Genomic DNA, 60374 nt, shown 5'->3' on the forward strand with positions numbered 1-60374 from the left:
ACACATTAGTTATTTAACTAGCAGTAGATCCAGATACAAGCGCACGCTCCTTGTGTTTCATTTATTCCGGCCTGAAGAGTCACATTGCACACATCTGACACACCCATCTCATCAGACACCCTGGATCATTACCACAAGTGGCCTCCTAGAGCACGAGGAGGCATCTGCACACGCAGCCGTTCACACTCCAATAAGCCGAGCATTATATTAGAAATCCGGTGTGTGTGTGTGTGTGTGTACGAATAGCGAGCTGGCTGGCGCAGGTTAGCACACGCCGGTGCAGCTGCAGCGTGGATTCCCTGAAGAACCCCATGCGCCAACACCGCATATCATTAGCATGCAGGATGCTTCCACACTCCCTGACAAGCAACGTGTGAACAAAAGAAGGCAACAAACGCCTAATTAATGGACTTTAATCATGCCCTCGGGTCAGCACTCCCTGCTGCAGCGTGTGGGTCAAACGATGCTCACTGACAACAATGTGAATATGTCTGACCTAAAGGGCGTCGTTTATTCAGGCTGTCATAGAGAAAAAAAAAATGTAATTTTTCAAAGTCATATTTCCACCAGTTTATTCATACATGAATCACTATTAGAGTCCCAAACTAAATATTTAATTCACAATCTAAATATTTAGCATCTAGCTCTCATGTTAAATATTTAGTTCGAAAGTTAAATGCTTAGGTGGAAAAATATTTTTGAAACTAAATATTTAGTTAGAAAGCTAAACATTTAGTTGGGCAATTAAATGTTTAGCTGGAAAAATAATTATCTTTAACTAAAATCTTAGTTGGGAAAATGCACATTTCATTTGGGACTAAATATGAAGCTTGTAAGATTTAAGCATTGAGCTTGGAACTAAATATTTTGTTTGTGAATTAAGTATTTAGTCTGGGCCTCTGGCATTTATAAATGTATGAGTAGGATGGAGAAAACATGACTGATTTTTTTTTTCTTTTCTCTGTAGCAGGCTAAATAAATGTCTTACTGTGTAACTTTACAAACGCCACCCTACAGAAAACCATTCCGAAGCTGTTATTTTCTGCAAGAGAAAGATTTTATTATTATTGTTTCTTAAAGATGGTGTTAACCAGCTTTGGGAGCTGACCTCATCAGATCAGCTGTAAGTGCTGCTGCATCAGCTCCGGTACCTTTCCTCTGCTGAATGATGCATGAACAGGCTGCGCTTGTTGGACAGCGATTCAACTCCAGCGCATTATGGAGCCACTGCCTGGATGTCTGTTCCATCTGAACAATACCTGGGTGCATTATTTCTCTTCTTTTCCTGCTGAAGCAGCTGACCTGAACTTCCACTTACACAGTAGATTTGAAGGTCAAGCACTTTTCTGCTACATTATTTATTTATATTTTTAATGTGACTAATTTTTTACCAGGCCTCCTTTGGAAAGTGCCTTTGGGTTTTTTTTCTTTATTGCCTCTCATTTTGATTTCCTGGGTTTGGTTTGCTTGTGGTAGGAGAAAGAGCACGCTTCCGCCCTCTAGTGGCGGTTAACTGCACTAACAAAGTACGAGGAACATAAGACAAAGGTAAGAACTGGACTACATGGTCTCTATTAAGTCCAGTTCTACATAAAGACAGTCTGAAGGCTCCATCGCCTCATTAATGAACCGGTCACCATATCACACAGAGCAATGAAATTGCTGTTATATTAGCATTTCTACAGACCTAGCAGAACCCTATAGCGTTTTTGACCTACTGCGAACGTCAACGAACATCCGGGCATCCAGAGGTGGTTCATTTTGAAATTCGAAGAACGTCGTCAGTGGACGTCAGTCAGAGGCTTCTTCAGATTGCTGCAATACAGACTGCTACAAAAGATCAGTCCTGCCAACAGCAATCAGCTGTCCACAATAACTCTGAAGAATCTGAATTGATGAGCTACAACATTTAATTTTCCTTTTGGATCAATAAAGTATTTCTGAATTGAATTTTGAATTTTTTTTTCTTCTGATCCAGGCTTGGCGGCAGAGAAAAGTTTTCCCATTTGGAGGATCAAAACTGACAATTTTCGGCCATTTTGTTTTGGGCTTGAGTGGCCTTTATTTGAGAGTTAATTGACAAGAATGTAGGTAATGAGAAAGACAGAAATGTGACAGAGGTTTGTGCATGTTTTAATGCCGTGATCTGTAATGCATCTGCATACACCTCAGAAAGTACAAAGTTGCACCCCTGATGCTAATAGTTGTTAGCATAAACATCAGTTAATTTGTGTCGCATTTAGCCTTTTGAGTAGCTGATGCCTAAACTTAACAATATGAGAACAACCTCTCCCACCTTTTAAGCTCTGAAACTCACCTAACATTGAGGTCAAAGCTCTAAAAGATCAACTCTTTCGAAAATATGTGGAATTGTCGATGAAACGGTAAACAAAAAGCAAACTACAGCAATGCTCATCCTTTTTTCGGTTTATTTAACTGAAGTGTGCACGTCATTAAGACAGCATCAGTACAGAAAACTGAGTCGGACCGTGTATAACGCTCCATGCTAACTGCTTCCCCCTTTTTTGCTATTGTCTCTTCTGAAACTGAGGTAAAAATGAAAAAGGCAGAAGTACATGCTAACAAACACAGTGAGAAATGGAAATGGCCTTCCTATAACTAAACACAGACCGGCTCATACATTACACTTACAATGCTTCGCTCTGTTAATGACTATGATGCGTCACCGTCAAATTAAGTAAAGCTTTACAATTTCTGTGCACATGAATCAACTACAATCATTACTTTTGCGATTGTAAAAAGAGTTTATGTGTTTAAATTAAAGTGCAAAAAAAGCAATAAAACCCACAAACGACAGAAAACAAGTAAAAAGTCCTGGAATGATTAGTGCACTTTCAAAAGTTTTCATAAACAATATTTTTAAAGGCATACAAAGGAGAGCATTTCATACCCAGATGAAATAACCAGCTATCACACTTTCTCAAGTTAACAATAAAACAACAAACAGAATAATCAAAACTGCCTACGTTCAATGTCAACATGGAAAAAACATAGATTTGAACACAAACTAAGAACAAAATGAGCGAAAAGAGAATAAGACCAAGAATGCTGAAATTTCAAAGACTAAACACATTTTCAAATGCTAGCTAATGTCAGCAAGGGTCAACGCTATGAGATTGCAAACTAGCTTATATTAACTATTTTTTTCATATATTACAGAATAATAAAGATCAATTTTAAAAGTGCTGCAATACAATTTCTCTTTTGTAGGTTTAATCTACAACGTAAAATAAAATAATCTATAAAACTTCCACAAATGTTCACCCTAAAAAAGATCTGTCCTAAACGGAGTTCAGACAGTAACATGTTCTCTGTCCCTTTAAAGTAACAATGCATCATAAAAAGTACAAGAAAAAGAGAATAAAACAATCATTCCAAAGTTGCTAGCATGCTAAGTGATAGCTAATGTTTGCTAAGGTTGATGCTGAGAGCAAATTAGCTTCAAATAAAAGCTTCCATGTTATTGAATGCTAGAATCGCTCGCTTTTGATATTCAGTGTCTCAATGATTGAGGTTGTTCACAGTGGAAATATTGTAAAATGTTATATTTTTTAATTAAAAAACAAATAAAACACAACCATTTGCCTGATTCAAAATATAGCTTGGTTAGCTAACTAATAAGCAACCAGGAGCAACAGTGAAGAATGCCTCTGGGCGTGTCACTGTTTCTCCTCTTGCTCTTTTCTCACCAGTAAGCAAACCGGCTTTTGTTAAGGAACCAAGCAAAAAGGTTCCCTGATTCCACTTGATGAAAACCCATTTCCAAGTCTTGAGCAATGAATTTCTGTTCCCTGGCGCCGCGGGTCTGGCAACCTAAGGCCTGAAAGACTGAGCGAAAGGCAGCAGATTATTCATACAGTACAAAAACGGAGGCAGGTTAATTGGACCTGCGACTGTGCCGAACAAATTTAAATCCAAAACTGAAACGCTGGCACCGAAGGACAAAAGTGGCCCAAGGTCAGCCGGTTCGCTCCGCCAGCCCTCCTGCTGAGCGTCTGGAGAAAGGAGTGCTACTGTCAGCGGAGAGGCAATGTGGGTCTATGAAGATTAAAATAAATAAATAAATAAAAACTTTAACAGCCTTTTGCATTTTGACGCAGATGTCACTCACTTCTCTTTTTTTTATGTGTGTGTGTGTGTGTGTGTGGGGGTGTGTGTGTGTGTGTGTGTGTGTATCCATTTCGTCGTCTTCCTCACCACTGGCAGCAGCAGCAGAGGAAGGAGCACGACGACCCGTCCGGGCCGCGGAACTTGCCGGAGCTGGGCGTGTCTGCGCACTGCGCGATGAACGCGTGCAGGTCCGTCTCCGGCGCCTGCTCCCTCGTTTGGGCCTGCCGGGGAAAGAAAAGGAGGTTGAAGGCGGGAAGAAAACCCAGACATTTCTATTCTCAGGCGTGGGCGTGTCTCAAACCACACACAGCCGTAGGTACCGTGATGGTGTCGTAGGCTCCGGTGATGAGCGCGATGAAGAGGGACAGCACCATGTAGATGAACAGGGAGATGAAGGTGTAGAGGTAGACCTGGCTGAAGACCCACACCAGGGTGCCGCTCTGCTCCATCTCAGCAAACGTCACGAACATGTCGTCCCCGTTGATGAGGGAGAACAGGCACTCAGACACCGTGGACAGGGAGCGAAACTGCACACACGTAATCCAGTGTAAAACGGCGACTTTCAGCAGATTTTACAAACTGAAAACCCGGAAGCACGAAACAGAAACTCTAAAGCGGAAGGGCCCGACTATGGGAGGGCGATGCGGACCTAGTTGTATCACAATATTTTGTAGTCCTATTGTGATAACAATAAAAATTGTGAATTGAAATCCCCCCACTGTGTGTATTATTTATTTTTTAGGTAACCGCATGGTGCAGAATTCGTAGCGCCGCAAACATAAAAACATTCTTATTTGAAACAAGCTGATGCCACATACTGAGAAAAAGTCTGACTTATGTCACTCATCTCGACATAGCGACCACATTTAATTGTATTTGAAAATTCGTTGATGTTTATTGATGCTCTCATGCAAAAAAATAAAAAATGGAGAAAAAAGCAAAAATGACATTTTGTCAGGTTTTTTAACATTAAGTGAATTTGTTTGGCGACACCAATAAAATAAAAACTCTCATCATGACCAGAATTTATTTATTGTTTTTTTTTTTTTTCGACAAACGATTAACAATACAATAAACAACGTACATTAACGATGAAATGTTAAGAACGCCCGCCGGCCCGCTTCACAAGAGAAAAAAACCCCAAACGCATCAAACGACACTCAGAGCGAATCGCCGCGCGTTGACGTTCATCATCAAAACATTGTCAGAATAAACCCGCGACTGCAGAGCGTGAGCTGCGTACCTTGGTGTGGTAGGGCCCCAGGACGATCCATCCGCAGAAGCAGTATCCCAAATAAATCACAGCCACGCAGCAGCAGAAGCGGATGACGTTCGGAAAAGCAGCTCTGAGAGTCACTATCAGGATCTGTGCGAACAGAGACGACAACATGACGAGCGTCCGACACGCAGAAAAAGATGCGACATGCTGTCTGTCCTGGTGGAAGAAAACGTCCGGCGGTTACGTTGTATTTCTGGAAGAAGCTGAAGTAGCGGATGACTCCCACCCACACCAGCAGAGTGGACGTTCCCAGCAGGATCCCACACACGTCGTACGACGATAGAGTCTGCAACGCGACACATCGCGGTTAGTCAGGAGGTAAGTACGGCTGGCGTTCGGTGTGGAAGGATTTCTGCTGTAGCAAAATGGGAATATTATTCCGGGTGGAAAGTGATCTGTTCAGGATTCCTTCACAGTATCCAGACTCAAAATTCGGGATTTCTCAGCATTTTGTAGCCATTTCATGAGGGAAAAGAGAGCTTTGTAAATATATTTCAAAAAAGAAGGATTCAGAAAGATCTAATAAAAGAATATTTAGAAAAATTCAGAAAGAAAGACTTAAAAAATAAAGGTTTAGAAACAAAGATTTAAAAAAAGATTTAGAAGGAAAAATTTAGAAAGAGAGAATGAGAGAGATAAAAAAAAGACATAAAAAAGAAGAAGAAGAAGTAGTAAAAAACAATGAAGGCAGGACAGGAAGAAAGATCATATTTTTCCATGCGTTCCCAGAACGTTCCTCACGGCGCGCTGAACCCACCTTGGACTCGATCCCGATCTTGATGAAGCTGCCGATGATGGTGAACAAGTCGCTGACGACGAGTAGGATGTACCAGCCGTTGATGAACTCCATCCTGTCCCCCCAGCTGACCGTGCGCTCCAGCTTGTGCTTGAAAAAGCGAACGTATTCCTGTTTCGGGAGAGGGAACACGGTCAGGACTCCAAACATCCCAGTGACGCATGAAGGCAGACGTTGGTGACACGGTTTGAGCAGCAGCGCTCGTCTTCAAGCGACAGCAACAACAGCAGCTTTCCATTTACACGTTTTTCAAACGGCCTAAAGCTTCATCTATCTGCAGCACATAGTGGCATTTTATGGCACCATCAAGTCTCTATGTTGCTGTCAGTTATTAGGAAAATGCTACATATATGAGGTATGACTTCAAAGAAATTTCACTGTAATATAATGCCTTGAAATTGGGTCTCTGTCTCTTTAAGAAGCTCCTGCTCACGCCTTCAGGTAGTCGTGATAACATGGCTTTACAACGTCTTTACCGGTGTTTCACTGAGCATCAGCTCTTATAATAAGCTCGGCAGATGCACAGTTCCACCAGGTGTTTGCTAATTGCTGCTGGCTAGTCTGAAGGAGCTGAGTGGGGGGGATGAAGGAAAGTAGAGAAGAGTTGTTCCTGTTTCCTACCCGTTGAAGGAGGATTCCTCTGAGGATGGAGCGGCCGCAGAGCAGCAGCGACAGCAGGCAGACGATCGCCACCACCACGTCGAAGAACTCTCTGGCGTAGCTCTCCGCTGATCGGGGGAGGAGAGAACTGAGTCCAATCAAAGCCCTTTTCTGGAATTCTGGGAAAAGTCTCAACTGTGACTCACCGTGTCCGGACACGTTTGTGTCTTTACACTCCTTTATGGAGGCCTGGTTCTGGAGGAGGATCTTGATTTCGCCGCTGTGAGCTTTGTTGTCGAAGACGATCTGAGAGCACAGCGAGAGCCGGGTGAGACGAACAGGAAACGCTTCGCTCATTAGCAGGTCGCAGCTCATCCAGGCCGGACCAAACGTTCCCGTCGCATTTCTCTTTGTTCAACCGGGACCTTTGGGAACTTCCGACTTAAAACATCTTCATCGGGGGAACATTGGTAAACATACGTCGCGAGAACACAAAATGTTACCATTTCTGTTCTAGTTTCTGGTCTAAATATCTTAGCACACTTGAAATAAGACAAAATTAACTTACAAGTAACTTTTTTCACATGTAACGTTGGAAAAAATGTTTCATTATAAGTGAAATAATCTACAAGTGGAGCTAGAATTTTTAAATCAATATTAAGGAACTATTGCCTTAAATAATTAGCCAATATCTTACTGAAAAGTTACTTGTAAGTTAGTTTTGTTTTATTTCAAGGGATGGGGTTTGGGTAACCCTGGATTAAAGTCAGAAATCTGATATTAAAGTCTTATTTTGGACTTTCTTTTTCTCAGAATTTTGAGAAGAAACTAAGCTTAGTGGCACTAATCCTCTTCCGTAGATGTCAAGCCTCGGTGGCGGTGAGGTTTAGTTCATCAGCCAGGAGGCAGCTGCTAAGAGGCTTTACAAACTATAACCTTTTTCTCTCCCCAGCTGCTTTTCTGAAGATTTTTCTGCAAGATTTTCTTCTGCATAAGATTGAAATAAATTAATTCCTTACTAAAGCAGGACAAGACAAGAAAACGTCTAATAATTGATCATTTCGGGGTTAAAGCAGCTGAAAAACGACTGAAAACGAAGCTCACCGTGATGGCGAAGGTGTAGCAGTCGGGGATTTCATTATTGATTATTGTCTGAATGTTGATGGCCTTCAGCTGGAAGTCAACCGTAACGTTGATCAGCCTGAAGGGGAAACGAGCACAGAGCTGAGGAGAAGCACGTCTCTCCCGTCTTAATCGCATTCATCAGCAGACGAAATCGACTTCGGTAAATGAAAAAGGCAGTTTCCCAATGGTTCTGCTGCGTATCGAGAGAAAACTGAGATCTGAACCAACACGGCCTCTAACGTCAAAGGTTATCAGAAAAGAAAATGGAGGTTCTGGTGTGACTTTGTCAAAAATCTGGATCAGTATGTTTTTTTGTTTCTCCTAAATAAATAAAAACAACCATTAGGAAACAGCCTTTTGTGTTTACTCAGGTTACATTTGATGTAAAACATCTGTTTGATGATCTGAAACATGAAAATGTAGCAACAAAACAAAACAAAATGTAAACTCCATAAATCTGTTAGAACGGAAATGCTGATATTTGCTAATAGGTGCACAACTGGAGCTCCGGAGAACTTATAATGTTAAGCGTAACAAAAAAAAAAAAAAAAAAACATCATCTAACTTGTAAAACTGGAGGGTGAAGTTCTTGTAGTCGGCGTTTCTCGTCACAGGGCTGTCGGCGGTCGGATCGAGACCGATGCAATCTGGAAAACGACATCAGAAAATAGCCGTGACAGAACCGAAAAAAGCCGAATGAGGAAGTCCCGTTTCAAAGCCATACAAGCGTCAGGTTTCTTTCCACATCACATGAAAGCCAACATGAAATTTCTGCACTTCCCTAAAGCTTTCGAGCGCACAGTCGACCACATGCAGCCGGGCTTTTATTTCCGCTCGCCTTGCTATTTTAATCACCAAAGCTGGGTCTGGCAATCGCTGCAGCATCAGCAGATGTGTGCAAATAGCGGCGTTCCCAAGAAAACACCTGGTTTGTTGCAAATATGTGGAAAACACGTGTTTGCGCCAAGAGCACAAGAGTCGTGTAAAAGCAGGGCAGAGCGTCTAAAGATTTCCTCAAACATCGATCTGGTGTTAACTACAGAAATGGAGAATGAGGTTTTGTTGCATCCACACAGCTTGTCTATGTGCTGTGATTTCTGAAAATGAATGAGAAATGTTGCACTTTGCATGAACTCTAATGTGACCCTTTGAGGAGAAATTCTTTAAAACAGTCTAGCACTATAAGGCAGCTAATTTGAGATCAGCAATCTGGTTTTGGGACCAGAGGTTACCGGGCAATCGGCTGGGGACCTAAATGACGTGGTCTTGAACCGGTCTTTGACAAAAAAAAATATTTGAGCTTGGACTAGGCCTTTTTCTTTCATTATTTTCAATACCGCCGTCTACCAAAAAGAGAAAAACTGCTCCCACCTGTGACGACATGGGGGTCGATGTCAAACGTGTCGTTGACGGGATCGATGGCGCCCTTCTTGAAGTACCTCTGGCAGAGGGAGAGAGCGCTCCCGTCCACGCCCACGCCCTTCACGTATGCATACCGGCCCAGTGCGATCTGAGGCAGAGCCATGTACTATCAACACAGAAGAAAAAACGCAGCAGAATGAAAAACACCAGGGATCCGACACCGAACCTGTGTTCGGTTTTTAAAAGTATTCACGCCCCAAGGCCCTCAGACATTTGTCAGGTTGGACATTCTGGTGCACTGACCTCTAGATCTAAACACTGTAGATCACAACTGCCAAATGTCATATTTAGGTTAGTGGCAGAAAAGAAACCCTAAAAGCACCAGGCTGAAAACGTCTCTAGATTTGCAGATCTCAGTAGAGAAAAACATTGTCCTAGAGAGACTCAACAAAAATGAATTCCACATTTTTATTCCTGAAACATTTTTAAAACAAGACATCGTTTTCTACACACAGCTTTGTCTTGGTTTATCTGATAAAAACCTCAGTAAAAATCATTGACGTTTGAGGTGTCAATACTTTTGAAAGGCAATGCAAGTTTCCGTCTGGGGAACGTCCGGCCCACCTGCTCTACGACGAAGCCGATGCGGCTGTACAGCTCCGACTGATTGTGGACAGCCTGTGGACGGTTGTCCTGGTAACCCTTCAGGAACAGGTGCTTGAACGTCGCCGTGTTTTCCTCCTTGAAAGTCACGACCATCTGGTTGCTCAGACCGAACAGCACCAACTGGGAGGCGAAGGGAAGACACCGTTAGCTACGACAGACTGGAGGGAAACGACGCGGCAACGCCACTGAAATGGCCGTCTGAGGACAGGGGCTGCACCGACTGCATGTCTCTTGGACTTTGGCCAAAAGACAATTGGTTTTTTTTATTGAAAAATCACTAAATATAGCAACAAACTGCTAAAGGTGGGGGTGACTATTGGTTTGTGGAGGTAGATGGGATCGGTTTCACATGGCCGATCTCCCAAAATTAGGCAAGTCTGGGCCGATTCATCGGCCCAACCCTTCTGCTCACCACACGGCGCTTCCGTGGGTCACCACTGCGTCTACCTGCACAGTCACGATGACGATCTTCAGCAGCTGCAGCCCCAGTTTGAAAGGTTTGCGCCCCTTGGCGTGGTACTTGTCACAAGGACTCATGAAGAAGTACTTGAGTTTCCTCCTCAGAGCCTCTTCCTCCTCGTCTTCATCCCGTGGCTGCCCGCGGAACTGGGCGCCCGCAAGACCAGAGCATCCGAACGCGTCCTGGGATCCGTAGCCGGACTTGGAGGACAGCAGTCTCTGCTTTTCTAAGGAAAACGAAAGAAGAATACAGGAATTTTAAGCTGTTACGTTGAGTCAGCAAAACAGACCCTTAGGATGCTGCTGCCACCACCGTGCCTCAAAGTTCCTACAGTGTGCATTGGCTTTGAACTCCTCTAAACATCTGGCAAAATGACTCAGTCTTTGTCTTATTAGACCCTCATGTGTTTCTTAGTAAGACGTGCTTCCAGAGGAATGGCAGAAAATACTCTGACAAAAAGGTGGGGAGTCTGTAGAGACAAACCCAGGCAGACAGGAGGCTGCGACATGGGCGGTGCTAGAAAAGGGCCAACAGGGACCAGGGCCCCTGTAGAACTGGAACCTGTGTCTCTAGAGCTCCAAGATGCTTTTTGGCTCTTTTAAAATGTTACGTTTTTTTTTCAATTATTATTATTTATTATTTATTTATGTATTTTTTTTAGTTTCCATTAAAAAAAGAAAAAAACCTGGCCCACATGTTATTGTATCTGTATGAAAATATGTTGCCACTCAGAATATGAACTATTTTGTCGTTATCCTCAGAATACATACAAACGCCACACACATAATTAGAATATTAGAATAAAACAAAAAGCCCTGTATAGTCAAGGAAAGGACACCTGATCACAACGACAGGCTATGACGCAGATCCACACGTCTCTACAGCCTTAAATCTACAGAATGTCCCTTTAAGCTTTCATCCACCTGTAAAGGCTCTTCTCAAGCGAAGATCGAGCTTAGACACAAACAAAGGATTCTACAAAAGGTGGAATGAAAACCCCTATGATTTTTTTTTTTTTTTTGCATTTGTTTTGGCTGCTGCCAATCAGCAGAGAAACTGATGAATAAAGGCTGCGGGGGAAGCGGGACCGACCTGCGGGGCTGTCCGGGCCGCAGGTGAAGCCCGAAGACGCCATGGCGACAGGACGGCTCAGTACCGGCGGAGAGGCGGCGAACAGGACGGAGTCATCTCCTCCGATCGGGTTCGAGGTCACGGCAAAACCGAGGATGCTCGGCGGCGCAGCGCTGAGGTAAACACCGCCGCAGCTTCCTGGTTGTCACGTGACCACAGCTACGTCACAGAGGAAAACAAGAGCAGGGCGAAGGATCAGAGAGAGACAGGTAGGATACATATTGAGGTCATGGCTCTTTATTGTTTACGTTTTGATAAATGTGTTTATTCAGCTTAACAATATATTATTATTATTATTATTATTATTATTATTATTATTATTATTATTATTATTATTATTATTATTCTCTAAGCAAATATAATGAACACTTTGTTGTTTTATCTGCAACGTAAGTGAAACAGCATATTTCAGAAATTTTCTGAAAAAAAAAAAGGATATTTCTGAGCTTCAAAAGTCAAAAATTTCAAGAAAAAAAAATTCTGAAATTTTGAGAGCGAGCTCAGAAATTACTAGAAAAAAATAGAGCCGATTTTGAAAGCGTCCCAAGTTTTGTGAGTTGAAAAGTTTTGAGTTTTGGAAATTTTGTTGAAAATATTTCTGGACTCTGGTCGATTTACAAAAGTGAACAGGGAGAAACTAAAACAAGCATACAGTATTTCCACTCATTTCCATGGCAAATTATAACAACCAGAAATGCAGCTAGATTCTAATTGTTTTGTTGTTGTTTTTTTTACTTCAAAAGACTGCAGCTCATAAAAAGTTACATTTGTTGCAGCTCCTCTGAAGCCCTTCCTTGAGCTTAAGAGACGATCTTTTAACCCCGTCCAGCGGGGTTGCACTGACTGTGCGCTTTTCGGTCGTTTTTTATGTGGGTGGTTCTGGGAACTGACAGTCTGACGGAAAAAAGGATTATCTCCATTTTTGCACCAGTATTTATCTCTTCACTCACATGTAATACTTTTACTTCATTCACTTTTTGAGTATTTACTTTTTTCATGATGCAGTTTTAAATGAAAAATATTGGGAGTTCTTACATTTTTTTTTATGCAGAGAAATTTTAAAAAAGCTATTCACTGACGCTGGTTGATCAGTTGACAACTGATTACATATGAAGTATTAAGATATCTGCAATTTATGATGTGTGGAGCATAATAAAAGTATGTAAAATTTTAAAAATTTTAAAAATTTTGTCTGGCTTTAAAAAAAAATCAAGCAACAAAATATTCATTGCAGTTTTTATTTCATGTTTAATAAGACTCAGAATGCAAACAAACAACCACACATGCCAATAAGTACAACACACTAAAGATGATCCACAAAACCGACAAAACGCTACTTTTCGTCTCTTCACATCACGTCAATTAATCAGCTTTGGACCTCTGTACACCAGGATCAGAGTATCACCAGGATCAGAGTATCTCCTGGATCAGAACCGTTGCAGCTCCGGTTGGTAAGTCTTCATCTGCCGTCCAGAGCCTTGTCCCTGGCTATGACTGACTCATTAAACTTTATCATCAGCGTGGTGCCCTTGTGCCAGTGAGCGGTGACCTTGGCGGGGAAGCCGCTGTGCGTGAGGATGGCCTCCACCACGCCGGCCGTGAAGGCTGCACAGTTCAAGCTGCTGTTCTCTTTGGGCACGGAGATGTACGCGTTGATGAGCGGGTCTTTCTCGATGATGTAATAGGTCTTGTCGTCGTCGTTGGCCTGCTCCAGCTTGTCGGCCTCCTTACCAAATAAGGACTTCCACACGTTAACCTGAAGGGGACGGAGAAATTTGATTTATTCTTATTTTATTCTTATAGAGACCGACAAACAAGGACGGGGTGATGTGGCTTGAAAAATAATAATAATAATAATAAAAAAGAACTGAGTCGCACACCAGACCCATTTTTAATGGGTTTTTAATTTGGCAGAAATTGTTTTCAAAAAGTACTTTTTTTCCCCCAAGAATCTTTTAGTTTAATTTGGACAATGTAGTCATAAAATTAGCAAAAAGAGACATTTACAAGAAAAAAACATTTAAAAAAATTACAAGAAAAAGGTTATGATGAAAAAAAGCTTAGTTATCAGGATTTTTTCTCCGTAGTTCTTCCTTCAAAATGGACTCAGTTGTTTGTTTGATTGTTTGGCCCTTCAACTGATAATTTGATGCTGATGTGTTAAAAGATTAAGTATTATCTATATAACTTATACCAAGATATAACTTCACATTCAGCATTTGTCACTTACATTTTTGGTTAATTTTCTCAGAAATGTTTTTATATTACTACTATACAACTGTATTACAATTACGATTGTATTCTTTTAATATTATGACTTCTTTCTCTGAATAAAAAAAAAGAAGAAGAAGAATATGAATGAATAAATTCAAAGTCCAAATAAACAGAAGTTTTAAAACATGGTTGTCAAACAAGATGGCATCACTGAGAACTATGGAAACACAAGCAGTGCATTGTTGGGAAAAAAAATAAAAATTTAAATGCCGCTGACCTTGATGAAGAGCAGCATGTTCAGCACTTTGGTCTCCCTCTTCCCGTTCTTCTCCCTCAGCACCAGCACGTCCAGCATGCTGGCCCCCACGCGCTGACCCATCTCAGCGAGGCGCGTCTGCAGCTCCGTCACCGAGTACACGCGGCTCTGACAGTACTGGACCATCTCCGAGAACAGCAGGGCGAAGGCGCTCAGGCTCACTTCTGTCTTGGGCCGGCTCAGCGGTCGCTCCAGGATGGTGGACTTTCCCCGAGTGAACCGCGTGTCCATTTTCCTGCTGGAGAATGGCGGCGTCCAAACATTTAGATCTCTTTTAGAGGCAGCGACCAACTGAGGCGCGTCGCAAGTCAAAACTAAACAGAACTGCTGACATGTTTTCCTGGGCCGCTGAACATTATAGTCAAACGTTTCTATTTTGCTCTTCCAGTGTCATCTACAGAAATTCTCACTGATTCTGGTGTCTTCAATCAGAGGCTTTTTTCAGATTCACTGTAATACAGACTGCTACAGGAGATCATTTCTGCCCGCTACCATGGGAACCAACAGCAACTCTGAAGAATCTTAATGTTAAAAAGAACATTCAGTTTCCCTTTCAGATCAATAAGTACTTCTGAATTGCATAAATGATTGAGGCTCTTAACTTCGCGAGCTAAGTTGTCTGCTGTTGAACGCAGCAGACAACTTTTAAATTTGAACTTTATTTCACACCAACAATAATGACAGAGTAGAACTGAAAGCTGGAAAAAGCAGGTCTGACTTTATTTTGTCCCGCTACGGAAACCCGAAGAGTTCAAACAGGATGCTAGTTAATTTGCATCCCAGTTGTAGGAGTAAGGAACTGCATTTTCACAGTGGGGAAACAGCAAAAAACACCACAAATATGGCAACTTTGGGGTTCCAGCTGCAAGTCGGACGCAAAATAATCTTTAAAATGTTGAAAGACTCAATTTAAAGCTATGGTTCAACCTAAATAACCGCTGGTCAGTGCTAGGGATTAGCAGCTCAGCTACTAGCTGTAACCCAATAATGCCTCCAACTACAAATATATCCAAAATCTAAAACCATACACTGCTTGAAAAACGTATAGTACACAATTAACTTCCAAAACTTACGCGTCAATAACGTTTTGAAGAGATAAACGCACCTTATTGAAGCTAAAACAGCGACGTTGAAGCGCTTCTTCCCGTTTTCTTCTTCTTCTTGTTGTCCTCGTGACCTACTAGAGTTTCACTGTGTTCCGCCACCTAGTGTGCGGGAGCCGAACGGTTTATTTTTATTGATCTGAGGTGAACACATTAGCCAAAATCTGTCCTCCAGTGGACTCAGTGCTTCACACAAGTGACAGCAAAAACTTGTCATCCAACAAAATACTGAAGTAAGAGTATACATGTATTTGGTACAAAGATAAAGAGAGATTAACATTAATTTAAAATGACGTAAATCAGACATGCAATAATTTAAAGTTACATGCATATTCTGCTGTTTAAAGGCTATGCTAAAATGATATAAAATATGCAAATAATATAATGACACACACACACACACACACACGACACACACACACACACACACACACACATATATATATATATATAAAGTTTTTTTTGTTTTGTTTTTATGTATTACTCAAGTAAAAGTAAAACAGTGTGTGTGGTTTTTTAAAAAAAACAAACCCCCAAAATATGAAAGGTGTGGCAGGTATTTCCAATCAGCCCCATTTTTCCATTTGTGGTCTCTCTGCCAGCTTTGCACATTTGATCTGGACTTTGACTGAGCCCTTTTGTCATCTCTGTTGCTGTAGCTGCCTTTAGCTAGCATCATTTTCAGGGTCGTTGTTCTGCTGGAAGGTGAACTCTTTACCAAGCATGACGGTGCCACCACCATGCTTTACAAGTAGGCCAATTTTTTTTTTTTTTGTCTCAGCTAATCAGAGCAGCTTCTTTTAAAATGTACAGTTTTCCTTAGCAAACTAACTTGTTATAGCTTAGCAAGGGGGTTTCTTTCTCCAGATGCAGTTCCCAATCATTTGTGTTGGTTTATCACACCAATAGAACTTCCCCACATGTTCATGTTTTCAGTTTATTCTCATAAACGTCACGTTGTCACAGGTTACGGTAAACGGACTTTACATGTCTCCAGGGAAACGGCGCACTTCTCGTTCTCCTCATATCGAGTCGGGGTTCCCACGTTCACCGACGTTACAGTTGATTTATGATTTTGGAACTTCCTCAGTTTTGCAGGCGACCTTTGCCTTCCAGATTGCTATTAACAAGAGCAAACACTGTTACCTCAGAGAGGAGCGGCCTTAATGTATGCGGTTGGTGGACCTGGCACGTTAGTGATATAGACTGAGATTTTTGTTCGCGCCCGTTGTGACAGAAGCTGAGCGTCGCGAGGACGAAACTGCGTGTTTTCCTCTCCGCTCGGTTGACAACGAAGCCCACAGGTGACCGTTTCCCATATTAGCGGGACGCGGGTTGATTGAAGAGCAAGCGCGGGCCATCCAGAGTGCGCGCGAGGCTGTTGCATAACCACACCGCGCGCGCGGCTTGTCTATAAATTAGGGGGAAACAACAAAGGTGAGCACATTCAGAGTGGGTGCAGCTCAGGATGGATCAGCAGGGCTGGTGGAAACTGACCCTGGCTCTTCTGGTTCTGCTGGTCAGGACGTATGCAGAAGGTAATTCTCATCTGCTTCTCACTTTTATTTTATTTTATTTTATTTCATTTTATTTTATTTTATTTTGTCTTTTCTTGTCTTGTTTTGTTTTGTTTTAATTTTATTTTGTTTTGTTTTGTCTTTTCTTGTCTTCTCTTGTTTTGTTTTATTTTGTTTTGTCTTGTCTTGTCTTCTCTTCTCTTGTTTTGTTTTATTTTGTTTTGTCTTGTTTTGTTTTTGTTTGATTTTGTTTTGTTTTGTTTGATTTTATTTTTACACGCACTGTGCTTTGTGATGAAAACATTCTCTGGCTCATTCGTTATTATTTCTTGCTCCATAATGAAAGAAACACTTTTAAGTGGATTATTGTGTTGGTAATGGAAATGATTATTTTATTGTTTTTTTTTTTTTTTTTTTTTGTGCAAAACTCAAGGTCAGCTTTGCTTTAAAATAACATGGTTGGGAACATTATAATCCTCTAAAATTGCCAAGATGTTACTCACCCAGATTTTGATTTGGAAGCTAAATGTTGACTACTATTTATTCCCTAATGCTGGGAATAATATTGTTTTTCAGCCTTTACCTGAACAAAGTCAGATATTTGTATATTGCACCCGCTTTTGTAGTTTTTATTTTTTTAGCTTTATTTTTTATAAGTAGTACTATAAAATGTTCAACAACATTCTGTTGAAGGCTTTGGATTCTCATCTGACCAGATTTCACCTCTCTTTTTTTCCTGTGAGGTTTTAGACAATGTTTTATATTCATATTTTTGTTAATGGTCTTATTTCCCTCAGGGGAAGCAAATTTTGCTGACCGCAGAAAAATTATTTCTGTCAGATTTTGTGTCATTAAGGGGAGCCCGAATGTGGAACTTTAAAGCTTACGGTAAATGAGTTTATTAGTTTCACTGACCAGAAATGGTTTTATGCAGGAAGATTCAATGTTAAGATTTAATTTTATTTATTTTTTTAAGAGTAACATCCACTATTTCAATTGAAAGCTATTAAAACATTTATTGATTTATTTATGTCAAAAAGAAAAAAACACCTTTAGTTTTTTTTTATTTTTAGTTTTACCAGTATCCAGTGTTAAAACTTAAAAGACATGTTAAAAAATGTGTTTTTCAGTCAAAATAATTTGTCCCAATAATATTCGCCTTCCCCTAGAAAAGACTATTGGAAAGGCTGACCAATTGCATTGCATATGCTATAGTAGTAATATACTTAGAAAACTGTTTCTGCAACAAGAGACAACAGGGATCAACAACAAGCTGACATTAGCTAAGTAGCCATTTTACAGACCAGTGTTAAGCTACTCCGGGACATTGCTAGCTAAATGCATCCGTCTTTAGAGAACTTCAATTTCAGCTTTACCATTACCTCAATATTGGTTATCAAAAGGTGCTTCTTTTAATATGCAAAAGAAATGTTTTTGTCTCCAGCCTCCTTTTCATACCACATGGAAGACTTCATCAGGGCTGTGAAGCAGATAGAAGATGAGGACCCTGGTGCCGATCCAGCTACTGTGTTGAAAAGGCTGCGCAGAGCAGCTGACCTAAATGACGCCTTCATCCGACACTTCCTTCCAGACGCTCAAGCTGCTTCTGAAATGCCTGCACACCTCTCCGAATACTTTCGCAAGGCTGTGCGTCACAGGGTGCTGGAAGATTTCAAAGAAGAAGGCGTGGTTCTGACCCCAGACGGTACCACAGTAACGGTCGCACCGCTCCTCTTGGGCATTGAAGCGGGCATCCTCAAGACCAAAAGTCAAGCTCACTTCCAGCTCATTCTTGCCAAAGATCTTGGTGTTTCTTTCAAACGTCTTTCTTCAGGCACACGTTTCCTCGGTCCTGATGGGTGCTGGAACAACGTAACGTCTCCTCAAGTCTTCACGCTCTCTGGCAAACCAAATCTGTTCACTATAGCTCAGATCAATGGAAGAATGGACGGCATTATATTGGGAATGGAGATTTCAGCCAATTCCAGTCGTCTCCTCAAGCTCAGCAGTCTGTTGAAGGAGTACTATAGCCACAGACTGGACAGGAAGGGAATGTACAGTGCCCCACGTCTCATCAGTCAACGTCGCAGGGAGAACTTCCAACTTTTTGTCTTCCCTTCTCCCTTGATGAAAAAGACAATGAGGACAGTGAAACTGCAACAAAGACTAACAGGACAACCAAAGATGAAGGTGACGACCAGTAGGAAGCTGAGGGCTGCGGTGAAAAAGGCCCTGGGAGAGTTTGTTCACATGTACCTGAGTAAGCATGAAGAATTCTGTTCTTTGAAAGAATTCAAGAACAGAAAAGAATGTTGTAAGTAAACATTTAATGCCTTCTGTGTCTTCATAGATTGCCCGCCCATCATTTCTCGATGTATGTGGGGCGCTGAGCCATACAGAGGAACGCCCACCAACCTCTCCTTGCCTCTGTCCTTCCTGTTCATCCATCACACCCACACACCGAGCGAGCCTTGCTTGACCTTTGAGAAATGCTCTGCAGACATGCGAGCCATGCAGCGCTTCCACCAAGAAGACAGAGGCTGGGATGACATTGGATATAGGTAAACCACAGCATTGTGAGATTACTCCTGCATGCCAAACGTACGAACTAATCTCACAATGAAATCCTTCCAAAGCTTTGTCGCTGGCTCTGACGGGTTCATCTACGAGGGCCGGGGCTGGAACATCCAGGGAGCCCACACCTTCGGGCAAAACTCTAGAGGCTACGGCGTGTCCTTTATTGGGGACTACCAAACCAATCTGCCGTCTCAGCATGCCATGAGTCTGGTGAGAGATCAGCTGGCAACCTGTGCGGTAGACAGAGGTGGGCTGGTGTCCTCCTACACCCTGCAAGGGCACAGAGATGTGGTGAACACAACCTGTCCAGGAGACGCCTTCTACAAAGAAATCAGTGGCTGGAAACACTTTGGGGTACGTAGGAATCCTTCATTATACCAAGTAGTGTCTCTTGGAACGGTAAGACGGAGAAAATTCTGAGCTCTAAGAAATGAAGCTGAAAACATAATGGTAGCAGATTTTTAAAAAAAACTAGATTAGAAATGGGTCTTGAAAGTGGTTAGTTGTCAGTAACCAAGTCCACATAAGATAGAGCTGATATGTCCACAAATAAAAATCTGAATAACGCGGCACAGGGCTGGATGATAAACCTACAACGACATATGAGTTTTACATCAGTCGACATTAATAATTATTGGTTTTACTGGTTTTCTTTTAAATTTGTGAAATACTACCAGTCTGGTGACGTGATCTTTTGTCCTCAGTTTCTCACACTGTTGGTTTTTATTTCTCCACAGTTAGGAGGCATGGTGGCAAAACTTTAAAAAGCAAGTTACTTAATTTGTTGCTAGGTGACCAATGAGTGAGTTAGCTCATGCTGCAGACCTAGCTAAGCTGGCCTTGAGAGGTTGAGTGGGTAAACTCTTTCCTCCACCTACATCTCCCAGAATGCTGTGCAGTTATAGATTGGCGATCAGTGAAATAATTTATCGTACCAGGTGTATTATCTATTGCCATTGACGACATGCCTATTGCGATATTTATTGTTATTGGTTTATTGTCGGAATGCACTGTTGTTCTGTATAAAAAGCCAACTCTATACACTATTCCTTTATACTTAGAGTTAGTTGATACAGATTCTTCGGGGATGGTATTTACTTTATTTATCCATTGGAATTTTACTAAAGCTATCTCCCTTCAAAGTCTTAAAGCCCTAAAATATTAGTTACAGAAGTCTTGGATGTCTCTTTACCAGAATGGGCCGACTCATAAGTTCAAGGTTGCCTCAAGAGAATCAATTCCTCGGACACAATGTTTTGTTTCTGTTTCATGCCGCAGCTCGTAAACAACCTCAGTAGATACTGAAGTTTCCAAATCTCGCCATAACTGAGAGACATTGTAAAATATCTGAACAAGAGAACTTGGATGTTTTTCCACTTTGCTTAGTTTTGAAGTTGCACCATAATTTACGACACTTGAGTCTTGTATATTTGCACAATTCGCGTCATAAAAACGTCGCAAATGCAACGTTTTTTTAAAGTGTTTCTTTTTTCTTTCTGTGTTGCTTAAAAGTAAAAGATTTGGTCTGTTTACTTTTTTATTTTCTTACATATTTATTTCTTCTTTACAGAAAGTCAAGACACAAAAACCATGAGATGGGAAACTGAAAAATGAAGAAAAAAAACATACAATAAAGATTTTTTTCTTCTCCTATTATTCATGTAATTCTTTGTATTAATCTAACATGTAAAATGGAATATTCAATGGGTGTGAGCACTTTGACAAGACCTTCTCTGTGAAACTGGCTTTTAGGGATTTTCTTGATGGTTGTGGGTATATTAAAGGAAATGCTTAAACATTAAAATGCTTTTTTAATTTTTTTTTTTATCCAGTAAAGTTTTAGACTCAAATCCACATCCTACAGGGCCAGAAGTGGCTAAACCACGTTCTAGAAACTGCTTGGACGACTGCAAGTTCTTTAAAGATGCAGTAAGCAACTTTTACAAACAATTATGTTTTTACATATGTGTCAGAACTGTCAACATGTCGTGACAGGACGTTTTGAGACAGAAAATTGATGAGAAATCAATAATTTTCTCCTGAGCGACTAGTGCCATCTGAAGAAATGCACCGCTCCCGAACAAAAGCAACCAATCAGAGCCAGGAGGCAGGTCTTAGCGCTGTCAATCAATCTCAAGTGCCAGTTGCTAAATGTGCTAATGGCAAAGAAACAACCAACAGGAAAACCATTAATCTACTGTCTTCAGTGGCTATGGTAACTAATGTTAGTTTTTACAACAGGCTATGCTAGCTGCAGCGTAGCAGAGTGAAAGGGGTGGATGAGCAGCGCCACAGGGAGGATGACTGACAGCGCTAAGACCCGCCTCCTGCCCCTGACTGATTGTTTCTAGTTAGCACTGGGAGAAGAGCTCAATTTTTGTCAATTTTTGATTCTATCAAAGTTACTACAGCTTCAAATTAAGTTGGTTGGCATCTTATTGGTTAGGACTCTGAAGACTTCTGATTATCGTCCAATCATGTTCGGTTGTTGTCTTTTGGTAGCTTCGATCATTTCCAGTAATAAAACTAAATTCAAACCACTTTAATAATCCAATTCATGTTAAATCAGCGCGAGGAAAGAGTCGTTGCATTACTATTGCTAATTAAGTAAATATTCCATCACGTAAGTAAAAGCTTATTTGGTTGATGTAAATTCAAAGTCCTTCCAAATAAAATTTTTTCCCGACCATATGAAGCGATAGAACCAAAGCCTGCAGACTGGCATTTCCTAAGGCAGCAGAGTTACTATAATCATTCCCAAGCGTAGCTTTAACAAGATTTGCACCAAACATGTCTCCTGTTATAACAGATGAATTACTGCCCACTCTAAGTGGATCACGTTCTCTCAAAGCCCACCACCCACCCAGGTCGTTGTTTTCATGAGAAAAAAAACAAAACAAACTGCTGCCTTTCTCAGCGTTGTAGAGAAGAGTCAGTCTGCTTGCTAAGCAAATCTTCGGCACTGGCAACATTTGTCCGGCCTTCCACTGATTGCGCTATCATGCCAACAGTTGCAAACGTTCCCAGCTGACTCCGCGTTGAAATCTTGTATCTCATACAGACTCCTTGTTCCCGTCAGCGCTCCCGCAGCTCGTGTCACTGACCTTTTTTTTTTTTTTTTTTTGGCTCAGACCGCACCGATCTGCACATCCGCAGACGCTCTAGTGCAAAAATGTGAATTTAAGCGGACACGAGTCTCACCACAGTGCGTCAGCTCTGTGTCTGTCCTCTGTGAATGGCAACATCCTTACACACTGGCTTGAGTTCTGCAAATTCAAATGCGACCAGATAAAATTAGGTCAGGATATGAGTCTTATTATAGCACTGAAATGAAGTTTTTGGATATAATGATGACAAGCTTGTATGATTTGAAGCATTTTGAGTTGTGAAGATATTTTGAATGCAAGACCGTTAATCTGTATTTTTGTGCACAGTCTAATCAGCGGAAATATAGCCTACAGCAGCACCATTTCACCAATAAACACATACGTATTTTTAGGATACATTTCCTGTTGGCTCATTGCTGGTTTGGGATAATAATTAGTGCATTAGTGTCAAAAAAAGCAGCCCTGATCCTCCTACGTAATCATCGATGTTCTTGTAAAAACGGCATGTTCTTTCCTCTTATTTTTTCCTGTCGTTTTAATCTTAATATAGTTTCAATTACTTTGCTGCTGGAACAAGGAGAAGAGAAAAAGCAGTTCACATATCACATTTACATCATATATATCATGTCAACTAAAGATGTACGGATCCATTGATTATCCCGTTTCATTCTTCAAATAAAATATTTTAGTTCTTTATTAGTGACAGAAAGGGCTCAGGAGGCATTAGGACGCCTCCGGGCACAACGCACCGGGAGGAGGCCCCCGGTGGATGACCCAGGATTCACTGGGGTGACTATGACCCTCGGCTGGCCTGGGAACGCCTTGGGGTTCCCCCGGAACAAGTGGCAGTGGAGAAGGAAGTCTGGGCCTCCCTCCTGAAGCGGCTACCCACCCGCGACCCCGCGACCTGACCTCGGATAAGCGGAAGAAAATGGATGGATGGATGGATGGATGGATGGATGGATGGATGGATGGATGGATGGATGGATGGATGGACGGATGGATGGATGAAGTGTGTATGTGTTGTGTTTGGGGTGGGTGAAAGAGGCCTTGTGCCACTCCCCCAAACATCACTTGTGCTTACATGCATCAAAGGAACTATGTCTGTTACGGCCAGCAGGGGGAGCCAACGCACCGACTAATAATCAGAAGACGATCGATTTCCAGCCTGTATTGATTTTAAACGAACCTATCGACAAACAAACAAAAAAAAAAAGCAGACGTCACAGACACTTTTGTCACCAAAACGATGGACAGTGTGAGTCCCACCGACGAGCTTGTGTGAGTACCGACATTATAACACACGAGATAAATGTTAGAAGTTCAACATGATGTGGAGGACCGTCATTTAACAACTGACGTCACCTAAAAATCAACTTTATCAAGAAACATCACTTCAGACGCGGCGTTTTGCTAACTTTACGGTCGTTTCACCAGGAAGAAAATATCTGAGCCGACATTCAAACAAAGACGCACGTCGACATATCAAAACACGTCGCGCGTGCAAAAAGGCCCGCCGCAGTAAAAGTTTGGGCTAATTAAAGTCGCCCCCCCGGTGGGCTTCCTCTCCCGACTCTTTCCGTCGCCCTCCCCGCTGACGTTACGCACGCTGCGTGCCTGCGAGCCCAGTAACATGGAGTCCTCCGCCTGGCGCCTCCGAGGAGGGATCCCGTCGAGAAGCCCGAGCGGCAACTAGAGAGCGGGGCGCGAGCCGGTCCGCTTCGGAGCAGCCCGGCGGATCCCCGCGAGCGTCGGAGCGGCTCGTCGAGCCCCGGATCCCGGCCCAGGAGCCATGACGGCCGGCGCTTGAGACGGCGTCAAGCCCCCGCCGCGCGACCCGCAGAACCAGGCCGATTTCAGTGAGTAGTCAAGAAAACAGCCGCACTTTCTTTCTCTTTTCTTTTTCTTCCTTCAAGTCTGCACGGATGTGTTGTTGTCCCGATCACCTGACCACCCGGATCGATACGAGCCACGTCTTCCGAGGCGACAAGAGGCGAAACCCGGGGGTGGGGGGGACATCTCGATCCGTTTCCCTGCTTCTCTAGAGGGGGCAGCAGGCGAGGGGAGGACATGGGCCTGAATATAAAGGCCACTTATTTATGTAACCATCTGGGCGCCCCATTTGATTCTTAAATACCAGACATATTGTTGGAAATAGGTCAGACGGCACGAGAACAAACTGGAGCTGGGGGAATAGGAGGATTCTGCAGATTTCATTGTTCCTGTGCTGATTTTGCAGCTCTGTTTATCAATGCATGCGCATTCCTGCAGCATGAAAGTTTTCTTGCAGTGGAAAAACAAACAAACCAAAAAAAAGTTACATTTGAGTGTGTGCTTCCAGACTCAGAAGAGGTTGCACAATGTAGGGACGCTGTTTGCCGGTGGGACTCCATACTGTCCTCTGGGGGACCATGGAGCCAGATGGGCAGCCCCTGACCCCAGGGACCAGCAATGGGCCCCTATCCTACGGCTCAGCACAAAATCCTACCGCCGCTAACTTCCTCAGCTGCAGCTTCGAGGTAAGACCTGCGCCGCTTTGTGGTTGATGTCCATTTCCAGCGTCAGACCGGGGTCACTGACCCGTGTTTCTGCGATCTAGTCCCCATGTTCCCCACATCTGAGCGACGGCTTGATGGCGGTCGACTGCGCGTGGGAGCTAGATGGAGAGGACGACCCAGAGCGGGCGGCCGCAGACCCACAGAGGGACGCGCAGAGTAGATTCAAGTCCTCAGCCTTTCCTTCCTCTCTGAGTTGGGACTCGGACTCAGAGAAGGAAGCTCTAGATGGTAACACATTCGTAACAATGACGAGTCGCTTCAGAAGCTACAGAGTAGCGCCAAAGTGCAGCCTGCAACACCGCTAGAAAAACTTCAAAACATCGGGATGTTTTGTCATGAGCGATGTGCCAGTCAGTCTGCAGGGAACTGAAATCAGGACATTTTTCCCCGCTGATTTATTGCTAACCGGGAGTCAGCAGGGATGCGTTCTTACCCCCTGAACTTTTTTGGAATTTGTCGCTTTGAAACCACAAACCTCAACTCATTTAATACATATAAAAAAATACAGCTATGGAAAAAATGAAGAGCCCTCTGCACTGACCCCCATTAAAAACCTCATCGCTATGCCGCCAAATATTGATTTCTGAACTCGTTTTCCTTGCATCATTCGAGGTCTGAAAGGACTGGATGTTTTCCTTTATTTTGACCCTTTCTCATTTTCTGAAAATAAAGGCTAAAGTTTTGCTTGGAATTTCAGAGACATGTTGCCAGTAGTTCAGACAATAGACGAATAAAGTTCACTTTACTCAAATATGTGCCCGTAAAAGGTCAAATCAAATAAGGGGTCTCTTAATTTAATATCTGAAGAGCCAGATGTGGCTATAGAGCTGCAGCTTCTAGATTTTATTTAGAAGAATCAGACTTAAAGGAACACATTTGCATGTTTTGGCTTTCAGATTGTTGTTTGCAGGAAGAAGTGAAATCCCTCTATTAAGTGTTGTTTTACTTAACTCTCAGTTGAACGTTCAGAAGTGCATTGAAACGTTTCTGTGAACAAATTGCTTCTTTTATGTTTAATGTTTCTTCTGGATATTTGGTTAATAAGAACAACATTTTCAAAGACCAGCTTGTAGAAGTCCAAAAACTATCTAGATTGGCTGGCAACGCCTGATTGGTGCATCTCTACTTATTGTTTTTGTGTTTTTAACATTACAGATGTTATTTCTAGTCAGACGTTTTTGCATTCCAAGTTGCAACCTGAGTATAATCAGTAGTTTTAACAGTTTGCTCTTATTTTTTAATGCTGTGAAGTGATGTTTCTGTGGTTGTGTGCTCTCTCTGCTGTGATGTTTTCAGAGGAGGAGCTCCAGAACTTTTCCAACCCTCACGGTCTGGCCACCCACAGCCCGGGATCTCCTTCTGCCGGACTCAGGTGAGGAGGGGGATGTGGGTTCAGAGGTTAAACAAGGTAACTAATGTTACATAAGACTTGGCAATCTTTAACCAAAGGGGGAAGTCATGGCTTTCTTTTCACGTCAGATTTCTACAATGATTATTCGAACTAAAATTGTCTGAAGCGTTGTGAAGTCCAAAGTCTCAATTCACGGAACGTGCGAACGGGAATGTGGCCTCGACTTTCGGTGCACGACAGATTACGGGTGAGGTGTAAGTCGCCGGAGCTGAAAGTGGCCGGTTTACGAACGGCGTTTGTGAACAAAGGGACTTCTGGGTTCAGACGAAATGCGCAAACAACCTCAAGCCAGTGCAGGTCGTTTCCTGAGGGGCGTAGCTGTGGCAAAACAATCACCCACACCGCTGTGGATTGTTTTTTCCTTTTTTGTGCGACTGTCTGATGATTGTGCGCAAATTCATTAGTTGTCGATATTTTCTGTTGTTTAGATGTGACAGAAATATGCAAAGTTATGAATGCGTGCTGAAATAATTACATTAAGAGGGGATCCAGGTACATAGAGAGCATGTTCTGCAGCACACAGTAAAATGTTTGAATTCTAAGATAAAATTTTACAAAATTATTAGTGGTTGGCCTGCACCGATTGGAATATGTGTGCCAATATCAATATCCAACATTAATATTGCCGTTACGGCCAAGAACCAATATTTATTGATATATACGTTTGATATATTTCACTATCCTTTCAACGCCTTTAAAAAATATGAACGACACTCCTGACCTTCCTCCCACCTCCAGAAACAACTGGCAATAAGAAGGAAATAAATATTGATTATTAGATTAGAGGAGATACAAAAGATTTTATGTGTAATAAAGTTGAATGGCATTTAGAATTTAATTTTTTTTTTTTTGGTAATGGTAACTTCAGTACAAGTACTGTATAAATGTGGGAATGTTTATACAGACTGATTATTCCCAGCTTTATGAGTTTATTTGGATATGTCTTTGCCTTTCTAAAGAATCCAAAGAAATACATTTTGGTCTGGTGTATAATCTTTCAAATGCAAACTTTCTGTGGACTTGGTCTTGTGTGTTCAGTGGTGTGTTTTAATTACTTATTTTATACATTAAAATAACAAAAAATGCTAAATCTGTTCTTTGCTGAAACTGTTTGTGAGTTGTCTTCACCCTCCGGACAATTCTTCTGATTGGTTTTAATACTTTCGACTTTTAGAAATATTAGGAACAGCAAATCTTGGTGAAATTATGGTGAAATTAGTCCCCACACCCCACTTTCAGATCATGCCCTCAGCAGTGCTCACTGTAACATTCGGTGGTTTAGAAATAGGCTTGCAGCCAATGCCATCACTGTATGTTGCAACAGTTGGGTTGCAAAGGTTTTGAGTCTTTGCTTTCACCCTTCTTGTGCAACACCTTGGTAATAAGAAACACTTGCTGTAGGCAATGAATTGGGACTAAAGCAGCTAGTATTAATGTGAAGTGACGGCAGGCAGGATTGCTTTCTTGACACTGACGGATTTTAGATGATTTTTAGTCCAATGGTAATTTTTAGTCTGTGTCGTTTTGCAATTCGTCTTCTTTGTGTTCAATACTTTTGCCTCTTGTCATTTCAACGTTCAGAACCGAAATTAATGAAGCAGAATCAGTGTTGATTTCTTCGCATGAATCAGTTACATGGGCACAGTCACAGTTTTCTTGTGAAAATGAACATTTTTCTAAGACAAATATTGATATATTCAGTGTGGTTGACACTTTTTTTCTTAAATAATTATTAAAATCTGAAACAGAATCTCATTAAGATTTCATACAAGTAAAGAGGATCTTTATATGTAAATGAAAGCTTTTTTTTTATTCCCCCCAAGTTGTTTTTATGGAGGTTGGCAGGAAATTGTGTCTCAGTTCATCTGTTTTATTGACTTTTTAAACCTCATTTTATTTTGGCAGCGCTGTCGGGTTTAAACAGACTTTCGACCGACAATCCGGACCAAACCGTTCTGAAGACCACATCTATCCCTAGAAATCTTGCCTTACTTAGCATTAATCTCTGTGCTGTTGACGCTGCTTGTGTCCGTTTCTTCTGTACTTAATGATAACTCAACTTTGCGTTTGATCTTTTTACTCCAAAAGTGTGCTTTATTTGATTTGGATGTTGTTACGTTCGCACATAACACATGCGATTCATCTGAACATTTTAGCGTGTTACTGTTACATAATGCAGATGAATCAAACTACATTTTCTAACCTGAAAGCCTCTTTGTCTTTGGGTTTGACGCATCTGGATCAATCACAACTGAGAGCATATTTATAGGTCAAGCCTCCAAAGAAGGCATGAATCACAATGAGTGTGATTTAAAAACAATGGAAGTGATTGACAGCACTAATTTTAATACACTCCGTGATTGCATCAAATGGTTGACATTAGGGTGGGCAGCATTAAATTCATGACTATAGTATTCCTGTTGGTAGCGGTGGCCCTTAGAAAGAAATGATAGAGAGTGCATTGTCGCAGATTCCGTCTTCTCAAAAGCCATGTCATGTTTTCCTTTCCAATAGGCTTGATGGTGAGGATGACCCGGAATTTGAGAAACTGCATTCCTTCAGCAGTACGACTGATACATCCACCCCTGCAGAGGGGCGTAGTGACAACAATGAGAGCACAAACAAAGAGGAGCCAAATACAAGTCGACTTGGCCAAACAGAATGTGAGTACCATAAGGTAGTCAGCGAATCTGATACTTCTCTATTCATGAGTCTGAATTGCCGTGCGTTCTTCCCAGCAGCAGATAACAGAGTCTGGAGTGTATCCGAGGTTGCTGAGCCATTTTTGTCCAAAAGCAAACCAAAGCAAGCCTCCCCGAAGGAGGAGGAGGCTGACAGCGACCAGGGAGAGTCAAAGCCCAAGGGGAATGAAGCCAGGGAGCCTGAGAGAGATGTTTACACCTTCCCTGGAGACTCCGACCCAGAGAGTCCACCTCCTGCTCCCTGGGCTCACTGCACTTTCATTCAGCGGTGCAGAAGAAAGAGGGCGCTGCTCAGACCCTTCTCTGGGATTGGATCACCCGAAACCCACAAGTCGGAAAGACTGAGCCCTCAAACATCTAAAACCGACGAGACTGCGGCGCTCAGTCGAGCGGCAGAGGTCTACGAATTTGAAGAAGTCGGCTTTGACGATGGCGAGACAAAGTTCAGAGACACCGATGGGAAAGAAGTAGAGGCGGAGGAAAGCGGGGAGGGGGCAGGTAACGAAATCTTCACCTGTGTTGAGTGTAGCATTTACTTCAGAAAGCAGGTTCACCTGCAGGAGCACATGACCGAGCACTGCCAGCTTTCCCTCGGCGGAGGCAGGCGTTCAGGCAAGGGCAGCCGATTGCGATGTGTCGAGTGCGGCTGGAACCTGCCGAACCGCCCGGCGCTGGCCGACCACCAGAGGAGGCACCAGGAGTCCCGTCTCAAAATCCTGGAGGAGATTGAGAAACTGAACGAGAACGAAAAGGCAAAAGAATCTGATGCACTGGAGAGCAGAACAGTGAGGCACGGGTCCGCTGACCCAACCGTTGCACAATATACAGGCGAAATGTCAGACGGAGATATGGGGAAATCTCCTCCTGTGTCCACAGCTTCATTTTCAGTTCAGAACTCAGACCCTGCCGTCATCGACGTGGACTCTGTGGCCCCGAGTTCGAGTTCAGTCCGAAGCCCAGCAGCGGCCCACCGCCGTCGCTTTGTCTGCACCGAGTGCAACTTTAGCACAAGAACGTCCCAAGCTCTGGCTAATCACTCCAAGATTCACAAGAGAAAGAAGCAGATCCTCCACCCGCACCCCAGCCAGAAAGTACTGAGAGAACCTGGGAAGATGTCAACTAAGCAGAACAACGAGGCCAGCCAGTCTTCAACGTCTAATGCACAATTATTGAACCTAGTGCCAGATTGCTGCTACCTCTCCGAGTGCAGATCTCCGCCCAACGCAGCTCCCGTTACAAACCAGGGGAACATCACTGCCTCCGAGGACAGTACGACATCGGACCGCGGTGCCGACAGGAGTTTCAGGACAGCAGGGAAGCCTTGCGGTGATCGGTCCAAGTTTGATCCTGAGGCAGATGATGTCACGCTGCCTGGGAGTGAAGCGGAAGAGCAGAAATGTGATCTCTCCGATGAACCTAAGCCATCCCTGCGAGAGGCAAGCTCACCTGTGGGAAGGAAGCTGCACAACTCTGGTGAGACTGGAGGGTAGAACACTTAATTTGGTCTGGATGCTAGAATTCACCTACATTATACAGGGAAGTCCAGAAATATTCATACCCATAGCAGATTTAGGCTATAGGCAATCTTTGAGTTTTACCAACATGTTTCTTCTGAGTGAAAGTAAAATGAACATTTTGAAGTGGCCTAGTTTGAGTCCAGACTGGAATCTGTTGAAGAAGAATCTGTGAATGATATTAGGGTGATATTAGGCCTTCCAACCTCAAATAGCTCATTGCCATAGATAAATCCTTGGCATTCCAGTGGAAAAGGCCATAAAGCTCAGCAATTACAGGAAGGTATAATAAATATTTTTCCATTCAATATTTAGAAAGGTCTATATCATATTTGATGTTATTGTTTTAAACTAAATGGAAACAAAAATTGTTCAATTATTTTCTTTTCAAAGTTGACTTTGAAAGTTGACAGGCAGACAGTAAGTTGACTGCCTTGATTAAACGCCTGCATCGTTTCAGAAACGGACACCTTGGTTGAACAAAACTTATTTGGCCCACAGTTATGTACTTTGTATTAGTGCCATCTCAATAAGAGAAAATAAGGAAAAAAAACTTCAAATTGTATATGTTTCAAAAATGCTGAACTTAAAGCTAATTACTCTGCAACTCTGCCATTAGGACAAGCTATCAGTTTTACATTTAAATTCTCCAAAGCTCAAACACCTCCTCTCCACTGTCTCGCTAACGGCGTACTGCTATCAATCGGCCGGCAACACAATGTAGCATTTAGCTGCTAAAGGTCAGATGGTGACAAGGCAAAGCAGAGCTACAGAAATCTGAGTCGCATTGTTCTCTGTTTGATTTTGTAGAGTGACGATCTTTTTGACATTTTAGCTTTTTATTCTTCCACTTTTTTTGCATTCGTCAACCGATGTGCAGCAAGAGCTTCTCAACAAACTTCTGCTGGAGCGGAGTCATTTCTCACATTGCTGGATTTGACGCCTGTTAATCTCGTTCTCGCCCCGCGCTTTTTCTTCCTGACAGAGGAGTCGTCACCGCGACACGAGGCAACCTTATCAACACCCGCCAAGAAGAGTGCAAAGGAGCAAGACAAACAGGAGGTGCCAAAAGACAGGAAGGTTTTCTTCTTGAGGAGAAGCAGCAGGGTCACAGTAACCCAGGCGCAAACCGACAGCGACGACGACGACACCGACGAGGAGCACATGCGCTGTTTCCTGTCCGAGGGCGTTTTCGGGAAGGACGCGGACGAGACTGACGAGGACTCGGAGGCGATGAGGAGTGTGGAGAGGAAGTGCCCCTACTGCCCCGATCGATTCCACAACGGCATCGGTCTTGCCAATCACGTGAGAGGCCATCTGAAGCGAGTGGGCGTCAGCTACAACGTGCGACACTTCATCTCCCCCGAGGAAGTCAACGCCATCGAGAAGAAGTTCTCGTATCAGAAGAAGAAGAAGAAAGGTCAGTGGGTCATTGCATGTCATTTTGGTGTGTGTTTGTTGTCTTTTAGGGGTTTTCCCACAGAGGTTCTGAATAAAAACCAGAAGTTCTGACCCTAAAAATGGCATTACAGCTGATCCATGCCACACCATTCAGTTGCAGGTTCATAGGTCACTGATGCGGTACAGTTAAGGCAGCACTACTGATGTCAAACAATGTAGTTCATTGATTTGGGTACAGAAAAACATCACAGCTTGTGACAAGGATGACACATAGTGGTGTGTCACGTTTGTCATCGCACCACTGTTAGTCATTTGCTAGACATTTGGGCTTAGCCTGCCGCCCAGAGTCCAAAAGGCGGTGGAAAAGAGCCGACCTGTACTGCTTAGTGGAAACAAGGCTTTGTCCCCTCAGCCTCAGAGGCAACAAATGCCATCCAGCATTTGCAACAAAAGCTAGATCTTGCTTTTCACTGTAACCGTGATGAAGTTATGATGGAGTTTTGCAGATTTGTTTTTATTCCGCCACATTCGGGGTTTTTCAGTTCGAGCAGCTCGCTTGCAGACTTTGCCCATTCAGAGCAGGACTTGCTGGCATGCCGTGGACCCTCGTCCTGCTGCACTACGCGAGTGCACTTGAGCTTGAGGTGACTGACAGCAGACATTCTCCTGCAGGATTTTCCGTTCAAGAGCAAAATGAATGTTTTCATCGGTTATGGAGGGATTTCGTTTTCGTTTGCTCTTAATAAATTAAATCATGTTGTCTCTGAGGTAATGTTTTCATGGCCAGAAACGCTAAGTGTCAAAAAAAAAAGGTAAAGACAAAAGAAATATGTCAGGGTGCTAATAATTTTGCATGCATGCTTAATTTGCACCACATGCGAGTTTAAAAAACATCCACAATAAATGCGTGCACCGACTTCTTGTTTTTGAAAGAGTTTGTTTACTGTATGATTGAAGCTGGAAAAAATTATGCGGTAGCTGCATCACAATTCCCATTTGTAGGATTTTTTTTTTGTCTCAACTGTAATGAAGCAGTTAAATACTAAATTATGTCATAAATGTCATTACCAGATTAAAGGCTCTTGCATGAAGTATATAATTGTGGTAACACAATAGCAGCCTTGAGATCTAATCAGGGCCACATGTGTTCACATTCTTCTAGCTGATGCATCTCGCGTGACATTTACATGACATTCTTTTTGCTGACATACCTCTTAAAAAGAGCAACACGTTTGGCCAACTCATCGTTTTAGGCCGGGCGCTACGTTGTTTGCCAGGGCAGTTTGTTTGTCGTGACAGGTAAGGTTACAGGAATTATTGTCGTGTGTTGATGCGAGTTTGAGTCTGAGCTGCAAATAAGACTGTCAGCTTGTCTTGTAGCCTAATTGACCGTTTGCAGGCAAGTAGTGATGCTGTAAACGTGAATATGCCCGCTTTAAATTAAATCTGAAACTTTGCACCCCAAATGCAGTCACATCACTCTGACTGCATTCCTTTTGCAAGCTGGAATGCGAGAACCATCTGATTGGAGCAGAATATCCTTGCAACCTGATGAAAATGGATTACAGATGCATCTAACTAGTTTAGAACATCATTGAAAACTTACTTACTTACTTGCATATATTTATTAAACAGGCAAGTGAAACACATACATTATAATTGTGATGTATCCTAAGCATTTATGTCTGTTAGTTTTCATGATTAAGTCTTGCAGCTAATTAATCTTTTGAGATGGTGTGTCTACTAGGGGTGTAACAGTACATAAAAATGATGGTTCAGTTCATGTCTTGATTGTAAAGTCATGTTTCAAGAAACTTTCCCTATGTTTTATTCGAGGAAAACAAAAACGATGCATGTTTTTCCCACAACAGTGAACAATGAATGTTAGATTTTTTTTAAATAGTTATTTATTTTTAGCAGGATGTTCCTGCACTTGAGTTTTGTCAGTAAATGAAGAAAGCATGGGTAAAAGCAAGGGATGGGTTGGATGGATTATAGAACAGTCTGTTCGTCTCAGTCTGTGGGGTATATCTGTGGGGTATTGGTAATCGTTGCCTCTAACAGATCAGTTCATGTACCTTGGTGTCTTGTTCAGTAGCCATGGCAGGATGGAGCAGGAGATAGACAGATTGTGGCTTCGTCTGCTGGGACTATTACCATGGCAAAAAAAAAAAAATAAAAATCGGATGTCTCAATTTACCGACTCGTCTGCGCTCTCAGCCTCACCTATGGTCACAAGATGTGACTCAAGACTAAAAAAAACAAAAGCTCAGATAGAAGGAATTGGAATTAGCTTTCTCCATAGGGTGGCTGGGCTCTCCCTTAGCGATAGGATGCAGAGCTGTGTTACCTGGAGGAGACTTGGAGTAGAGCAGCTGCTCCACAGAATTGATCAGATCCAGCTGAGGTGATTGAGGCGTCTGATCTGGAAGACTCCTGGGTGCCTCCCTCTGGAGGTTTTTGGGGCGTGCCTGATTGGGATGAGAAACCAGGGAAGACCCAGATTACACTGGAGGGGCTAAATATTCCTTCTGGCATGGGACTACCTTGGGATGAACAAGGTCAGTGTTCTTGTTTTATGGACCTTTGAATAAGGCCGTAAAAAGGTGCTTGAATTTACTTTGGACTTGTTTTGCTAGATAGGCAAACCAGTGTACCAGTTGTGCTTGAATCATACATGCATCTTGTTTGCAAAAACCTCTCTTGTCTGAGGAACTCCTCTTCACAGTTCCGGCATACGTCTGCATAAAGGTATTTGGAGCTGAATGGACAACAGGAGGCTAGGTTTGGACTTTGGCCTATTTTTCTTCATACCCGTGATGTTTACATTTGGGTTGATGTCATTTCAGGTGAGTAATTAGATGTAGCATAGAGCTAGCTACTTATCTTAGGGATTTTGGGATGACGTTTTGTTTCGGTCCGCCGTCCTTTCTCCACTGTCAGTGTAGCTAAAGGAGGAACCAAAACGTTCCTAAATAACAGACTTTAGTGATACCTGGGAGTCCTCCCTGTATTGTTTTGGTGTTGGGTTTTACAGTTGCATTGGGAAACTTAGGATTCCTCTCTTTGGTTCTGCACTCTGCCTCTGTACAAGTTGTTCTACTAAGCAATTTTGATGTGAATACATGTACTGTTACACCCCTCAATTCTATGGTATTGAAAGTTCCTTAAATAAAAGAATAAACCCCACCAACACAGAGTTCTCTGTTAGTGATGTTAGGCTGAAGCCCTTTTGACGTATTTCCAGTTGAATCAGGTCAATATTATTTCTTATTGAATATAACTAATTCATAACAGGACTATAGAGATGGAGCTACAAACTGACTTGGGAGGGAAATGTTCTGTTTCCTTTGTGGTGGTGTAGAGGTGTTTTTAGTTCAACAGCTGAAATGTTTCCCTATCGTACGTACACACCTTAACGTCTTTCAGCATCTATGTAGTAAGATTTAGAGAACAAGTGGTAAAAGTTGCCTGAGTCCCTAAACCTCCACTTGCATTCCCTCCTCCTCTGTCCTCAGTTGCCAACTTTGACCCGGGCACATTCAGCTTGATGCACTGCGAGTTCTGCAGCGCTGGCTTCGACACGCGGGCCGGCCTGTCCAGTCATGCCCGGGCTCACCTCCGTGACTTTGGGATTACTAACTGGGACGTTACCATCTCACCTATCCACATTCTGAGGGAATTGTTCTCCAGCAGGCCAGATCTGGTGATTCCTGTGGATCCCCCACGCAGTCTTGGGAGCTCCTCAGAGGAAGATGAGGAGGAGGATTGCGATGAGGGAGACTCAAAAGATGGAGGAATTATTAAGGTAAAGCTTGAAGGGGAGACGTGTGAAAAGACCCTCCATCCCTCCGACTCTGTTGCCCTGTCTCCAGGATATCGTCCACGCAGGAAGAAGGGGGCAGAAGTGAAGGGCTGTGAAGGTGAGTTTTTATTGTTAAATACACTCTGGTGTTATTCTGACTGGCCGTTGGGCATCTCTTCTTGCAAAATTGGTGGCTCTTATTTAGAGTGGCTAGTTTCCTTGGACGTGGTTTTTCAATCAGGTTGAGATCCGGCATTAGGGAAAACCTTAGAAGCCTGTTTGGTCCTTTCCTAATCTGGTTTTGATGTATTTTTGGAAATCTTGTCCTTTTAGAGCAAACTGTATTATCCAAGTTTAGACCAACTCTCGCCTAAACCGACAGGACATCGGTTTAGCTATTCAAAGTGTCCCATGAACTACGTCCCTGTCCACAGCAGCTGCATTTGCACTGACCATATAATTGTGCAATTTGACAATGAAGAAGAACACGACAGAAAGTCGTGGGAGGATGATAGAGCGGCATGTTTTTCAGTCACTTTTGTGAGCAAACTTATTCACGTGTGATTTTAACTGTTTCTTATATAATGGCGAAATTGTATTTTTCCGATATTAGCAGAACATTGACAGTTTTTCAATAGAAACGCATGTAGAGAAGCATGTTTCTGCTGTGGACTGACTGGGTTCTGATCAAGAACCCAGTCGGTTGTTTTGGCAATGGAGGGGCCGGTCCTGCTTTCCGACACAAATTGGGATTCACTTGTGAATTTGTGGGCACAGTTTGTGTGTACTTAACGACTGTGAAGTATTTATTTCTGCACGGCTCAAATGACGTCTGTTGTTTTTTTTATGTGTATACTTAAAAATGGATACACATAAACTTGATTGAATTTTTCAGATACACACTTTGATATACCAAATACTATCCAGACACGATACGTTTTATTTTAAGCCAAAGGAAATATCGAGCCTTTTGTCATGAAGCCAAAAAGAAGTTTTGGTTGCAATAATTAGAATGAGCGTTGCAAGCCTAAGAAAATCGGGCACGGTGGGGTGAGAAGCATACTGTGGATCTGTTGCTTTCCACAATGCACAAGATCAATACGTCCAAATTCATCATGTGCTTAATGCAACAGCTTTATGGTTGAAACCTGAACACAATTTGGTGTTGCAACGGGAAAACGACCCCAAATACAACAGAACTGGCATCGAGATGGACAAATCATGAAGCTTCTAGAACTGCAGGCTGTGGAATATGTGCAGATTGTGTTGAAAAGCCAGAAACCACTCAGTTTCAATGAAGTGCACCAAACCTCCCAGAACAGGTGGATTTCTGAACGCAGGATTGTGTTAAACATTCCACCGGTTGTTTATTTTGCGGTCATTTTGTGTGCTTCTGGTGGATTTCACAGTTGTTATCTGGAGGCAGATAGTGACTGGAGTTTGAACTTGTTACCCTGTATTAATGCCATGAGGATGCCTGCTCATAAGGCACTGGAACATCGTCTTCCTTTTTTGCTGCTGATACTAAGAAACACAGTGCAAGATGAGTGACAGTAGTGCAGTGTATGAATCAGCATGGTGAGAAAATATTCCTGGTAAGATACTGTGTGTGTGGGGGTGCGTGTGTGTGTGTGTGTGTAAGGGAGAGTGTCCCCTGATGCCCATAGTTGATGTGGCACTCGCTGCATTTATCCCCACCTCCGCCTCCTCTCGATTGGTCACGCCTTAGCTTCGCGGTGCATATGGGGGCAAAATGGCTGCTTCCACCTCCCCGCAGACCCAAACAATAGCGGAAAAGCTGTCTGCTCTCTGCCGCCGGGAGTCCGATGCACTGCGGACCGGTGAGTACCGCGCGCCCCGGTTCCTGCGCAGCGCGTGCCCTTCGGAATCGCACAGCAGCGGCGGCGTCGCGCGGCATGTCTCGCGCCGCATCTCCAGTCACATTGTATCCAGACAACAGCCATTAAAAAAGAAGAAGAAGAAGAAAGATTATTAAAAAGAAAAAACTCCGCTTTTCTTCTGGAAGACCGCGGAGAAAAGGGGCTCGGCTCGCGCGGAGAAACGCAGGTAGCCCATGACACGCGCGTCAGGAGCTCATGAAGCGGGTCAGTGTCATTGTTTCGGAACCGGGGGCAGAGTTGGTCCCGCTTTCCCACACGAACCGGGGCGCGTTCTTCACTTGTGAATTTGTTGGCATAGTTTGCGTGTACTTAATGACTGCGAGGTATTTATTTCTACACGACTCGAATGACGTCCATTGTATTTATTTATATATATATTTTTCAACGCTGCGGGATATGTAAAATTACCTCCAGTTGCCCAATCCTCGCCATTTTACTGTGCTTTGATTTTTTTTTTGATAGGACACGCTGTGCTTTCAGTCCGCCTTTTATTTCAAAACAAACTGTCTGGGCGACGCCGTAACTTTTGACGGACTAAAAGTGAGGAGCTCACAGATAATCTCGCCACAACTTGTCCGGATAACTGTAATGAAAGTGTCACTTTTTTTTTTTTTTTTTTTTACCTGTAAGTGTCGGACTCGCCTACTGTCTCTCTGCCTTCACGGAGACAAAGTCTAGTCAGCGTTTACTCCAAATACACTCCATTTAAAAAAAAAAGACATAGTATTTCTTTATGTGAAAAAAAAAAACCAAACAAAAAACAATGGCGTAATGTCAGAGGTGTCACATCGCCGCTCTTTTACAGTCAGGCGATAAAGTGACAGGCGCAGAGCCGCCCACCAGACAAAAAGCATTGTCTGTCTCCGGCGTCTCTTTTGATTTACCGATTTGTCGCAGAAGATGGCACTTTTGTCCCAGGAATGCCTGACTGCGGAGAAACGAGTCTGCCATATTTGCTTCATGCTCCAGTGCAATTATGACCTTTTTTTTTTGGACAGGGATTCTGTCTCTCCAATCATTTCTGTTTACGTGCATTCCAGCAGGAAAGGTGATGATGTTCTTACTGTAAGGACTGAATTGACTGCAGGCAGGGAGCTCGCTTTGAGTGAACATGTTTCATCCGGCGGGGTCTTAGTAAATCACAAATAATTCCAAGCAAATTTCATTTCTTGTTTTCAGTTATAAAGTCATTACACACCCGATATATTTTTGTGTTGATTTTCATGATCAGTTTATTGGAAAATTATTGAGTTTTAGCAGTTGTCCAGCAGACTGGTGGTGACTGCTGAGCCATACTAGATAATTACCAAATAACAGGACTTGGTCGATTTTTATTATCAGTATCGTATTGGGGAGGAAAGTTGAGTGGAAGGAAAAAGGGTGGTTACAAAAGAAGTGCATGAGTAAAAGGGATCACCACAAGAAAGCCCGTCTACCTGTCCATCTGTGTATCTATCCATCCTCATTTATTACATATCAGCTATATTTTTCTAAGCTGAATGTTAATGTGTTCAAAATAAGTTCTTCATGTGTTAATTGTGATCTATGACATGTCACTAATGTGTTGTAATCTGTCATGTGTGTTTAGTTAGGGGAAGTTGAAAAATTCTACTATAGTCACTGAGCAAAAGCACAACTCTGTTCTGTAAACGATATCATGATCATAACCTCAATGTCACATGACTGCAGCAAAAAGAGTGGAATTCAACGAATGTCACATGAATGTGCTCTTATTATTTTAAACAACAAAAATACACTTTGTTCCAGTGCATTATCATTTACCGTTTTAATTATGGAGCTGCCACATTAACGTCAACATTTATACGGACTTGTTGTTTTGTGTAGGCGATGACAAGGAAGCAGCCGATGAAGAGGATGAGGAGGGTCTGCGACTTTCCTCACTGGATGCTCTTTGCTCCAGTGCTGGAAAAAAGGACAGCCTCTCCCTCCGGGAGGATGTAGACGGCAAGGGTGAGAGCATAGAAATCAGAAATCTACTTCACGGAAGTATTAACACCCCTTGAACTTTCCACGTTCTGCCAACCACAAACTGCTAAGTTTTTAAGTTTTAAAAACTTAAAAACCAGTTGATCACAAAATTTTGTCGTAATAGTTGTCCAACATACTGTTATTGACATGATCATTGCCAAAGAAAGCCACTTGGTTTATTTTTATTATTATGCTATGGGAGAGAGAAGTAAAAAGAAAAAGTGTGGTGAAAAAAACAAAAGTTTTGTAAAAATCACAAGCACAACCTTGACAGGACGGTTAAGGAAAGCCCATTTTGCATACAGGTGAAAACTTTTTTAATACCTTCGGCAATTTGAACCACGCATGTCACACAATTTCTCGTCTTTTCCAGTCAAGAAGTGGAAATGTGAGGTCTGTGACTCTCAGTTCGAGAGCAGACGTGGGCTCTCCATCCACTCTCGTGCTCACTTGCGCCAGCTGGGCTTCACCGTCTCGGAGAGCGGCGGGTCGGCCATCGAGCTGCTCCACCGGGTAGCCATGGAGCGCAGCATCGACGGCAAAATCAGCTCATCTCTGCTCACGCCCAAGAAGCCCTCCCTGCCCGTCTCCCTCAAAGCCGAAGAGATGGAGGACATGGAGTTGGACGAGAAGCCCATTCCTCTCTCCCTTCTGGCCAAAGCGGCGAAGGCGGTGCCCTCCGGCTCCGCTACGCCCACACCGTCTCCAGGTGCCTCTCCAGCTCCAGCTCATACCAGCTCACCTTCCTCAGTAGTGAAGAAAGCCCCCATTTCATCTCTACTGCCCGTGTCTTCCCTGTTGCGCTCACAAGAGCACAAAGTTGGGGGTCTGAAATGCCTGACCTCTAATCTATCCGCTGCCTCTGGAACCGCAACATCCAAACCGCTTTGGGCTCCGCAGGAGAACGATGCTCCTCTCAACCTCAGTAAGCATCATCACTCTGGCCCAAGACTGAGTTAATTGTTCAGTCTTATCAGTGCTAATTCACTGGTGGACCAAGTACTCAGTTTTATCACTTAAATCAAAGTACTGATCCAACTCGTCAAAGTAAAAGTACCTCTGTCAACTCACCACTTAAGTCAAAGTGTTAGAGAATGTGTTCTCAAAAATACTTAAGTATTGAAAATACCTCAAATTTTGAAGTTGCTTTTTCAACGTAGTCAACGATATTTGGAAAAAAATATCTGCTGACTTGTACAGTTCTTCAGTCATAGATCATCAGTAATGCATTAGTCTTGCTTTTTCCAGCATTTCTTGATTATCAAAGGCATTTAAAAATTTTATGCGTCATTCATTCAGGGATACACTGTGTAGTTTTATTGTGTGTCACTGGAACAAAATAGACTCAAACTACACAAACAAGGCCAATGGAAGTAACAAGTAACAAAAGCCTTTGGAGAAATAAAGTGGAGTAAAAAGTATGATTTTATCATTATATTATAGTGCATTTGAAGGTCTTAAGTTTTCCCAAAAGAATGCTACTCGAGTGAAGTGCAAATGTTCAAAAACTATTTCAGTCCAGTTTTGACTTCAACTTTCTTTGGCATTAGTTCAATGATTTCCTGTTTGTTTGCAGCACTGGATATGGACTCCGACAAGGACATCGTTTGTCAGCTGTGCGGCGCCTGGTTTGAGACTCGAAAAGGCCTATCCAGCCACGCTCGAGCCCACCTGCGACACTTTGGCGTCGAATACTCGGAGTCCAAAAGCTCTCCTATTGAACTCCTGAGCCAGCTCATGGACACAGATGACTTCAAGCACAAGGCGGGGGCGCTGGAGCTGGACAGTCCCGCAGAAACTCGGGACGTGTCCCCAGCGCTTTCCCCCGCAAAGCAGTCGCTGCTAACGCTCTCTTCTTCTTCCTCCGCATCGCTCCTCTACAAGGTGACCACAGTTGGGGGCGGGTCCAAAGCTACCTCTTCCTCTTCCTCTGCCTCGTCTCTACCAGGTCCGCCCGCCAAGCGTCTCAAGACCTCTTCCATGCAGGTCTTCCGCCTCAGCAGCGGGGAGCTGATGGCCCTTCCACACAGTAAGTGACATATGACGCAGTAGCTTGCAGAAAATGTTTCTGCCTCTTGAAGTTCTACAAACTCCTTTTGTTAAGATTCTAGTTCACTGATAAAGACAAAGTAACGTGTATTTGTAGAATGGAAAGAAAAATCTAAAAGTAAGAATTCTCTTGTCTGCTAGATGAACCTCCAAAGGAAATAGGATGCGAGTACTGTGGGGAGTATTTTGAGAATCGTAAAGGTCTCTCCAGCCACGCCCGCTCCCACCTGCGCCAAATGGGGATTACTGAGTGGTCTGTCAACGGTTCTCCAATAGACACGTTGCGGGAGATCATCACCAGACGAGGCCTGCCCTGCGCACTTCCTCTCAAGCCTCTCAAATCCCCCCCGCCGTCCTCTCCGGTACCCCCTCGCTCTCCTCTGTCGCCTTCTTCGTCTCCACTCCTCAGCCGCCTGCCTTTCGCCTTCGCTCGCCCGTCCAGTCCTCCTCAGTCAGTGATGTCCAAATCCAGCTCAGCTCCACCGATGTCTCCGAGCAGCCTGGCTCTCAAGCCAAAACCGGAGCCAGTGCAGGTGGAGATCACTGCACCCGGGTCTGTGGAAAGAGCTGGAAGCTTTCCTGTTGAGCCGCCGAGCTCAAACTGGAGCAAATCCGACAAAGTTTATCCCCTTAACCTGGGTAAATTGAAAGAATTTCAGGTGTAATTGTTGTACGTTAATTTCCTAATGAAAATGGTAATGTATTGCTTTGCCTCCTGGTTTCCTGTCAGCCATGGCCCATGAAGTGGAGCCCACGAGGGACATTCGATGCGAGTTCTGTGGGGAATACTTTGAGAACCGCAAAGGTCTATCCAGCCACGCGCGCTCCCATCTGCGGCAAATGGGCATCACGGAGTGGTCTGTCAATGGCTCGCCCATCGACACCCTGAGGGAAGTCATGCACAAGCGACGGTCCAGTAGCTCATCTCGCTTGGACCAAGGAGTGAAGAAAGAGTCCAGGCAGGGAACCAACAGTCCCCCGTGGGAAAACGCGGCAGGAGCCCGTGGCTCAGACGGTTTGGGTGTTTCAGGCTACCAGTCCTCCAAGTTTCGTAAATCTCCTCTCAGTTTGGTGCAGTCCGGGTCGAGGATGCTCAAGCAGGGCCTCGGCCCCGTGGGTCCATCTGCCTCCCAACCTGCAGGGAAGTTGTTTCGATTGTCCCCTCTAGCCAAAAGGCCCATGTCAGAAAAGACTCAGTCAGCAGAGGCCATTGCTTCACACGCACATCGACTTAAGACTTTCCCATCGCTTCCACAAGACTTTTCCTACAAAAGGAAACCTTCACCAGAAAAGCACGGACACCAGGGTAAGCAGTAGCTTATGCAGAGTCCCTTCTAATTCCGATCATTCACCCCTAAATAAGAACTCTAATCCCTTTCTGTGTTTCTCAGACCCCAGTTGTGAGCTGTGCGGCTTCTACTTTGAGAATCGTAAGGCTTTAGCCAGCCACGCGCGAGCCCACCTGAGGCAGTTTGGCGTGACTGAGTGGTCCGTGAACGGGTCGCCTATCGAGACGCTGAGCGCCTGGATACGCAGCAGACCACAGAAGGTCCTGGAGATGCACCGGAACTACATGCAGGGTAACCGCTCCGCCCTGAAGAAGGTAAGGACCGCTCGGTCTTGGTTGGAAATGCACCGCCGAGGCAGAATTTAGTGCATGGCAAAGGCACTCATGCCCGTTTAACTTTAGCTCATTTTACGAAATCGTCACCTTCTGAAGTAATTTTTTGCCAAGTGATGTTGGCAAAAAAAAAAAAAAAATCACTTAAGAACGTGATTTATGTGATTTTATGTGATAAAATTTGAAGTGTGCGCTTTGCATTTATATTCAGCTTACTTTCTTCTGATACCGTTAAATCAAATCTAGTGGAAATGTTGTAACAGTGACTCAAGTGGAGTTTTGTGTAAACATATCAGTTTACAGTAAACTTTTTTAAAAAATCATTTATTTTTGTGTCTGTTCAATAAGGGAAACACACTCAATACATTAATTACAAATACTGATGTTTTCAAAACTTTATTTCTGCTAATTATTATTTTTTGCTCTGATAATGTGGCGGTTTGCCTCTCAGCTGAACAAGAACCTTAAAAATACAACCAGAGTGACAATAATAGCTTTTTTTTTTTTTTTTACAAAGATTATTTTCATTAGAGAATTTTAATGTGTCAGAAAGGTCCACCCAAATTGATCTGAGAATCTGTGGCAAAATTGACTGATTTACCGATTTACTGATCTGATTACAGCCTTCATCAAGTGTCACAAAGGTCATGAGTTTGCAGAAACAATGGACAAAAACCCCATTGTTTAGAGCTGCAGCTGTATTTGGAAAATCTTCCTTTTGATGCAGATTTACCTGCATGTTACCTGCGTGTTGTTCAATCACATAAATGTCACATCCAACATTTGCCACAAGGATCTCGAGATGAATGGCGGCTCTCGTTAAATGCAGATGTGTGGTTTGATTTTTGATTAACTGGCTCGTTAACGAACAAACTGTCAGCGCTAGAAATCCTTGTTTTCCTCGCAAGTAGCCAGGTAAATACACAGTCAAATGTGATAGCCTGCTGTGCTGTTTCTTCAGTTTTCTCCTTCCAGGGTCTTTAAACAGCCTTCCTGCTCTCAGATCAGTCGGGCCTCTGCTGGCTACACGACAGACATTTTGTGTCCTGGAAAGCTGCAGACGTGTCGTCTCGCAGCTCAGAGCTTTACTGTTGATCCTGTGTCTTTATTCCCCTGTAAAAAAAAAAAAATCACTGTGAGGACAGATGCCAGAACGACTCTGCTATTCACTTGATAGTTACCATAGTAACCAGGGTGCCTGGCAGCTTATGTTTCATCTTCAGATAAATTATAGCAAGCTGTTGATGGAAGAAAATGTGTCGAGTCTTTTTTTTTTTTTCCTCCCCTGTTCTGAAATTAGTTTCTGGTGCATTTGCGTCAGTCTCTCTCACACCTTTTCTCCAAGCTCTGATTTGAAACACATATGGAGCAGAAACTACTCTTTAGATATCTTTGGGATTACGTTACAAAGGTTGTTTGTTTTTTTTTTCAACCCATCTAATAGGCAGGTATCAAAACTGCAGCAATGTTTAACACATAAAGCAATTAGAAACCTATTTTTATTGTTGCTATTGAGGCAACAATAAAATGTAAGACTTTAAAAAGGAGCGAACCACAGCGGTGGAGACGGGTTTGAAAAGTGATGTTTTACAGCAGATGGCACGCAGCCGTGGTGGTGCTTGTGTTGAAGCTGATTAGATGTTTCAGGGTGAAGTTGGGTGGGGTTGTGATGTGAGGAGTGTGATGCTGTCTGTCTAATAATAGGGATGATGTGTCCTAGAGGAGCGTCTTCCATTCGTGAGCTGATACTGAAACTTGTCTGAGTGCCCTGCAAAAACATCCACACCCCTTTCACTACATTTTTTTTTGTCACATTACAATGTCTTTTAAAAGTAGGACAAGTATTAATAAACATTTACATGGAAATGTACAGGATTATAGCCAAGTGACTAACTTCCATCGTTCGTCTCATTGGCAAGTTGATGTTAACAGGCATCATAAAAAAACAAGGATGAAAACAAATTGACACTACTAAATAAAAAAAAAAAACCAAGTGGACAAAATCCATACATATGTTAAATGTTGACATTTTTGGCTTTCCAAGATACAGTACTGCAGTAATTTTTCCTCTATTCATTGGCATTTTATTTGTTAGACCAAAAGAGACGTTTTCTTCACATAAAAAATTGGAAAATTGAGGCTTGTATCTGTATTCGTCCTGCCTGAGTCAACAATTTGCAGAACCACCTTTCCACCAGCTTTTGGGCATCTTGAAACTGAAACGTTTGCCCATTCTTCTTCGCAAAATAATCTAGCTCAGTCAGATTTAATTGCTCTGTGATTTATCTCCCTATTTACTTCAGATAAACTCTAAACCAGCTTCTCCGTCCCCACATTATGATGCTACCACCATGCTGGGGACGTGGTAGGTGTGCAGTTACTAGCATAAGTTTTGATCACCTTTATGAACACTGAGATTAATTCACACACTGGTAACTCCTGAAAGCTAAAGTCCACGCACTGGACTTTATGTATGGGAATCAGAGTAAAGAGTGTTTTCTTGTACTTCTTTTTGAATCAAAGTCGTTTTTGTAACTTTCAATTTGCACTTTATTGTTATTAATAATGCTTATGATGCCGGTCAGATAACATGCTAACTCGGTAGTTAAATCTTTCTTAACATGGTTTAGACTCTGTTGAAATCTTCCAAATCCAAAACAGATGTAGTAATAGAGGTATCTTTTTAGTCTGTTAAATCTTCCTGTCCTAGAATGTATTTTGTTTCCTGCACATTAGCATTCCTGGCCGTTGTGCATGATCAGAATGTCAGATGATTTTTATTTATTTTTACATTCAGGTCAGAGAGTTGAGTGTTTCTCCATCTTGGAGGATTTTGAGGTCCACCTTGGCTCGCTTGTAATTTTGTTAAAGCCTCGCTATTTTTCCGTGCTTGCGGCTTGAGTAACTATTTGGCGTCTGCAGCCAAAATTTTGCTGCTATTTAGTAGAATGTGCAGCGTTTGCACTACTTTTCTGTCTGGCAGGAGTTCACTTTCAGTTTTATCTAACGTGCATGTGTGCCAGATCTTCTTTTTTTTGTTTTTGTTTCATTATTTCCACATTACCCGTAGCGTGTCACAGACGCCGAGGGTACACTTAGGTTTAAACGTTCAACTACAGTTTTATTTTTGTAAAACCTTTTCCCGAAAAGAAAAAAGCAACACGTCTTTAGGTTCCACACTTCTATGATATAGTTTTCGTAGCTTCTTCTGCGGCTGGTATGTGCCAGAAGTTGACACACAAACTCATTCTCTAAAGCTAAACCAACAGGTTCCTTTTAACAAGCTCCACAGCTGGTGCCTGCATTTTCACTTATGGTTATAAATTACGTAATTTGGAAAGTGGCATAACATTTGCTAAAAACTGTAGTTTGTATTCTACAGCAAGAGAAACAATGGCTTGTTGTTTTTTCCCCCCAGAGTTCAATTTTATCCTAATTAGCAAATAAAATACCTACTTTGTACTATGTTTAGGTGTACAATCATACTATTAAATGTAAGAATCGAGGGAAATATAGAAATACATTTTGAGCAGACTAACCTTTTCTTTAATTAAACATGTTTCTCATGGGGCTACTGACATGAAATTCATATTAGATATCAGTACCAGCCCACGTAATCCTCACACACAGAGATGTGAAAGTGGAAAAGTTCATGAATTAAATTCTTTGTAATAAAGTGGAATAATTCAAGTTGAGTATTGGACACACTCACTGAGCTTCATTTAATCCCAGCGCCTCTTAAGTGTTTTCCAAATGTTTTTCTTCAGCAGTGGAGTCTTGCGCTGTGAATGTTCACAAAGGACAGTACATTTGAGCGCACTATTTATGTCCTTATGTCCTTGTGAGACGCTCAATGGATCTCAGCAGTTTCCAAATGGTTGCCCATTGCAATTAGTTGCAATGGGCTCTAGAAACTCTCCCCATGATTTCGTTGACTCCTCTGTCACCTGGACTTGGGAGGGTTATGATGAAATGTTCTTACCACTTCCTTATTGTGGCCCTAACGGCACTCGCTGGAACATTCAGAAGTTTAGAAATAATGTTTGTAACCAAACCCATCAGTATGTTGGGCAACAGTAAAGTTGCAACGGTACAGAGAGAAAGCTCATCGCTTTTACTTGTGCATGTTGCATGATAACATGCTAATGAGAAACAACCTGTTACTGATCCAGTCTCTGATGAGCACAGACAGCAGGCAGAATTGCTTTCTAAATACTCAGATTTCAGTTCTTTCTACATGGCTTTAATGACTTGTTTGACGGTTTATTACACATGACGTAATGCGTGGTATAATTTAAGTGACGCTTCTGAAATTGATGGGAATTTCATGTCAATAGATATGTCCTGAGAAAAACACATGCGTGTAATATTTGCTTTCTCTGCTTATATCCCATTTTCTTTCACTTGAACAAATGTAACCCAACATGCTAAGGCATCCTGAACCGCCATAACTTTCCATAAATGAATTTAAAAAATAATAAGAAACAACATGTTTTAACCTAAAAGTCACCTGCTGCTGCTGATCATGAAAATATGTTTATTTTTTAACGAGGGATTAGATATCCCTCGGGGATAGCATTTATTTCCAAAGTGGAAATAAATGCTGCATTCAACCAAAAGAGTGGAGATTATGAAGTCTGTATTGTATATTGCCCTTCAGTAATCATTAGATTTAAATAGAGAAGACATCCGATTGCCTGATGCAATAGTTCAATTCTTGGTTGATCATTTTGTTTCAGGCTATAATAAACTCAGTTGTAGCTTCCTAGTGTTGATCATATTCAGAGCTCACATATGTTATAAAATCTATTCGGGACATTGTCTTTAGGCAGCGATAGTATAGTTTTCCTTACAGCGCTGCTGATAGATCACTTATTTTTCCGTGTTCCAGAAGACGAGCTCACCTCTCCCTGCGTCTGTGGATTCTGATCATGTCCTCCCAATCTCATCGCAGAAGGCCCACTCCTCCTCGTCCCCTTCTTCCTCTCAGTGGTCTTCTTCCCTGGCCGCTAGCCTGGCTCTGCCGCGGAGCCAAGAACTCCGCCAGGGCTCCTCCGAGGCCGTCGACGAGGAATCGGGGGCGGCCTCGCGGTCGGCTCCGGCCAGGGCTGGCGGAAGCAGCACCACTTTCTCGCGCCTCGGCAGCAGCCTTCAAGCACAGGTGGCCCGCAGCGAGCTGAATGTCCGCCTGCCAAGAGGTACGCACGGAAACGCAACACCCTGTGGCACCTGAAATATTCACCTGCACGCAGGCCTACATGCTGCTGTAGGGTTAGTAACTTCAACGAGTTTCAAAACTGGGTCCGTCATGATAACACATTTTTCTGGACGATGAATTATCCTAGAAGTCATTGCAACTAACGGTGATATTGTTCTGTTTAGACCGCTTTCAAGTAAAAGGCATAATGATGCAAGAACACATCATCAACTATCAATGAACTTTAAATTTTAATGAACATTTAACGCTGAAACATTTCAAATGTCTCATTTAAACCAACAAAACAACAGAAACAACAAATCAAATTCTGATTGGTAAACAAATTCATCCTTAATAATAATGGCTCGTTGCACCAGACTGAAGATTTTGTGACTTTTGGTAGAAAGAGAGAAAAGAGAAAAGCAATAATAAATTATGCAAATGGAAATGATTGAATTTGTTTTGATTTATCATTTCATTAATTGATTTTTTAAGACAACAGTTGTGTGCGAAAGTAATTTTTTAGATCAAAGCAGTGTTTTTTCTGTGTACTGCCAAAGTACATGACGTTGAAAAGATGTTTATTATTTCATTTAGAGACTTTTTCCCAATGCAGAAACGGCTATTTGTTCATATTTTACCAATTCATAATTACGCCGTTCTGTCAACGTCACACCACACATGAACCGCTTCGGCCGACTGGGAAGAAGCAACGGCGGTAGTTTGTGGACTGTTATTTCTGCTCCGTCGTGGCCGTTGTTCTGTCTTGTGTGTGTTTTGGATTCACCCACCGTGTTTCTGTCATGCCACTTTCTAATTGGCTAAACATCACACTAAACAGGTTGAGTGCCTCACATGCTGCCAAAACAATCCAACATGCTGAATGCCCCCGATTTTAGATTGACACGGTCTTAACACACCGCAGATAGCTCTTAAACCATACTGATAATCAGAGCATCCTTAAGAATGTTGGCTTTGACGTTAACTACATTGTTACTAGTACATGTTGGATAAAGGTTGGCATTTTTACAGTTTTCTCCAGTTTTTTTTTTCAGTGAAAGCATAAATTAAAATCTATAAATTTAATTGATTTTAATTAATTAAAATCAATTTGACTAACTAACTATGACTAAATATAAAGGTAAACATATTTAGTCATATTTAACTGTGACTAAATATTTCACATTTAGTCATAGTTAAATATGACTAAATGCCTTCACTGTTTGTAGTTTAATGGTGCAAATCACACTTCTTTGTGTGACAGGTGTCCTAAAGAAGCATTCTACCCAGGGGAATGTTTTTCTAGAGCAGTATTTGTATGTGAGGAGCTATAATTGTTGTGACACACAGGCACAGCCAAACAGTTACCTAAAAAAGACAAAATAAAGACTTGTTTATCACAATAGTACCAAAAAGATATTGAGATGAAACGTTAAGACCATATTGCCTAAACCAAATGTGCACAGAAAATAAATCAAGAAAATAATAGAAATCTTGCTGGCAGAACATGCAAACCAAAAATGTGTTGTAGATTTTCCTGTTAGCTCTTAGTAACTTCAACAAGTTTCAAAACTGCAGTCCTCCCTCCTCCATCTTGATTATAGACATGAATTTTGCTGTGTTCTCTTGCTGTAAGGTTTCGAGCGTCGGCCTTTGAAGCACCCATCCTGCCCAGACGCAGCCGACAGGGACAGTGGCTCTCCAAAGCCCCCGCGCACAGGAACCGTCCCCTCCCTGGTACCCAAACCACCTTCCTACCCACTGGTCAAACTGGTGGGCAAGTTCTACACCCTGAAGTGCCGGTAAGGAAACCCTATGAGCTCAGTTGTAAGGGTGTTTTCACACCTGATAGTCTGGTAGGCCTGTCACGATAACAGATTTTGCTGGGCGATTAATTGTCTCAAAAAAATATTGCGATAAACGATAATATTGTTTGAAGACCTTTATACACTGATTTAATGGAAATTACGTAATAACACATGAGGTTTCCTGCCAAAGATAGATACACTTTACTTTCAAAAGAACACTTAACACTGGGACTGATACACAAAATAAATAAAACAACAAAAAACAAAAATAAAATAGATTCTCAGTCTCCATTAACAATAAATGTACTTGAATAAAAACTAAAGCATTTATTTCCACAGTGGAAATAAATGCTGCATTCAACCAAAAGAGTGGAGATTATGAAGTCTGTATTGTATATTGCTCTTCAGTAATCATTAGATTTAAATAGAGAAGACATCCGATTGCCTGATGCAATAGTTCAAACTACAGGATTTTTTACCCCAAACGACAATCTTACAACGTTATTCGTTCTAAAATTGTCACTTGTGTTGTGTGTTACGGTAGATGGTCGTGGACGCTCCAATCTAAATCAAGGATTAATTGAATGTGTCCGGTAGCCAATCAGAAAGCGCGGATTCTCCAGACCAGTGCTAGTGTTACGCTATTTTCTTGGTTGGTTCTGGTTGTAATTACCCAGAATGCCCAGCGCTTTAGTACACTTCCTGTTTTCAAAGTCGTCTTTGGTCCGCTTGGTTTTCACATTTGCACGCTAACTGCACCAGAGTTCACTTTCTTTGGTCCTTATCAGTTTGATTTATCGCATTCCTTCTTCCCCAAACGAACTGGATTTTGTAGGCCAACAAACTAGAGTTAGATGAAGGCGAAGTAAAAGGGATTTGGTGTGAACGCACCCTTAATATTGCTAATATTGAGACTATCAGTTAAAGAACTGTGAGGCTGAGTTTTAAATAGTGCCTTTAATCCTCAAACTGCAGTTTCTTCCTCCTCTGCCTCTAAAGCTTTTCTCCACTTTAGCCGCTGATGCAGTGTGAAGTATTTTGTAAACCTTTTGGGATTCTCGGGCAACACAAAAAGTGCTTAGATTCTGATGTAACTGCAGTAAAAAAAACAACCTTAAATTCTTTAACTTCTCCTAAGGGAGAAAGTGGCCTGACATCAACTGCATCCTGCAATGTTCTTATTTCTTTCACTCCAACTACTGCTTCTATTATGTCGTGCTTATATTCAGCAGTCATGTTTGGTTTTTCTTCGTGTGGTTCAGGTTCTGCGAGGTGGAGTTCCACGGCCCACTGTCGGTGCAGGAGGACTGGATCAGGCACCTCCAGCAGCACATCTTCAAGATGAACTACAACAAGCCTGCCGCTCTAAAAGCAGCCACCGCCGACGGCCACAACCCAGCCGACAACTCGACCCCGGTCCACGCCTCCGACCCCAGTTCAAGAACTGCCTCCACCCCGACCCGCTCCACGGGCCCCAACAGCCGCTCCCCCACGCCCGCGGCGGAGTTGGCTCCCACCGTAACTGCCGAAGAGATCACACAGGTCTCGGAGGAGCAGGCCGCCATAATCCCCACTCCCGTCCCTCTCCCCACACAGACGGCGTGAGCCCGAGCTCCTCGCGCGCCGCCGCTACAGCTCCGACGCTTGTTTTGTTCGTCCATCACTTTTTCCTTCTTGCAGCCTCCAGAAACTGTAATAAGAGAGGAGGTTTCTCCATCATAAGAGCCCTTTTGAAGCCCCCCAAGCACCTTTGAAGCTTCTCTCGGCTGCTCCTAAGTCCTGTTGCCACGGGAACGAAGCTTTCTCGGCTTCGCTCTGGGTTAGAGGATGGGTGGTGATGGGAACTGTCCGAGATCATGAGGAGAGATCAAATACTACTTTGTGTTTGCCTTGTTTATACTGAATGTTCAGATATTACTGTACCTTCCCCAGTCACTGGGACACTAAGAGGCTAACATGAACCCTTTATCATAGTTTTACTGCCCTGCCTACTACAGCTCAACCCTCCATCCTCACACGAGCAAGACTTGTGAGAGGATGGGAATCCTGACTGAATTTCTAATCGCGCTCGTCTCGCCGCCGAGACTTTTAGGTGTAAAAGTGGCAAAACACTTGGTGTTAAAAAGGCACTTTTACATTTGACACTGTCGTCCTGCACTTACTGAAACAATTTACATGTGTTGAAGTGAAAGTTTGGAACAACAGGTAGAAGCACATAACTAAGGAACAATCACTCAGATTAACCTTGTCGTTGTAATACTGTCCCCCCCCAAAGTCTACATATATTTAGCTTGAATGTAGCGATCTTATATACATATTAGTACACAGACATTTCCAAAAGTATGCACACCTTTAGTACGTTTTGATTTTTGTCATTTTATGAATGCGAATTGAAAAAGAAAACCTTAATTTTTTGAAAATGACGCCAATGGTAAAAACACTTGTTTTAATTCAATCCTGGTCGATTTTGCTTTTCAGAAATTTCTCCCATTCAGCATGCATGTGGTGAAAGTAGAGAGAAAAAATCCCCTCCAACGAGATTAAGCTGCGTTAGAACCAGGCTCGGTTTGACCAAATGGGGCTTTGGAAAGACGAGATTCACTCGCAAACAAAAAAACAGAAACTCTGTTTCTATGGACTATTGAACGTGACTGAATATACTGCCACACTCACTAACTTTGAAAAGAAAAAAAAAACGTGTACATATATAGAGCGCACTTATCTATAGGTCATAGGTGACCATCACTTTCTATAATAATAATAATTCTTTACATAATCTGAATTAATGAGTAACATTTAATTTCCCTTTGGGATCAATTAAGTATTTTTGAAATTAAATTGTATATATATATATATATATAAGTACTAGCGCACTTATACCACACTGGTATAAGTGCGCTAGTAGGGCTAAGCCCTCCCTGACAATTACAATAAAGTTGTTACAATAAACAACTTACAAATAACTACCTAAAAATAAATACATTTTACAAATAATGTATCACATTATGTTAAATTTTCAATAACCCTGGTGTTGAAAATGCCTGGGTCTTTCTGAAGGGCGATGGCGAGCAACAATTAGCATAAACGAGGAGGATCGTTTATCCTTTTTGCGTCCCAGAAGAGTCGATGGAGTGAGTTTTTCTTGAAAGATGGTGGACCTCATTTAAAAATGTATTGCATCTTGTTTCATTCGATCGCTGTGATTGGGATCAATGTTGGGGAATTAATGCAGGGGAATTCATTTGGACGACTGCAGAGGCTCTATGACTGCAGAGGCTCTATGCAATCGGTCTGTGGTATGTTTCCATGGTTGTTGTTTTTTATGGTTGTCTATAGCAGCTTTTCTCCTTATTTTTCAAATTGGATGGGTTTCAGTGGAATAACTACAACAAAAAGAATTTTAAAAGCATCATCTATATATTCTATTTATTCCTACCAGTGAAAACCATTGATTGCTATCTTCGTCCTTCTCATGTGCACTGTAACACTTAAGTTTCACATTCGTCTTGAGGCATATTTGCTTGATCTAGTCCATGTTCCAGCTTCTGAATAAAGTAGCAGCTTAAAATCTAAAACTTACTGGAGACCAAGGAATGTTCCAAACTTAGATCAAAGTCCAATTGAAAATCTGTGTCAAGGTTAAAGAAATTTAAAAAATATATGTTCTCCATTTAATGTGAAAGCATTAAAGATTTAGTGAAAATAACTTATAGCTTAAGTTGAATTTTGAGGGGCTGAATGCAAATGTGCAGCAATTTGTTTCTTTTAATTGTATTCTTTCCTTAAAAGGATTAAAGCACGTGTCGGTTTTCTGCAGCTTCCCAATCAAGCAGTACTTTGTGTCAACATAGAATCTAAACAAACTACATTGATGCTGTTATGGAGAAATACAAAAGCAAAATAAGTCCAGGGGGTCTGGATACTTTTGGAAAAAGCCCCTTAAACAGTAGAAAGACATGAAACCTTTGCTCCATTTTACGATTCTACTGATGTTTGTGCCTGTCTTCATGTTACCGCTCCGCAGCAGAGCCACCTGCTGTCGCCACTGACGTTCTCCCAGCCTTGACCTTTGACGACTTAGGTCAGCGCCCTCTGTCACTCATTTCAGTTCAGTTCGTCCATTCAGTGTTGCCATGTTCTTCCTGCCTTTTTTTTTTATATACATAACCCGAATTATTTATTTTTTTATTTAGCATCTGAATGTGGGAAGTTTCATTCTGTTTAAAACCGAAAATATCATTTCAAAAAAAAAAAAAAAAAGTAGGTCACCGTTGTGCGCCTGTGTTCGTTTGTACGTTTTTGTACATTCACTACAAATGTCCTTTTTTTTTTTTTAACTTTATTTTTAAAGAAAAACAAAAAAAATTCAAGTCAAGCTGCTTGAATAAAAGACGCCTCCTTCGATGAAACGGACTCGTATGTGAGCCTGTCTTGTCCAGTCAGAACTTGAAATGCATCCATGGTTGTGAAGGATGTGCCAAAGAGCCTGTTTACTTCCATGTCTTGCCTCTGTAAAAGCTGTTTACATTGGACCCGACGGCGGAGAGCGAGCACACACGCAACGGACAACGGCGGACTGGAGCGGCGCTCGCAACGATCCTGCTTCCTCAAAAGACTTGATGGGACTTGAACCGTTGTTACTGTAGAGCTCTATTTATTCCAGTTGCAAACCAAACAGGAGTTGAAAAGAGGGGGCGGGGCTCGGGAGTCCACATCCAGAAACCTCTGGATCCGGAGGCCGTAAGCTGAGGTCCGGTTTCATTTACGTTCGTTTTCGGTCACCGTGTTTCAGAAGTGAAGAGCCATGCCATGTAGGTTGTTGACATTTTATGGTGTGTTCCAGTGTCCCCACACCCCCAAACAATGACTGTTCGATCCAAATGATTCCTCAACCCTTTTATGGACTATATACATACCTATATAACTACATATACTTAAAGAAACTGCTGGTGCTGATAGAGCCTTCAGCATCTCTGTTAGCAAAGTAGTTAAACAATAAGTGATCTTAAATTCCTTTATTGTGATATGATTTCGACATTTGATGCTTTGTATTTTTATTGATCTGTGTGTTTCTGTACTTGCAGTCCTGCGGAGGGTATTTTTATTATTATTATTATTTTTATTATGTTATCTGTTAGTTTCTCCAAGCTGAAACTTGGTGCTGGTGGGAATGGCGGCGACTGATGTTCATCCGATGGTCACAGAACACTTAACCCTCCTGTTGTCTTCGGGTCATTTTGACCCGAAGACAACAGGAGGTTAGTCTTATTTTTTCGTCAAGTTCACATTTGAATTGCTCCAGCAGAAAATTCCATCTGAGTTGTGAACACTGTAGGTCTGATTCAGGACTGTTAGATTTCAAGTTTCTGTATGCAGTTGCAATTAAAAAATGTTTTATAAGGGCTTGTCCTCGGGTCATGTCAACCCGAGGGCAACAGGGGGGGGGAAATTTGAAAAGATATCAGTTTTACGGAGATCAATGATGCCATTCCATACTGTTTGCCTGTCCAGCTGTGATTTCCTTAGTCTTCCGGTCAGTCTGACCTGAGGCCTGGGTTTAGTTATTTTTATTTCTTTTATAAAGTTCACATTTGAATTGCTTGAGCCTAAACTTCCCCTGAGTTGTGCACACCGTAGTTCTGATGCAGGACTGTTAGATTAGCGTTTCTGTATGCAGCTGCAATTGAAAAACATATTTTTTAAGGGCTTGTCCTCGGTCGACATGAGCCGAGGACAACAGGAGGGTTAAACAGGGGGAACCGCTTTGCCAATTGATGTAGGATCCTCCTGTCTCAGAGTACGAGAAGGCCCGGTGTACCTGGTGGAGCCTCGGCGGGTGCGACTTGCCGTTCTGTGTGCGAGTGCGTGTATGTTTTATGTTTGAGTGTTACAATAGCAGCTGAGGAACAAACAGTACTGTACACAAAGGGTAACGTTTTAAGTGAATCAACTCCAGAAAAAAAAAACAATAAATGTGATTTCAATTTCAGACCTCGCCTTTTTGGGGGCGAAATGGAGCCTTGCGCGTTTTCTCGGGTTTTGTTATGGAAATTTTTATGAGCAAACCTGTCCATCCACCGTCTGTGCTTCATTTTGCAGGATCAGGGTGACATTTGACAGGTCGCCAGTCCATCGAGGGGTTAATGTAAAGCCTTTGGGTAGAACAAGTTTTCTCCACTAGGGGGAGATATATAACAATCATTGATATCAATGAATGGATCACTGCCGTGAATGTACACTTGAAATTCTATTTGTCATTAGCAAACAGACAGAGCTGCATATTTAAAACATTCATCTGGATGATTGTGGCTTACAGATACCGAAAAACTCAATATTTGGTTTTTCTGAGAAGGTGAAAGTAAAAAAAAAGAACAGATATGTTGCATCATGGCCTTGCACCAGTCAAGACGGTTCGTCACAAGAGAACCCTGGGACTAAACCTTGATTTTGATGGATGGTTGAGTGGAAATAAAAATAAAAGATTTATATTTCAGGGCTGATTGTCAAGCAAAAAAGTCAGTTCCAAGAGTTTGAGGGAGTGTGACAGGTGTATCCAGGGTCATTGAAAATACAAAAAAAAAGGAGTTAATTTCCACTAAAGAAAGATTTTTCAAAAAAATTTAATCTCAACGTTTTGAAGCTCAGAAATTTTCTTGTTTTCTGTAGAAAATTCCTGAGTTTGAGGCAGAAATTTCCCATTCCTTTTTGCTCCATCGAACACACCATCGTCATATGTATGTGCAAATCCTTTCAATAATAAATGACTTTGTCCAGCAGGTGGAGACACAATACAGCATTAATTGTAGTGATAACCTTTGTAGATCCCTGCGACAGAAAGTCATTAAGGAGCCGCATCGGATTCCCAGTCAGACTTTGACTAGACCACCCTAACGCACAGACATTCTTTAATCTTAAAGGTGAACTTTCATCCCCGGCTCAAGCCTCTTGTAACCTGTGGTGAAATGTTCTTTCTTACGCTGTTTCATCTGGAGGGCGGCGAACAAAAAAGATGCCTTTTTGTTCCCGGGAACATCTGTTCAGATCGCATCGTTTTGATTCAGGGAGCTAAAAAGTCACCAGGACACCAGGAAGAGGCAGAGGGACTCGGAGAAATGATATGGACTGGAGTTAAGCCACTCATTCATCACATCCGAGATTTGCACCATCCATCAATCAATACATTGATGATCATCCACGATCAAGTGAAATAATTACCACTTTTGTTTGGATACTCGGTAATTTTTTTATTCTAAGCACCAGGATCAGCAGCTCAGTCCCAAAGGAGAGCAGCTTCTCCGTCCTGCCGTCAAAGCCATTGCGACCCTGATTCAACGGGGTCACAGCTGGCCTACACAATTTATAAACAGCTTAAGTGGAAAAAAAAGAAGGAAATCTAGGTCACAACTTGAGACAGAAGTCAAAATATATTCTCCAAGTTCGTCAGAAGATGAGTTCCAGCTTTGATGTTCATCAAAGTGTGGCAGAATGAGCTTCGTCCTCACATCGCTTCTCAACACGCTTTGCAGGAGACAAGGATTTTCATCTCATCCTCAGAAAGACTTTAACCCGACGGGAGTCGAATTCGTCCTCAAGGCAGCAAAGAGCTGGAAACGAACTGAGGCCGTAGAGGTGTTTTGGCGACCGCTCGTCTGGCCTCTTCCTGCGGAGAGCGGCACTGAGCTGGACGAAAACATCCGTTGTTTTCGATCGAAGTCTTCCCGAAAGGCTAAAAGCAAATCCCTAAAGTCAAGCTGATGGTAAAAGATCTTCACATGCTGACGCCACAGAACTTTGAATAAACTGCAATTCACATCAGCTTGTTTATGCAGATGCAGTTCACAACAGAAGTCGTCTCTCAGCACTTGAGATGACTCAAGTGGACGAAGGAAGTGCTGCTCTGTCTAAATAATTTTTTTTGTCTGAAATGAAACTTAAACCAAACAGTTTGTTACCTTCTTAGTCTTTGTTTTTCAAAAAAATATACATAAGATTCCAGGTACTGAGCCTTGTGGAACTCCTTATTTAACTTATTTGGTGAATGGTGCAACAAATAGTCACTTAAATCAGTATAATGTCGCTCAACGATGATAATTTCTCTTTTGTTTTCTTCATAATTGAGTCTTAGATTCACATTTCCGTCACAAATGTGCGTAAAACTTTCTCGATATTCCGTAAATGTAAAAAAAACTCGATTTCACATCGCCAGGAAGCCTCCAACTACTTCCTGTCGTCTTCTTCTTCGTGGGTTGTGCAAGTGGCAGCAAGTGGCTGGTTGACGATCACGTGACTCATGTGACTTGAATAAACTTCCTTCCAAATTGTGCGGAATGAACTCGTCTCAAAATTGCTTCTTTCCAGCACCAAAACGAAGTTGTTTTTTTAAATTGCCGTGTTTCCATAGAACAAATTTATCTTCAAAATGTCAGATTGCGCAATTAAACGGTCAATGGAAACACAGCTTGTGTTAATTAGTTTCCTTCCCTCAGTTTTTCTGCTTTTTCCACAAATGAGTCACATTCCCTGATCATCTGATTCTCCTGTCAAATGCTCTTCTCTGCTTCAGTATTTAAGCTCCTAATTGTGATTCTTCTTTTTTTTTGCTCTCCTTGCGCCAACGTTCCATGTTATCATCATTTCAAGTCCTCTAAATGACCTGCTCCAATCGCTCAATCTTCTGACATGCACCATTTAAGCAGCTGCCTGCGCCTTGGCGCACACGCGCCGACAATTACCCCCGTTGAGACCGTCTTTGGATCCCATCGCATGCCACGCGTCCCGATCCTTTCGCATTTCCTCCGCAATGTTCCGTTTCGAGTCTTCAGAGAGACCAATCGGGAGCAGAGAAAACGGAACACCCGTCTCTCTGAGGAAAGACTTGCATGTTTTGGGCCCAAACGGTGCCACATGAAGGTTTGAGCAGAATCTGTGTTTACTGGACACTCCGGATGCAGGAAAGCAGAAGAATCAATGCTTTTTTTCGCAATATGTATTAAAGTTTGACTTTAATGCGTTTCCAGATGAAGCCGACTGCAGACACAACGTCTTGGAGCTGCTCGGCTCATTCTGAACCTCTTCCAGGGCTTTCAACACGCAATGAAATCTGACATGGATCCAGTTTCACCGTTTACTGTATCCTTCAAGGCTTGTCTGGCCGAGAACTGGGGCTTTTCGGCACTCCGTTTGCTCGCCAATCCATTGATTAGGTTTACGAGATGCAGCCCCATGTGTGGATGCTGGCTCTACTAAGACACAGATGGAAACTTTTCTAATAGCCAGGAGAAGTTCAACCCTCCTGAGGCCTTGACGTGATCCTCAGAAGGGCCGCGGCAGAAGTCATGGTCAGATAGCCGGGAAACAGGGGAGGTTGTCCCGTCAGACCGTCAGTTCCCAAAACTACATACACACAAAAAACACTCATAAAAACACGCTTTTTAGACACGCACACATGCAGATTCTCAGCAAGATATAGAAGCTTGTTTTGAGTATATAATTCCTTAATATTGATTTTAAAAAGTATAAGTTCCACTGACTATCACTGGCTCTAGTAACAAATTTCCCCCATGCTATATGTGAAAAAAATCTACCGGAACTAGCACTTTTTAAGTGATACTAAGGAATTGTTCACTTAAAGCAAGCACTTTAAGTGCTGAAATGTTACTCAGAAGTTAATTTAGTCTCATTTCAAGTGTTCTGAGATATTTGCATTAGAAAATAGACCACAACACTTGTGCTTTTGCTGTGAATCTGCTAAGCAAAAAACCCCACTCAAACCCAAATTTGACGCTTTCATGAACAGATTTGAGCTCCGTCCACGTCAGGATAACTTTTTTCAGCCGAACAAAGTCGTGCCGCCGCATCAGATTAGACGCTTGTATTCCTCCATCTGATTAGCTGCGACTCTTGTGCTGGAATCTCTTCGAAAACCAGCAAAAAAAATGGTTTTACTGTATTTTATGGTAATACTTGTATTTTTCTAAGGTGATCAGACGCTTTCCGATTCAGGAGGCGGATGCGGTGGTGCAACTATTGGCTGG

At 42.4% G+C, this 60374-nt stretch overlaps 4 protein-coding genes across 10 annotated transcripts; 2 read left to right on the plus strand and 2 right to left on the minus strand.

The window, feature by feature from the left end:
- Positions 1-2117: 2117 nt before the first annotated feature.
- LOC129363129 (mucolipin-1-like) lies at positions 2118-11693 on the minus strand. Of its 3 annotated transcripts, none has more exons than XM_055034996.1 (14): positions 11512-11693; positions 10407-10645; positions 9918-10079; positions 9303-9459; positions 8497-8578; positions 7911-8007; positions 7013-7112; positions 6828-6934; positions 6168-6317; positions 5595-5696; positions 5375-5497; positions 4452-4658; positions 4219-4352; positions 2118-4016 (listed from the first exon to the last, which is right to left on the minus strand). In XM_055034996.1, coding segments are annotated over exons 1-14 (1704 nt in total). In that variant the 5' UTR covers positions 11555-11693; the 3' UTR covers positions 2118-4015. The 3 variants fall into 3 exon arrangements, with proteins under 3 accessions (XP_054890971.1, XP_054890970.1, XP_054890968.1); XM_055034995.1 differs by having other exon boundaries at positions 2410-4059; XM_055034993.1 differs by having other exon boundaries at positions 2410-4352.
- A 1081-nt stretch (positions 11694-12774) lies between these two features.
- trappc5 (trafficking protein particle complex subunit 5) lies at positions 12775-15289 on the minus strand. Of its 2 annotated transcripts, none has more exons than XM_055034997.1 (3): positions 15186-15289; positions 14042-14318; positions 12775-13306 (listed from the first exon to the last, which is right to left on the minus strand). In XM_055034997.1, the coding sequence occupies exons 2-3, from the start codon at positions 14309-14311 to the stop codon at positions 13010-13012; spliced, it is 567 nt and encodes a 188-aa protein (XP_054890972.1). In that variant the 5' UTR covers positions 14312-14318; positions 15186-15289; the 3' UTR covers positions 12775-13009. The 2 variants fall into 2 exon arrangements, with proteins under 2 accessions (XP_054890972.1, XP_054890973.1); XM_055034998.1 differs by having other exon boundaries at positions 14042-14315; positions 15186-15268.
- Positions 15290-16175: 886 nt separating this feature from the next.
- pglyrp6 (peptidoglycan recognition protein 6) lies at positions 16176-21081 on the plus strand. The gene is made up of 5 exons (XM_055034999.1): positions 16176-16721; positions 18145-18960; positions 19051-19261; positions 19337-19631; positions 20848-21081. The coding sequence occupies exons 1-5, from the start codon at positions 16652-16654 to the stop codon at positions 20869-20871; spliced, it is 1416 nt and encodes a 471-aa protein (XP_054890974.1). The 5' UTR covers positions 16176-16651; the 3' UTR covers positions 20872-21081.
- Positions 21082-23955: 2874 nt separating this feature from the next.
- On the plus strand, positions 23956-52795 carry wizb (WIZ zinc finger b). 4 transcript variants are annotated; one of them, XM_055035000.1, is made up of 17 exons: positions 23956-24243; positions 24726-24903; positions 24984-25170; positions 26239-26314; positions 28868-29016; positions 29092-30528; positions 31555-31989; positions 35489-35893; positions 39522-39647; positions 40039-40590; positions 41242-41694; positions 41856-42353; positions 42445-43020; positions 43106-43317; positions 48227-48533; positions 50169-50334; positions 51603-52795. In XM_055035000.1, the coding sequence occupies exons 2-17, from the start codon at positions 24796-24798 to the stop codon at positions 51943-51945; spliced, it is 6030 nt and encodes a 2009-aa protein (XP_054890975.1). In that variant the 5' UTR covers positions 23956-24243; positions 24726-24795; the 3' UTR covers positions 51946-52795. The 4 variants fall into 4 exon arrangements, with proteins under 4 accessions (XP_054890975.1, XP_054890977.1, XP_054890976.1 ...); XM_055035002.1 differs by having other exon boundaries at positions 48290-48533; XM_055035001.1 differs by having other exon boundaries at positions 29095-30528.
- Positions 52796-60374: the final 7579 nt, after the last annotated feature.

The sequence above is a fragment of the Poeciliopsis prolifica genome, unplaced genomic scaffold (assembly GCF_027474105.1).
Source record: "Poeciliopsis prolifica strain line A6 unplaced genomic scaffold, Auburn_PproV2 SCAFFOLD010, whole genome shotgun sequence".
Taxonomy (NCBI): Eukaryota; Metazoa; Chordata; class Actinopteri; order Cyprinodontiformes; family Poeciliidae; genus Poeciliopsis; species Poeciliopsis prolifica.

Coding starts and splice junctions, on each gene's coding strand:
- LOC129363129 (XM_055034993.1), bottom strand. CDS start 11,554: ATGGCGTCTTCGGGCTTCACCTGCGGCCCGGACAGCCCCGCAG. Junction 10,646..11,511: donor CGGCCCGGACAGCCCCGCAG/GTCGGTCCCGCT, acceptor CGTTTTCCTTAG/AAAAGCAGAGACTGCTGTCC. Junction 10,080..10,406: donor TCGTCATCGTGACTGTGCAG/GTAGACGCAGTG, acceptor TTCGCCTCCCAG/TTGGTGCTGTTCGGTCTGAG.
- trappc5 (XM_055034997.1), bottom strand. CDS start 14,311: ATGGACACGCGGTTCACTCGGGGAAAGTCCACCATCCTGGAGCGACCG. Junction 13,307..14,041: donor ACATGCTGCTCTTCATCAAG/GTCAGCGGCATT, acceptor CGTCCCCTTCAG/GTTAACGTGTGGAAGTCCTT.
- pglyrp6 (XM_055034999.1), top strand. CDS start 16,652: ATGGATCAGCAGGGCTGGTGGAAACTGACCCTGGCTCTTCTGGTTCTG. Junction 18,961..19,050: donor GTTTGTTCACATGTACCTGA/GTAAGCATGAAG, acceptor GTGTCTTCATAG/ATTGCCCGCCCATCATTTCT. Junction 19,262..19,336: donor TGGGATGACATTGGATATAG/GTAAACCACAGC, acceptor ATCCTTCCAAAG/CTTTGTCGCTGGCTCTGACG.
- wizb (XM_055035000.1), top strand. CDS start 24,796: ATGGAGCCAGATGGGCAGCCCCTGACCCCAGGGACCAGCAATGGGCCC. Junction 25,171..26,238: donor AGAGAAGGAAGCTCTAGATG/GTAACACATTCG, acceptor TGATGTTTTCAG/AGGAGGAGCTCCAGAACTTT. Junction 50,335..51,602: donor TTCTACACCCTGAAGTGCCG/GTAAGGAAACCC, acceptor CGTGTGGTTCAG/GTTCTGCGAGGTGGAGTTCC.